This window comes from Antedon mediterranea, chromosome 4 (assembly GCF_964355755.1).
Source record: "Antedon mediterranea chromosome 4, ecAntMedi1.1, whole genome shotgun sequence".
In the NCBI taxonomy this organism is placed as follows: Eukaryota; Metazoa; Echinodermata; class Crinoidea; order Comatulida; family Antedonidae; genus Antedon; species Antedon mediterranea.
Genome location: NC_092673.1, coordinates 18,475,551 through 18,547,639, shown reverse-complemented (window position 1 = coordinate 18,547,639; position 72,089 = coordinate 18,475,551). Strand labels below are relative to the sequence as shown.

The 72,089-nt window shown below is 35.1% G+C and overlaps 2 protein-coding genes and 2 long non-coding RNA genes across 4 annotated transcripts; 2 read left to right on the top strand and 2 right to left on the bottom strand.

Moving 5' to 3' along the window:
- Positions 1-17,820: 17,820 nt before the first annotated feature.
- On the bottom strand, positions 17,821-58,019 carry LOC140046804 (uncharacterized). The gene is made up of 3 exons (XR_011844850.1): positions 57,998-58,019; positions 28,949-29,029; positions 17,821-17,928 (listed from the first exon to the last, which is right to left on the bottom strand). It is a non-coding gene; the product is annotated as an uncharacterized lncRNA (long non-coding RNA).
- LOC140046603 (uncharacterized) lies at positions 21,593-25,866 on the top strand. The gene is made up of 5 exons (XM_072091297.1): positions 21,593-22,408; positions 22,793-23,231; positions 23,362-24,620; positions 24,732-24,983; positions 25,141-25,866. The coding sequence occupies exons 1-5, from the start codon at positions 21,593-21,595 to the stop codon at positions 25,600-25,602; spliced, it is 3,228 nt and encodes a 1,075-aa protein (XP_071947398.1). The 3' UTR covers positions 25,603-25,866.
- Positions 58,020-59,625: 1,606 nt separating the features above from the next.
- Positions 59,626-64,322, top strand: LOC140047645 (uncharacterized). The gene is made up of 2 exons (XM_072092683.1): positions 59,626-62,142; positions 62,265-64,322. The coding sequence occupies exons 1-2, from the start codon at positions 59,626-59,628 to the stop codon at positions 64,320-64,322; spliced, it is 4,575 nt and encodes a 1,524-aa protein (XP_071948784.1).
- A 3,471-nt stretch (positions 64,323-67,793) lies between these two features.
- On the bottom strand, positions 67,794-69,529 carry LOC140048060 (uncharacterized). The gene is made up of 4 exons (XR_011845044.1): positions 69,436-69,529; positions 68,998-69,022; positions 68,278-68,321; positions 67,794-67,995 (listed from the first exon to the last, which is right to left on the bottom strand). It is a non-coding gene; the product is annotated as an uncharacterized lncRNA (long non-coding RNA).
- Between the last annotated feature and the right edge of the window lie 2,560 nt (positions 69,530-72,089).

Genomic DNA, 72,089 nt, shown 5'->3' with positions numbered 1-72,089 from the left:
TTTTTATCAATTTGCTTTTTTGCACTTTTTCTGTTCCATACTTGATTTGGCGCCGTGTTGACCGATTGGTTTTGGGCATGAAGGCGAGTTTTAACATGAGGCCGAGTTGATGTGAGGCCAAGTTAAACTAGGAGCCGACTCGATGCGGAACCGACATGACTTTGGCCGAGACTGATTAGGGTCGAATTTAAAAAATGTACTAGGTTCACACCAACATTTTGTGTATACTGGGCTTACAGTTTATAGTCCTAACTATCCGAGAAGACTTGTTCTACCACCAGAAGAATGGAGCGAGTAAATGAACCCTTTCCGATATTGTGGCTATGAATTATGGTTCCACTGTCTCAACCGTTCTGCCACTCAACAGTGATAATAAATATAGTATAGCATACCTGAGTTTGGTTCACCTTTCGAGTCTACAATTGACTCCTCTTTATCTGCAGAATGAAAATGTTCAAATTATTTACAGCAATTGATACAAGCCTTTTTATAATAGAAAGCAAGATTGTTCATTTCCTTCAATTGTTGTTCTTTATTGTGGTCATCAGCTTCTGTATCCATACCACATCAAGTTTAGCATAATTATATCACAAGCAAGTACATAATATATACAATAATCACATTTACACCCTGTGTTTTTACTGTATATTTTTCCACTCAAATGTATACAGTTACCAACTGAATGTACTACATTCATTTATGTCATTCAAATTTGGTTGTGGGTTTTTTTTTGTCTTTTGTCATTATCATAGCTTGATCATCATTATATCAATAATCATATAAATATATTAATAATCTTTATCTACAGTACATAGGAATTGGTGGCTCAACATGACACAAATTTGCACAATGATGTTAATTGTGCTTTTTTTATTCCGTTCAGCAAACGCTTAAACACAACAAACAACACAAGGAAGTGGAATGCTGAGTGGGGTCAAAAGCAGGGAAACCACTATCACTGGGAATAGTGTAATCCTTAACTCTGACTTCTAGCACAAAATATATGCTGTGAATGGGTTACAATGAAAAAAGTAGTGTGTATTACTTAATCTACATCATTACCATGATAAATAAAACATACCTGGATTTGAACCGGATGTTCCAACATTACCTCTATTAAGAACCTCCTTAACTTCTTCTAGTTTGTCTTCACTCAGCAACCCTCGAGGTTCAAAATCTAATATCAGACTCCAGCTGTTTTCATACTTCTTAAAAACAGGGAAGTTGTATCGTCCATCTAGAGTTTCTTTATCTGAATCACTAAGACTTTTTCCCAAATTAAAAATCTGTTTTGTGTGTGGTGAAAATGATGCTACCTTACGCTTCTTGATATTCTTGAAAGCAGGAAGCTTTTCTTTAATGACCGACTGAAAGCCAAATTGTTCAGTTACTTTTATTGCATCATACAGTACAGACAGATTTGTTTGACTTATTAGCCCACTTGCAATTGAAAGTGCTAACAGGTCACGTGTACTGGTAACCCTTCTCACTGCTTCAAAGTCATCTACCATTTCGATGAATAGAACTTGTAGCCTGTTAAGGAGTCCATGTTGATCAAACCATTGTGCAAAGTCTACAATCAACTGTTTAAAATCATCCTCTGAGAAATCTATGGATAAAGAAAAGCAGGTTTTTAATATAAAAATATATGCATAAAAACAAGTTTTAATTTTTCAAAAAAGTTGACAGACAGTATTGTATTGAGGAAACCATGAACCAATGGCCAAACACAGAAGTGGGAACTTCTTATATAATTAGCATAGTTTTCTTAATTATTGTTAAAATCATGAATGGTTTAAGAACTTTAGAAAACAACTACAGTACAACAAAACTACCCACTCCCTTTATTTTTGTCTTAATAATCAGATTTATACTTTTGTTGAAATATTTTGATTATTAATGTTAGAGTAATATCATTCTCATTAACACCAACTTCTTTATCATTATATCTTTATATCATCTTGTCCAAATCTTTATTTTTAATGTTTATAATTCTTTGTTTTTGTTTGCCGTTTTGTCTTGTTGATGGCCCAAATCAGCTCACGCTGGCTGGGTCACTCTCTTGAAATATGGTGTTTAAAAATAAATTAATAAATAAATCATCATAACAATTATCACATTGTCATAATATTCAGGCTTATTTTGTTATCCCTATCATTCTCTAATCTACTTTATAAGTAATTTACCTTCACTTGGTTGCCATTGTTGACTTGAAGAGGTAGTCTCATTCTTGTCCTTCTCACTGTTGCCTATAAAAGTTCAGTTAATATATTCTCAGCTTTAAATTAAATTATTATTTTATTGAAATTAAATTACCATTACATAACTAACTTCGCTCGCTCCCCCTCTAGGAAGTGTACGTTTTCTGTCACCATTATTGAAAATGCTTTGTTTCACAGTGTTTTAGATGATTAATAGCATTTTAAAGTATAGTGTTTATTGTTTGGTAGGGCCCTTTGGGGAGGCGGAGTTCATTTGAGGGAGGTGCTTATTCGAGGGATATATGTTAAATTTTTTAGTTTTAATAATATGGTAACATTTATAATCAAATGAAATCCTCTAATAGATATGAAAAGTGGTAAAAAAGAATAACAAATGCTTGGTAAATTGTAGAAAACAGTGCGATGAATTCTACTACAAATAGTATAATTGTGTTATTATAAATGTGGATGGACGTTTATTAGATAGTTGGGTTGTGGGGGGGGGGGGGTGGATTATTATTCAAAGTGATGATTTATTGGAGAGGCGTTTATTCCAATAAATACCATCCTAATAATTATTAATACATTATTTAATTTAAACATCTTTTGAAAATAACTGCCGTAACAGAGTGGGCCCAAGAAAGAAGACATTACGGCTTGCAACATGGGCAGACATCTCTGTCCTAACGGGACAAAGGAAGATAGCCTACAGTTATTCCTGCCAGCTTACTCAATAAAACTCAGCTATCGGGATTTCACTCGATTTTAAAAACAATGTCTTATCATCAAATCTCCCTATGTAATTTTATAATACTATTCCCCACAATATATTCCGATTCTTTATGGGGCATATATTTAATTTGAACTTTATTAATTTGCAGTATAATTTCTATTTTTTAACTACTGTACCTTCACACACAAGCGGTATGTTTTAAAATAATTCTAAATATTAACATGATAAATCAGTACAGGCTATGTGACATGTATCCTATGTAACCCGAAATTTGCAAAAACTTTATTTTTTTGTTTGACCACTAAAACATAGATGAAGACACCACATTTGTCTTTTTAAACCCAGGAGTTGAGGAGTTATGAGCCATCAAATGCCACAAAAAAGGTCACTGACCTTTGACCTTGAATATCTCACTAACACAGCAACTAGAAGGCTGCAAAATTATTTGGTAATTATTCACACCTAAAGCTACAAGAAAATACCAAAAGACCTTTTATTAGAATTTGTTCAAGGTCAAACCATATATAGCCTGTATTAAAAGTCATCGAAATGAAACAAGAAAATAGAAATTTTGGAAGATAATTGTGTCGAACCGCAAATAAATAATGCAAACCACAAAAATCAACAAGAACACCTTAAGAAATCAACACAATTTTGTAAAATATTTGTACTGTAAAATCAGCAAAAATTTGTAAATGTTTTTCATGTTGACGATTATCAATTTAATTAAAATAGTTCCCTGGTTCTAAAGTATAAGTAAGTTTCCAATAGAAATATACAGTATATATATATAAAACAAGGCCAACAGCCATAAGTCGCGTGCTAAAACGCATAGTGATACCGGACCGACAGACAGACCGACCGACCGACATAGTGAACTATATGTGGCATACAGCCAAACAGGAAACCATGTGCCAATGGCCCAACACAAAGTGGGAACCTCTTGTATAATTAATAAGCATAAGTTAGTTATCGTAACTATTGTTAATGTTAATCATATTGTTTTAAGATTATGCATTTTATTTATGTACAGCACAATACACAATTTTAAAATTGTCAACTTATGTCGCAATTAATGTGGAATGCCTCTTTTATAAAATAACAAGGCCAACAGCCATTAAGTCGCGTGCTACAATGCATAGTGATACTGGACTGACCGACAGACCAACAGACAGACCGACAGACAGACAGACAGACAGAGAGACCGACCGACCGACATAGTGAACTATACTGACCGAAATTACTGAACATGTTTAAAAATGTTGAAATGTTTAAAAACATTTATTTTTTTAAATTTACACGTGCGTAGCCTGTCACTTTCGACGTGCTCGTATAACGTAATTTCGAGTTGAAAAGTAAGTCAAGAAAACAGAAATCGGGCAAAAAGAGTGCGTAATAACATTTAACGCGCAGTGCGCGCGCAAAAATATGCGCACTCATGGCAATTTTGTAAACGCTTAAAATTGCCTGAAATGTACTCTTATTTCATCGAAAATAAATTTTGAAAATGTTAAGCGCGCGTACGCATGCGTTACATGCGCTACGCACGCGATTGTATTGCCATATGATGATATTTTATGCCCTGAAATTTATGAGTACCAAATTTTATTTAATTGTGATTCATGGTTGTGAAGATATGATTACAAACGTGATTTCGTTAAATCGTGCGTAGACCGCGTAATTTTTTATTGCGCACCGTGAAAACATAACCACATTGATTCCTGGCCATAAGGAATATACTGTGAAAAATTGATCTAGCTAGATTAAACTGATATCAAGATAAGGTCAGAAAGCGATAAAACGCATAGTGATACCGGACCGACAGACCGCCAGACAGACCGACAGACAGACCGACAGACAGACAGACCGACCAACATAGTGAACTATAGAGTCGCTTCCACGCGACTAAAAATGGTGTGTTAAAATGCTCAAAATCAATTTCGCAGACTTTAATTTTGAGCATAACAAAATTGTTTGCACTGTACACACACTTTAGTGCACATAGCGTACATAGCATAGAAATACTATTTTTGCAATTAATTTCAATTGAGTGTTGGTGTCCTTAGGACCTAACCTAAAATGGCCGAGCTGGATACAACAGGTTATGGGCCCAGCATCACAAGCTCTAAGCGACTTTATTTTTTAACTCTTGTTTTAGTAGTGGACGGAGTGATCGTATAGGGGGTGGCGTAGCTGCACTAATTAAGGATACTATCAAAGCTCGCACAATCAATCCTATTCCTATTCCAGATGTTCTGGAAGGTATGTGGATTAGAGTATCGCTACCAAAAACGCCACGGATCATGTCATCCTTACATTTGTGTATTATTTATTACAGCCCTGGACAACCAGTTAGTACACAAACAACACTTCTTCGTTATTTAAGAGAATCCGTTGAAAGCATTAGAACATCATCACCGTCAGCGGCGATTCTCATTAGCGGTGATTTTAACGAAGCCCGCGCGAAAGTTAAACAATTTTGCTCGTCAACTGGTCTTCGACAAGTTGTCAAAACTTCAACTAGGGACAACAGTGGTAATATTCTGGACTTGCTTATAACTAACTTATCAACATTATGAAGAACCGGTTGTTCATGCACCCTTTGGTCGTAGTGACCATAATTCGATTTTATGGAAACCAAAACCTGGATTCGTCTGCATTAAGGGCCGCAATGTTATTAAGTCTTTCTGGCCTTTTAGCGAATCTGCTTGCAATAGATTTGGTCAATGGATAACATCACAAGATTGGCATGAAATACTGGAAACCGACGACCTTGATGAAAAAGTAAATATTTTCGAATCAACATTATGTCTGGCATACGAACGTTGTTTTCCAAAGCGCAGAATTAAAGTTCATTCAAATGACAAACCATGGATCACACCAAAAATAAAAGGACTTTGTAAGGAGAGACAAATTAGCTTTCATAAATATGGAAGAATGTCCCGCCATTTCCGTACACTTAGAAACCAAGTAATTTGGGAAATCAAACAAGCAAAGATTAAATACTACAAATACGAAGTTAACAATCTGCAAAACACTAACGCAAAGCAGTGGTTCCAAAAAGTTAACCAAATATGCGGTACAAATAAAAAGAAATCGGTGTTGAATCTAGAAACTGAAGAAACCGATCCGCTTAAAATTTGCGAACTAATAAATAACTACCTAGCGAATATATGCCAGAAGATTGAACCCCTACAAACTAATAGTCTACCATCATACCTTCCTTGTGGCTATGCACCGACACTCAACTTCTGGCAGGTGTATCATCAGCTTCAGAAAATAAACTGCAACAAATCAGTTGCCCCGGTTGATCTACCGCCTCGCGTCATCAAAGAATTCGCATTTGAAATTGCATCACCGTTAGTTGACATCTACAACGCATCACTCTCGCAAGGCATAGTCCCGCGCAAGTGGAAAGAGGCGACCATAACCCCACTTCCTAAAATGAAAGGACCGGTTAACTTAAATCAAATCAGACCCATATCCATTACACCAATTTTTGTACGCATGCTAGAACACTTTGTCTCGTCATGGATAAAACCCAAGATCGCGCCTAAATTAGATGAAATGCAATTTGGAAATCGCACAGGAGCGTCTACAAGTCACTATCTTACTAGCATGTTACACTATTTACTTCAAGGTCTTGATAAACCTGGACACGAAGCAACGGTTATTGCAGTTGATTTTCGTAAAGCGTTTGACCTAATTGATCATACAATCGCTGTCAAGAAGTTAATTGATATTGGAGTTCAACCTGAATTGATGCCGTGGATTTGTGATTTTCTGAGCGAACGTAAACAGAGAGTGAAACTCAATGGCGGTTTTTCAAACTGGCAAGGAATAACTTGCGGAGTTCCTCAGGGGACGAAACTGGGTCCCTTAATTTTCCAAGTAATGGTTAACAATTCGCTTAGAGACTTCCCAAATCGGTGGAAGTATGTAGATGATTTGTCAATATGTGAAGTTCACAACAAGAAAACCCCGCCTAATGTTCAAGATCAATTAAACGAACTATCACAATGGACCAAAGACAATAATATGATAATTAATATTGAAAAAACTAACTTTATGAACATTTCTTTTGCCAAATCTCAACCCACTGTTAAATCATTTACGATAAATAATATAAAAATAACCAATGTTGAATGCTTAAAGTTACTTGGGATTCAGATCACTAATGATCTGAAATGGAATATGCATATCCACGATGTTGTTAATAGAGCCAGTAAGAGATTACATATGTTGACATGTTTAAAAAGATTTGGAATGCCTTGTAACCATCTGCGTCAAATGTATATTAGCCACATAAGACCTGTAACTGAATATGCGTGTCCGGTATAGCACTCTGCCTTAACCATAGCACAATCCATGGAGCTTGAATCTATACAGAAACGCGCATGTAGAATAATTCTCGGACAAAAATATGCATCCTATGATCAAGCAATTAAACTACTTAATCTTAAATTTTTAGATCAAAGAAGAGAAGATATTCTTCTTGATTTTGCTAAAAATCTTAACAAAATCGTCCCTAACTTGAGAGGCGAAACGTGTGGCAGGATACTTAGGAATGCTAAGAAGCAAAGTGAAATATATGGCAATACTAAAAGATTCAACAACTCATGTTTCCCAGCACTGTGTAGACTAATTAATAAACCAAAATAAACACAACAATAATAATAATAATAAGTAATAAGTACTTTCATCAGTTTCCTCCATGTGTAATATCTCCTTTTTAAAAATATTTTTTTTTTAACTTTTTAACTTTTTAATGTTGTAAATTTTGATGTTTGAAAGCTTGTACCAATTTTATATGTAAATCTCTCGCAATTCAGTTTTATTTTATATATACTATTTAGTTTAAATGTTCCTGGTCGTACACGAAATAGACATTTATTGCATATTCCTTTTAGCCGTGTCGACTGTACTAAGAGGGGACTTTTTCATAGACTACCTTATACATTTAATAATCTAAATAGCAATCATATCGATATTTTTAATGATAGACTTGGTTATTTTAAGAGGACGATGATGTGTTCACTTCTTGAACAGTCTGCATAACCTGTTTTAATTGAAATTTTTTATGGCATGACAATCTATGTTTTATATATATATATATATATATTTTATCTGTATTTTATTGTTAACCGTTTTTGATGTTGTATTGTTTTATGTTTCAAACCTGTTAGTGGCGGTATTTATCGCTGTTGGTTTTGATTGAATAAATAAAAATAAAATAAAATAAAATAAAATACTGCAAAGAGAAATATTGAATAAAAGCAGAATGAATGAATGAATGAATTTTGACGGGGAAGCAGAACATTATGAATTATGGTCCACTCATTTTCTACTAGCCCATCTGGCCGGATTGAAATTGACAGACACAATAACTGGCAAGGCAACACCAACAGACGATGCGCCCAACTCGAAAGCGTACTCAGAAATTTGTAATCCACATTGATGATCAGAGCCTGCAGCTCGTCATGCGTGGCACTCCAGATAAAGGTAAAGAGGCATACTACATCAGGCTGTATATATTAAACTTACCTTGTTATATGAAGTGTATGATGAATCAATTACAGAATATAGTTTAAGAGTGGAATGATATGCAACAACGCCTTAGGAGACAGCTTACTAATATCCTATTTTTAACAGTCATTTTTATGCTCTTTTAGGCTCATATGTATGGAATAAATTCATGCTTTAAAATATTCAACCTCACCGAATAGTACAGGAGTAAATGACATTCACACTAAATCGAAGAAGAATTGAAGAACCGCAACAAAAAGATTTAGTAAGGAAAATGTATTGTCTGATAACATTATGATGCTGACAAGAGCAAAACCAAACTTAATAAATAATATACTTTTCCTGCGGAGGCAGTGGACATAAAGTGAATGCATGTCTTTACTTTTGTAAAATAATAATAATAAAAAAATTTAAATAATCCATCAGCCTAGAATGTACAATGTGTCATAATTGCTCTAAATTTATTTATTGATTAAAATCCTATTAACACTCTGCATGCTTGTATAATTTAAATATTTTGTAAAATATACACTTTATACACTTGGTAAGAGCTTAGTTATACTTTGTGGGACTTGGAAGGGCTTGGTGTTTAGAACTCCACCCAATGTACTGAATATACAGTACAATTAGTTATTAGCAGTACAGCCAAGGACTATTTTTTTTTTCTATTGAAACAGTGGTTCAGCTGGTGCTAAATTTGGAAACAAAATAAATATTTGGTAAGCCTAGCCATGGAGGGTTCCTCCATGGCCTAGCCTAGTATTTAATATAGGGGCATTTCTCTAATTCCAATTCTTGCCAAAATATTTTTAAACATCCTTAACACTAGAATGACTAACCATACTGAAAACAATAACATTATTTATCAAGAAAAATCAGGTTTTCGCAAGAGATTACGCACATTAAATAATATTTTCATTCTTAACAGCATAATTCAACAATATTTAAGTAAAAAAAAGGGTAGAATATTGTGTTGCTTCGTTGATCTCAAACATGCCTTTGACAGCATAAATCATAATTTTATATTATTAAAATTAAGAAGAATAGGCGTAAATAATATATATGACGTCATATATTTGATGTACAACCAATTATCAGCGCATGTAAAAATAGGAAACTCATTAACTCATTTGACTGTTCAATTGGAATATTTTTCATGTTTTTTTTTAAAAACTAAATTAACATCATATAAAATTTTAAAACAAATGAAAGATGTGAATAGTTACATTACAATTACCTTCAAATTCTGTAACAACATTATACTCCAACAGTATTTTTCTTGCTTTTCCTCCAAGACGATCTGCAAATATTTGTATTTTGTCTGGATCATCTGCTAATTCTTCCTCTTTCTCCAGATGGAGAACTGCATCCCAAACATTGGAGAAGCTATATTTTCTTAACTTGTAGAAAGAAATAATGTTACTGAATGCATCTGGGTCAACTTGTTTCAGGGCCTTGAACAGTCGCTTTCTGTAAGACGACAACTTGGTTTTACCAGTATGTCTATTCTGAATGTTGTTGTTTCTCATATACTTTGATACAAGATCTTTGGCCTGTTGGATTTCAGATGTATTTGTAATCTCTAACAGCAAGTTAACATTAGTTGGTGAGATTAAACCTTTGTGTTCAAGGTGATTGAGTAAGTCATATCCATTGAAATCTATATTTGTAATTTCACTGACATCCAACTTATCAAATAGTAGGAACCTTATCCAACGGTATCTTTCACCGACAAAGCATTTACCAAGACTAGCTTTTAGAATTCGGAAATTGTTGTAGGTTTTAGAATCTGCAAATAAAATTACTGGCCATTATTTGGACAATGATTATTTTCACTGATTCAAATCAAAATGAGTTTGATTTAAAATATATATTGTGCAAAACTATGACAGCACTGACAATGATAAAAAAAAATCTTCTATCACCCTAAACTCGAAATAAAGGCCCATTTACACTAGGACGATAACAATCGACGATAATTAGGTAAATGTGCATTTTTTATACATAAAACAAAGAAAATCTAAAAAGTTTTAATACTAGAACTATAGGATAACCACATATGCTGCCTTTGATGAAAATAATATTTTCACATGTGCAATCAAATGACGTTATGGTCAGTAAGAGCAATAATATCGTGACAATACAACGATGTTATTGTTTTTATTGACCATGACGATTCTAGTCTGTGAGTAGAATAGTAGGGAATAGTAGGTCACATATTCAAAACATTTCCGGTGAAAATGTTGCATTGTATCTGTATTAAAAAAACCTAAATTTATTATATATATTTATATATGTACTACTAAAGAGTATTAACCTTGCCTAATACCTTGGTTGCATGCACCTGTACTAGAAGACACCAGTGGTGGCGCCAGCGGGGGGGCTACGGGGGCTCTAGCCCCCTCGTCGGGGAGCCTAGCCCCCGCGTCGGGGAACACGGGTACTTTTTGTCGGGGAATATAATATACAGTAAAAAACGTTCGCGTTCACTTCATACAGCTTCAGCGCCTAGAAAACCACGACGTTCCATTGACCGTGAGAGTACGTCAGAGGGCTATTATGCACTTTTATGCATTCATTATTGCCAGCGATCTAACTTACTACTAAACATTAGCTAGGTACGCACTTGTCTGGCGGTATTCCTTTGTACGAATCGTTCAACGTTGGGTCGAGACGCGTAATATCAAGTTCCATCCAGGGACCAAAATGTGTAATGTAGTTATTTTCCAGGCGAAGTTTACCGACGGTTACCGAAGGGAACACGGGTACTTTTTGTCGGGGAATATAATATACAGTAAAAAGCGTTCGCGTTCACTTCGTAGCTAGCTTCAGCGCCTACAAAACCGCGACGTTTCATTGACCGTGAGAGTACGTCAGAGTGATATTATGCACTCGATATGCATTCATTATTGCCAGCGATCTAACTTACTACTAAACAATAGCTAGGTACGCACTTGTCTGGCAGTATCCCTTTGTACGAATCGTTCAACGTTGGGTCGAGACGCGTGATATCATGTTCCATCCAGGGACCAAAATGTGTACTGTAGTTATTTTCCAGGCGAAGTTTACCGACGGTTACGTCGTGTACTGTGTCGACGTACGCTACACTACAGCAAAAACGAATTAAGTTAATTGTTCGTATGTTCACCAATTTTTTAATTTACAAGTAACCTTCTGTACCGTGGGGCACCTAAAATAAATTTTTCATCCATTACTAAACAAAAAAAACGTGCCATTTTCGCTTAGCAAACATCTTACTATAGCTAAGTTATTACATTTTCAATGACCTGTAGGCCTATGTCATGAATTTCTCACCACTCGGAAGTCCAGATGGTACGCACGCATACACTTGGGAGGAATAAACTTATTTCCCCGACTGAAAAAGGTCTACTTGCGTTTTTTTAAGCCTCTAGGCCTGATGTTTCCAAAGTATAAAATGCAATTTTTTGAAGACTTGCAGCTCTAGTTTTAAAGATTTTCTTAGCTCAGCCCCAACAATAAAGCTGGTCATATTTCGAAGTACAAGAAGTGCATTTTCCGGGACCTAACATCTCTATTTTTCAAACATTTCTTAGCTCAGTCACAACCATGATAGGGACTTATATATTTTGTTTCATGTTTTGAAGTATAATAAGTCCAATTTCCGGGACCTCCAACTCTATTTTTCTAAATTTTCTTTGAACTTTTATTTTCTAAATTGAAAAATATGGATTGAAACAGTCATCGCGCATCGTTTTTTTGCACGCAGTATTTTATTTATGCATTATAAAAAATGGAAAAAATTGCTACCCTAAATCTGATTAAAATGACCTCAAATGACGCTAGAACGAGTTGCTTCCGGGGGCTTAGCCCCCTGCACCCCCACCGGGGGCCCTTGGCGGCCCCCTGGCCTCCAGCCTAGTGATGCTCGCTTCGCTCGCATAGCCCCCTCGTCGGAGAATGTAGCCCCCGCGTCGGGAAGATCCTGGCGCCACCCCTGGAAGACACACCTGCACCTGAAGACACACCTGCACCTGAAGACATACCTGCTCCAGAAGACACACCTGCACTTGAAGACACACCTACACCTGAAGACACACCTGTACCAGAAGACACACCAATACCAGAAGAAACACCTGTACTGGAAGGAACACCTGTACAGGCATGAGATGAAACAAATTAGCTAAAAATTACAGTAAATATATTTGCTATAAAGTATCATGGTTTAAGAGTCCTTTTCTTATAGGCATGCTGGCAAAGTGTAGTTATAGATGCCTGCAACTTTGCCGGAACTTACCATAAAACTTTTCACATTGGCCGGAATATAACCTATATTGTATTAATTAAATTCTAAAAATTGTAGTCTGTTTTTGTTTGTTTACTACATATAATATAATATGGGCTTGTCACATTGAAACACTGGTTTTCTTGTCTGATCACCGAAGTTAAGCAATGTTGGACCTGGTTGGAGCTTGGATGGGAGACCATCTAGGAATATCATAGCTGTATATATGAAGCTGGGGTTCCATCATGCATTTGAAATCAACACAGGGGCTGACCCTTATGACAGCCGCTTCATCTATTACTGTATCTGCCTCAGACGTATTGGCTCATGCCATTTCTCTGGTCAAGTGAAAACGTACTTAACCTACATCATTACCATAATTAACATTACAACATTTTTTTTTTATTTATTCGGTATATAAAAATATATTACAAAACGACAGTCAAGGACTGAAATGAAATGTATTACAAATGACTAAAAATTAGTTAAAATTGCTATAAAAATAGAAACATCTTAATAAAATTAGATATCGTACCATACAATTAAAAACATACATGAATAAAAAACCTTAAAACATTCACTTATTACATCTATAAAAAAAAGCTAGTGGTGCCTATTAATTATATCCACCATGGTGGGAACTGGAGACGACCTAAGTCTGCTGGTTTTACAAAGAGGTACTTCTAGAAAGCGGTTGACTCTGAGAGACCGAGCTGGCTTATGAAGAGGGGGAAGTATTTCTTTAAACAGCTCGGATTTTAATAAGCCTTCCCCGAAAGACAACACAAGTTTGTTTCTTCTCTCAACAAGAGTAGGTAAACCAGTAACAGACAATGCATGATCATAGCACAAATAGTTGTTACCTAGCATGATACGCAATGCTCTCGTTTGTACCTTTTCAATAGACTTGGACATGTCCTTAGTGATAGCGCCATGCCAAACAGGGGCAGCATATTCTAAAATAGGTCTTATATACGCCATATAAACAGTCAACAGATCATTAATTAAGATTTCTGCTTTCTTCAAAATGCACAAGGAAAATAAACGTCTAGAAGCTCTAGACACAATATTATTAGTGTTAAGTTCCCATTTCAGGTCATTTTGAATGATTACACCAAGAAGCGTCATGTGATCAACTACTTGTAAAATGGAACCACTCAGACTAAAAGAAGGCGATATAATATCATCCGACTTGTCCTTAAGAAAATTGACAACCAAGATATGGCATTTGGAGGGTTTGGGTATCATATTATTGGATGAACACCAAACACTCAGATCATCTAACAGGGATTGCATGGAAGGCAAATCACCTTTGCGAACGACCTCCCCAAGGGTGAGGTCATCCACATATTTCCATCGTCTGCAGCAATCAACACAAGCATCGTTAATAAGTACTAGGAAAAGTACAGGGCCAAGCAATGTCCCCTGTGGGACACCACAAGTCAGTGACTTTGAAGATGACAAAATCCCAGCAAACTTGGTGTTGAGAGAACGGGAAGTGAGAAAGCTGCAGACGATGGGAATTATGGACGACCTCACACCCAGTTCAATCAACTTTATAATAATAACATTGAGTTGAGGAAGCCTTTTTCCTACTACCAAATTGACGAGAATCTAATTTACCCTTAATATCTTCAAGAATCCACTTAACAATAAAAGATTCAAATACCCTGGCAAGAACATAGGTAAGGGAAATAGGTCTAAGGTCAGAGACAGAACTAGCATTCACAGTTTTAGGAATGGGAACTGCAGTAGCCCTTTTTCAAAGGTCGGGAAAAACACCATCCTTCAATGCATGATTGAAGATATCCGCAACAGGTTCAGCAAGTTCAGGAGCAAAATCTCTATATAGTTTAATAGGAGGTTCATCTGGATGGCCAGCTTTGTTAGGCTTAAGATTACAAAGGGCTTTTAGGACCTGACCAGCATATATTAAAGGTGGTGGCCCAGGGGCTGGGAGATAAGCAGGCAAATCGTTTAAATTAAGAGGAGGGATGGCATACCTAGATGATACCTTGATGTCTCAAAATTGCCTATAACAAATAAAACATATAACCATTATTTCAATAAAAAAAGAAACCAGATATAGATGTATAGAAAAACTTGATTATTATTCTGGAAATTAAATAATACAAAAAAAAAATTTAAATGAGGAAATCTGTGAGAATGAGAAAAAAAACATCCAACCGACATTCGAAATAATTAGAATCATCTGCTTGATATGTGGAGGAATTAAGGTGTTTTAGGAACTAGCAACGTAACCAAAGTGTATTGTAGTGCTAGATAAAAACCAAGCCAACACCTACATTGTTTCCACCCCATACTCTAACAATGGTTAGCTAGTTATTGTCATGGATGGTTAATGTCTTATTACCGTATTTAAATACTACATTTTATTTATTACAATCATCATTCTAAATTTAGACTTATTGTTGCATTTTAAATACTTACAATACACTTCCACAGGATCAATATCATTTGACATTTGTGACAGTAATACTGTTGCCTTTAGGACATTTGCTGATGAATTACCTCTTTTTAAAAAAAATTTCTTTAATGATGTTCCACGCCATAGGTATTCAGCAATGACAATCTAGGAAAAAAAGAGAAGCCATACTCAGATAAAAAGTTACAGCTGAAAGGCACTGTAGTTAAATTGATTGCTTTGGTGAATACATTTTTTCAAATAATTTTTGTTTATACTGGTAATGCTTTCATTCAACTCAAAGAGTTTTTTGTCTCAATGAGAAATAGAAAAATGGCTATACTGCAAATAAAAGTGTGCATCCTCAACAACATTATTTGTTTTATAACACACCTAATGTTCTACAGTTCTTTTATTCAACTAATCCACTATTTCTATCTTGAACCAAATATCGAAGATGGCGCTTGGATTTTGTTCGATGAGTAGTTATAGATGGCACATAGCCTACTACAATGCGCAGTATTCTTCAACAAAATTCTCAAAATGTTTACGAAAAGCTAATTCATTTACATTAAAAAAATAATACACAGCATTGTGATACAAAATCGTCAAATAAAATAATATACACTGTGTTTATAGTATGCTTTGGATAGCAATGGAGTTTTAATATAATTATATTCATCACCATTTCAACCTACCACAGCATTATATAATGTCTATAATTTGTATAATTTAATATTAAATAGTGTGTACAGTAATACATTTTTATTCAACAAATGTTTTTACCCGTGATATTTTAGATCCTTCCTGGATTTTCCATTGCTGGTCTAATACTTCAACAGTAATTTCCATGTCCTTATACAGACAGAGTATTTTTATAGGTGGTATTAACATCTGCTCACCATTTTGTATATGATCTTGTTCTATATTCTGAAATATACATGTAATACTGTACAAACAACGTATTTTAAATAATAGTTATTTATTGGTCATGTTTACATCTTGACAGTGTAATTAAAGTCCCATTCCCTACATTTTTTTAGATCTAATTTATGGTCACAAACTACATTTAATGTAAAAATAAATACTATATGGTTAAATAATAAGTTGATTCTAATAATTTAAGTGGCCCGCTATAAATCCCAACATGCATTGAGCGCGGACTGATATTTTTTATCTTCTGTAATTTACCCACTTTTCGATCGATCGTGGGCCAAAAACAAATGGAAGAGGGTACTCAGAGAGTACAAATCTCCGCCTACTGTAATGCATTGTTTCTCTTTTTTTTTTATCCTAATTTACCATAAAACGTACATTTAACACAAGGAATGACCTGGTTTAATATTTAATTATGTACAGTACACAATTACTACAAATTTTTAACTGTAACAGAAGCAAACTTTAGAACCATGATGCTAAAAGTTTTAGCAAATATACTATTTTCTGTCTTCAATATTAATTTTAAATTTAGTGCCTGTGAATACTCTGGTCTGAAGTTTGAATGGGTTTTTCACAATGCATTTTTTCCACTTGATCGTGCCCTTTTCATACTGCACCATTTTAAAATTGATAAAAATAAGAGAAGCATTATGCCAATTTAATTCAGTGTTTGCTCTAAGCTAACATGATTATCAATCAAATACAAGATCAACTCAGTAACAAATATCCTTTATTGAAGAAATTGGGAAAAAAGCAACTACTGTATTGAACAGTTATTATATCTATAAACAGCTGTAAGTAAATAAAAACTACATTATTCAAATACAGTTTAACAACAAATAGTAATTAACCTTTCTATCTGCCGGCTTACAAAATATTGTTGTAAGTTGATATTCATCATTTGCAAGCATCTTTCCAAAAACTGATAATAACATTCTTTTCTTACCACGAAATGCCCTTCGAATGACATTTCTTACAAGACGATCCTTTAGTGAACTGAAATGATTAAAGTTAAATACAACATTGACCAATGTTTAAAATGAAATGTACTGTATTGTGTTTAATTTTTCCAAAAAGGGGGTCATTTATAAGAGGTAAATTTTAACACCCAATAACTAACAAACTGCTTTAAAGCATGTAATAAGTTCTTTATTTGTTGAGGAAAAAGGTAATGTGCAAGTTATCTCTAGCCTGCCTCCTTTTTTCAACAGCAATAATTCAATATTCTATCGCACTGGTCCATGCACACGTTTATCACTGCTGTAATATCAATAGACATTATCCCTGCAATATTTTCAGAACATTGGTTTTTACCACCATCATACATACACAAGGTGTAACTGTCTGACAATTTAATTCATGGTCGGTGTAATTTATCGTAGCATATCAAATTTAATATTTGCCCTTAATAATTTAAGGGCGCAAGGTTTCTATGAACTGGATACATGAGCACTCATTACAATATTGAAAAAAAATCTCAGAGGGGACATTTATTAGGGAGGGGGAATTTATTAGACACAATACAGTATGTCCTTTTCATCAATCTTCAATGCCATTTGTTTCAATTCATAAAGACAAACAATTGTGTTGGCCACATTTTGTGTAATTTTTTATAAATGGATGGATAAATAGGTAGTTAATATGTTAAGACTGGGGAAATACATTATATGGCTCTTGTCAATCGATAAATATTATAAAAATACTGTACTGTATATCTTTTTCAATACCTCATTGTACGGTTAGTTTTCAGAAGATCTGGTTGTGTCCTATAAATTTGCCCAATTGTTTGTAAATCATTTCTGTTGAAAGCTTATTCCTAATTGTAATAATGCATCACTACCTGTGTATTTATGAAAATAACCATTGATAAAAAATTATATTCATGATTTTCATTATCTTTTAGGTAAGTTATTTAATCATTCTTAAAGGGTGCAGGTCAAGTCGGCCCTAAACCGTCTCGGCCAAAGTCAAGTCGGCCCCCACGTCAAGTCGGCCTCACGTCAACTCGGCCAAAAACTAATCGGTCAACTCGGCCTCAATAAAGTATAGAACGCAAAAAATGCTGTCTATATTATTTAATATTATTACGATTATGACTATCCACACTTTAAAAAAAATGAAGAAATACGTAATACTCAAATGATCTCATTGCCGATATGATTAGAAGTACCTGCGTGTTACAAAAACAAGTATGTGCAGGTACCGCATTTTAGTAAATCGAAGATTTTCCACCATTTGGCCATTGGAAAAATGATCATACATATTGTTTTTGATTTGAGAATAAGTGCGCGTTTCACAAAAAGGAGAATCCCCGGTCAGCAAAAAAATATAGCAGTTGTAGATATCGAAACAGCTACGAATTGGTTTCAGATGCCTAATGCATACACTGAAGAAATCTACGCGCGATTCAACCATGGAGTTAACATTATTTTCTACCTCCACGATTCAAACCACCAAATAATCTTATTACATCTAATAACTAGAAAGCCACTCCGAGAGGGCATACCTCCGCCTACTGTAAAATTCTCCTACATAAGATTTCTCCGGTTAAAAAAAATATATATATATATTTGTGTGTGTCTTAATGCTCTTTGTGATTTAGGCTAATTTCATTACAAGCATGTGTATGCGAGTTTGGTGTAATGGTTATGTAAAAAGCCTTTCAATTAACAATAGCTTCAGTTGACTAACAATAGAACAGCAACGCGAAAATCAAACGAGTTAAGTTGAAAAGAAATAGGTTTTTTAAACTACTCGCATCAAAAAAAGTGCACATTAAATCAAATTATGTTTTAAAATTACAAATCACAAATTATAACTCTTGCCTCTTGTTAAAAAATGAAGTTTTTTGGACAAGTAGCTCTCGAGAAAATGCAATTTCAGTTTACTTGTTACTTTAAGACTGCTGGCCGGCTTTTGAAAAATTCTGTCCTATCTTTTAACACTAGCAGGTCTAAAAAAGTATACTAAAAAGTGGTCCAGAATTGGGACTGTGGTCCCAAATTTTAATGGAATGGTCCTTGACCACATCTATCTGTCTAGTCATTTTGGTAAAGATCTTGTAATTACTTTTTAAGTAATCCTGCTAACAAACAAACAAACAAACACACGCTACCGATTACATATACCTCCTTGGCGGAGGTAAAATATCCTCGCATATCGGGCATGTTCATTGAATTTTGACGCACGAACGAACATAGGCGCCCACGTACAATGTGTTCCTAATTATTATCCAAAGGTTCATTGTAATAACTAGATGGTACGCTCGCTTCGCTCGCGTACCATCTAGATCGTGCCCACAGATAGTTCTCGAATACATAATAATTTCAGCGTTAAAAAACTGGCGATTTCAAATGTACGTACCACAGGACAATAATACATGTCGTTTACGGGAACGAATAAATAGACACTGTGATTTATGTACTGAACTAAAATTAGCACCCTGGGAATTACTTCCGAAAGAGAAACTTGTCACAAAATGAGACCAATTGTTTAAGTCAAATTTGTTTTGTATGTAACATTAGGGTTGAGGGATGGGAAAGAGGATGGGTGCAAAGAGGAACAATTTTTAAATATATTCTTTATCCATGTAGTAACGAAATATTAATTGTTTTCATGTTTTACAAATAATATACCACTAAGCACAGTAAAACATTGCGATGTAATACTTTGTTGAAACTATCACCGTCCTAGTCGATTGAAATAGTACAGTACATGTAACGATACATCACTACGACACATCACTACGACGTGTATAATATGTTTATATAATGTAAAACAATTTGTGAAAACCATCCCTATTCGTGGCAAATCATAAATTCGATTTAATCGTCAATAAATATTAAATTATCTAACTCAACTTAATTAGTAGGCCTAATGGTTTTCAATTGTTTCTTAGAGCCAATTCATACTTAAGTTGGTTCCTAACCCTACCCACCAAAGTTGTTCTGCGTTTAGGGCATGTGATGCACCGTAGGCCTACCCTTTGCAAAAAAGCCGTATACAATCCGTATACGCTGAAAACGTATACGGATCGTATACGATTTCACTGTTTACATTATTTCCACTCTGTTGCTCCACAAAGAGTTGGTGTCGTATACGTTTAGCATACGTAACGTATACGTTGTTTATTCATGATAAGAATATCGTATACGGGACGTATACGAATCATATACGAACAAACTAGGCCATTTTATAAATTATAATAGCAGTAATGAGTAGAATAGAGCTAAATAAAACATTTAAATTGTCATTACAACAAATACGTACGTAGGCTCTGGCCTAGGGCTAGGCCTCTAGCTAGCACCAGCCATTAGATAGGTCTAGTCTAGTAGTATTAATTATTAATAAGTAGTAGGAGCTAGAACATAAGATCATATTTATTTCTATATTTATTAGATAGCCTAGGCTACCGATAAAATTCAAACAACGTTTTTCGCAAGTAAATAAAGTACGCTAAACAGGTATACTACTACGTAGGCCTAGAAAAAACAAGGGGCCATTTTCACAAATCGACGATGTTGTTTGCAGTTTTCCTTTATAAAATATGACAGAGGTCAGTAAGTGCAGCCGCCGACGACGACCGAGCGTCGCTCGGTTGCCTACAGTTCCAACTCGTGGTCGACTCGGCTCCCTGGTGGCCAATCATGCATATCATCGGGTGAATCATCGGGTTCGTCGTTCTCAATTCGTCACGCCACGTGCGAGCTTTGGGTGGTCAAATTACATCGTTAAGTTAAGCGATATTATTCCGCGACGTGTGTTGTAGCAATGGAGATGGAGTAAACAATAATTCGGCAATGCCGAAGAGGAAAACCATGACCCAAAACAGAAGTAAGGTCATTATAATAATTAATATTTAACGATGAATACATTCGGATTTTGAATATATATAAATTTTATGAATTATGAATTATATATGAATAAAAAAAAAACACAATTAGGCCAAATAAAAAAACATACTTGTTAAGCGTCACCGCCCGCTCCTGATTATCCAGCCGCCTCTCTTATTTTTTAAATTTTTTTTCACCATATATATACGACGAAAAGTTTGGCGGCCCGGCCCAGCCCCAGAGGGATGTTTCGTCTCATGAGACGTTTCGTCCCATGAGACGTTTTTTACCCTGATTCCCTGCTGCAGCCAATTCGATCGTGTTTTAAAGTGCAAACAAATATATCAACGGTAGCGGTACCAACAATTAATAAATTGTATTTGCGATATTAAATGTTTTGAATAAATGATATACTTCTCTTCTCTTGTTTATTTAATATTCTACTGCGAAACGCGAACAACTCAGTGGCACAAATTAGCCCGCTCGCGACGACCGGGAACCAGAATAAAGCACGCTCCCAGCGATTTCAAAATGTTTGTTGTTTATCTTTTCTCTCCTAGGCGCGCATGTGGCGCTAGCGCCTGAGCTAGCTGCTGTGGGGGGGGGGGGCGGTTTAATGACAGCGCAGCGCGCGTATCTAATTACTTATTCATTTTGTGTTTCTGCATCATGATGGGGGACGAAGCCAAGAGTGGGCCTCCTAAACACAAGTTTATCGTATTGCAAATTGTTCAAACAGGTAGGAACAGTCCAATAAAGGATTGGTGTGGTACGAAAGTTCTTGAAAACCTGAGTTTGATCGATCTTTTTCATAAATTTAATATTGATGATGATCAACAGCAATTTTTTTTTTTGGTTTCGGTTGGGAAATCGAAGACACAAATGACGGAGGTCATGTGTTCACGCGAGAGTCCCGTTTTGGTGCAAGATGTCGTGGAAACGTTAGGAAATTTTATCCAATTCACAGTACCTGCCAAAGAGATGGAACTTAATAAACCACAAAGCAAAAATGCCTTCACTATGATGATGGATGAAAGAGGAGCCGTTAGCGTTCCACAAAGGCTGATGACAAGAAGATATCCAGGCTTATCAAAGTTAAAAAATGCAATCATGGATTGGATAGAAAAGGAGGGCCTGGGATGGTCGCAAGAAAACCAGGCGAGTGCGTGGACATTCATCAATACTTTAGCCGAGGCATTGTGGCACATTGACAAAAATCATGACTCTTTAAATCAACGAGGTTGCAAAATACCGGAAATGTTCTCAACTTTTGTCAATTTTAAGAAAGATGTGGAGGCAAAAAAAAGGAAAATAGATGAATCGTTCCTTTCCGAGAATGCCTTAAGACAACACACGTCAGCACTCTATAATCTTATGTCTATGCCCTTTCTAAAGAAGGAATGTTGGAGACATATTTCTGACGCTATTGGCACACTTTCTGAAGCTTTGTTGAAATATGCTGACTACATGAAGTCACAGACAAAAAGGGTGAGTTTTCTTTCATTTTTAATGAGCAACTAACTGCCTATAGTATATAGCTAGGAAGGTAAGTGTTTTTAGCATATTCATGGTCATGTATATTGATTGTATGCTGTATACTTTTCAATACTGATGACATTTGTTAAACCATGGCCATTGCCATTTGGTGCCTTCTCATATGGCCTGCAGCTTTAAAAATGAACAAGTCACATTTTTGTGATACCTTCCAAGTTTGGCAAGTGAAATCACTTTCTTCATTTAAGTCAAGAATTGTATATACTATTTTTCTCTACTTTTATGCAAACAATCTATACAACCATTAACTTTCCAATAGGTTATAAATTGTATGTCATTTCCCTTTTTGTATGTTAACACATCTAATTTAATCTCCAGGTGAAAGATAACCAATCAATGATGGTTGTGAAAGAGAGTGAAACCATAAATATCATGGAAAAGACAGAAACAGAAATTGAAGAATATAAATATATAGTTCAAGAGTTGATGGAAAGGGAATGTTGGGATTGTCTATTTCTGAATGATTACTCTCCAGTAGACAGAAAGAAAAGATATAGATTCTTTTCAGATTTGAAGCTACCAATGAGATGTTTGCTGATCTCAGAAAGCAGTGGATCCCAAACTTTGTATTTTGCATGCAAGATTGACGAAATAATGAGCTCTGATGATGTAATTAACCGTGCTCATGATGTGTGTAAACATGTACGGGCAACAGTACCAAAATACCACTCCAGATCAATGAAGCGAGAATTTGTGCAGTCATTTGGACTTGTTGCTAACAAGGCAGTTTTGCGGAGTGCTTACCGAAGTTTGACAGGTTTGTTTCTATTTATTTTCCAACTATTTGTCAGTCTGGTCTCCTCAGTTTTGATTATTTCTTAGTGACCTTTACAGACCCAAAAGCTCTTTAACTTATTCTACACAATTTCAATTTTTTTAAAATTTAGGTGACTGTTCTTCGTCTGAAACTTTAGATGAAGCTGAAGTTGATCGACGCTTAGAACAAGTCCTTGATGAGCAAGACCCCGAATTGCTTTGGGACAGACGACACTGTAACCCTGGACGGCCATTAGAGTATGACACTTTCCTGAATAAATGTCGGGAAACTATCAACGCAGGTATTGAGACAGCTGTTGACGACAGACGTCATGATCAAGTGTCAGAAAACGAGGTAATCACACACTTAGCAACAGCTGTTAGTGTTAGAGACCTCTACGATCAAGTGATAGAGCGATGTGATGAGGGCACCAAAATACCAAGTCTTCAATGGTTGAGGTTACAGTTTTGGCCACGCAGACCAACTGCTAAGGCTGCTGCTCGTTTCACTGGAAAGTTAAAGATCAAGTTTATGGTTCAGGCAAGGCAATTTCGAGCTCATCATGTAGACTCCCATTATGCTTCAGCACTTTTTCGTTACCAGAAGAAATTCAGTATCCGGTTCAAAGAGCATCTAGTATTTGTCAGCATGGATGACAAGCATACTATCAAGGTGGGTGAGCCAGGTTGTCCAGTGGCAGCTGTTGAGCGTGGCAAACAAGTTCTTGTAGCCATGGGGAAGAAGTTTGTTGTGGCAGACCATGACTTCACACGGCTGAGTCTAACACCAAGTGTTAATCTGTTTATTGACGTTCCTGACCATATCGATGACTCGTTTCATGTAGGTCAAGTTTGCATTTCATTTAAGGAGAACTGCTTCCAGCCATCTTCACCTATACGGCACATGACTGAACTTAGACAGGAGATGACCAACTTGAACTTGAACAAGCCGATGCTTTTGGCCTATACAGATGGAGGTCCAGACCATAGAGTTACATATCTTTCTGTTCAGTTATCACTGATTGCCATGTTTGTTAACTTAGACCTTGACTTCCTCTGTGCTGTGAGAACACCCCCAAAACGCAGTTGGAAAAACCCAGTTGAGCGCATAATGTCAATAATTAATGTTGGACTACAGGGTGTTGGTGTGATGAGGGAGAAAGCTATAACACATGAGGACAAGTTAACTAAGTGTGGAGGCCTAAAAGATACTCGGGAAATGGCTAAAACTATCCCGGAACTCAAAGAAGAGGTACTAGAGTCAGTGCAGCCCTGCATCGAGTTACTGAGAAATGTTATGGAGCGTCTCAAATTAAAGGATCAGGGCTTTAAAACTTTTGGTCCTGCTGATATTGATGAAATGGCTGACTTATGGAGTAATGTTTTACAGGTAAATTGTAAATTTTTCAAATAAATTATACTCTTGTCTCTATATGATATTCTGTTATTTAATTGTTTCAACTACAGGTATCTATATTGACTTTTTAAATTTCTTTTAAAGGTTGATGACTCTTTGACTCCAGAAGTTAAAACCCAACAGCATCTAAAGAACCAAGAGCAGCTAAAGCAGTTTATAGATAACCATTGCCAAATTCGAAACTACATGTTCTCGATATTGAAGTGTACCTCGCCAGAGTGTGGTGTATGTAAGCCTCCCAGACTTCCAATCAAGGTCTTCAGTGAAGTTCACCATCTTCCAGACCCTATGCCTGATGGAGACAAATATTACTCATTTGAGGAACTTTATGGAAAGGTAAACTTTGTGTTCATTGCTTTTATGAGTATTTGGTTTCAGGCTAATATCTGAAAGAGAACATGGAGAATTTATCAAAGCAATTGTAAAGCTAATTTAAAGGTGAAGTGATGATACTACCACAGAATGATGATGTATATATTTATTTTTTTCACAGAAAACTACAGAACATTACAGGCCTTCTTTTACAGTTACTAGAGCCACAGGACATGGATGCCCTTTCAATCCATCAGCCCAAACGGCTAAGAATGCTGGCGTGATCATACAGTGCGAGGAATGCGAAAAGTGGAGGTGTCTGTATGCAAAGAAGAAGTTGACAAAAAAGACAAGACAAGCACTGGAATTGTTAATGGAGACAGCACTCTATAGTTGTGGGGCAACCCTGACAACTATTGAAATGCCAGATGACGATCCACTTAAAAAAGTGTATGTTAGAGAAAACTTAACATGTAATACTTTAATCGAGTTCACTTTTTATTCGGCAGGTTATGAAGATGTCTGCATCCACTGCGGAACACTAGATGAGTTGCAACTAGTGGATGAATACTACCCACAGTGTTCAGGTTGTAATGAGCAGAGATGTAAGAAGGTGCATAGGAGAGGAAGAAAATTTAAGTAAACATAGAAAATAAGGAATCACATTTTAGTCTGTCAGCATTGATGTTCTACTACTGTATATTAAACAGTACCTTACAATACATACTGTAAATAATACCACACTTTGCTGCTGCTTTACAATCATCTTACCAAAAACAAACTTGCAATATTTTAAAAAAAACTTCAAATATCTGTGTATATTGTACTATCAATGATCAATAAATGTGTTTCTGAAGGTTTAAAATGATGTACTTGTTCATTTATATATGTTGTACTAGCAGAAATGCTAAAAAGGCGGTGATCGCGCAAAAATATATCTCCATAAAAAGTATAAAAAAAAATTAAAAAAAAACCTCCCCCTCTCCCCTGAAAATTTATGAGGGTGTGACGCTTAACAAGTAATTTTTTTTATTTGGCCTTAGTGGTGATAGTAAATACAATTATATCGAATATCAATTTATTCCCGGTAGCGAACAGATTGAATTGCTTTCATTATTTCTGCTTGGTGATTAAGAAATCATAAAACATATCTTTCTTTATTTTCATGGTATTCCAATAATTGTTTTAAAAATAACTACCCTCAACTTTAAATAACAAATTAAATAAGTCTACTAAACATTGTTGATTTCCCATGGACCCAACAATACCCCAACTATTTCATGAATAATTGTTTATTTGTAACAGTTTAATTCAATTGTGTGACAATTAAATTAGATTGTACATGCTTATGCTGTATATTATGTACAGTCCTGATTATGTAAAAAGATGATTCATGGTATATATCAGATTCTTAAAAAAGATCAACACTTTGAATTCTTAAAATGTCTTCTATATCTTTATTTGGAGTTAGACTCGTACTACATTCATTAAAATGATAAACAAATAGCCGGCAGGCGTGTGTACAGAGGGGGCTTATCAATGATGGAGGCATAAAAATGGGGGCGTGGGGTACCATTTTACCAGGGAGATGTAAAATAATTATTTAACAAACATTTAACTGGTTGGTTTTACTGCGTTCGCGTACAATTTATCATTTGGATTTTTATAAGTTATATGTAGGTTATGTTAAATTTTATTTATCAGTGACAACTCTAGGAAATTTACAGTAATTAGTTCTGTATGCCTAAAATAGTAAAATGCTCTAAATAAAAACGTCGGAGCTTCTTTTTTGTATTTCTGGCTGTTGAATGTTTTGTTATCACCCCCTAACTCTGCAACGATGATATCCATAATGCATCGTATTTCCATTTCACTGTTGTTGATATACTACTAGCTAGAGTAGGTTATTAAAATAATACAATATAACCAAATCTAATATATGGGGGAAAGCTAGCTAGCTTATTTTCACAATGAGTGTACCACAGACTCTTTTCCTTGGCGTATTTTCCCCAGGCCTAGTTAACTCTTAGTTTACTAGAGCTGCTGCAGTAGCTATATACTGCATATTCGATATATACAATTACAATATGCCTATAGCCTAGCTAGCTAGAATTCATCGAATTTACTATCTACCTGGGCCTACTGTAACTAGGCCTACATCCCATTTTTTTTTTTTTTTTTATGGTGAGTCAACAAAACCCGTAGCCAAAAAATCAACAATGATGATTGAAAATGAATGAAATCTGATCCATCCATGTGATGCATGCATGCAGCGCACATAAACACAGGCACATTTTGTGTGATTCACTTATTAATGGAACATACAAAAGGTAAAGAAATAGCAGAGGGGATAAACAAGGCAGAACAGCCTGGGTGGGTTTTTATGCTTGCTAGAAAAACAACGTCTAGTAAAATACAGCACCAAATTTTCATTCGCGAAAACTATGAACTAAATCATCATAGGGAATTTAATGTACATATACCAACTGAAAAAAAAAACAAATTGTACACTAATTATTGAAGTCAAGATGCTCCTGCGATCGTAAACGTATGCTATCGTCGTCTTGTAAAAAGAGGGACAGTCCCTTTTCGCTTGGTAATACGATGCAGTTTGTATACACGCGTCGTCGTATACGGATCATATACGGATCGTATAATTAGGAAATTGTTTATAAATGATCGTATACGGTTCGTATGTTTATTATGCGGGCAGGAACTTCCGAATTGACGTATACGTTTCGTATACGAAGTGGACTTCCTATACGAAACATATACAAAACGTATGTAAATCGTATACGTTCGTATACGGTTTTTTTGCAAAGGGTATCCTCTACTGGCTTTACAACGCTACTCATGCCAGTGAGGGAAGGGTGATCATGTCACGTGGGTGGTTTAACTGCAATAATAAAGATTTGTACATAATATACGGCAACTGAAAACGCTAGCTCATTATCCGTTAAAAAAAATCTATATCCAACCTCTGCAGCACAGATTGAAAAAAAAATGGATCGAATTTCTGTTATGAGTATACAGTACTTGCCTTTACGACGCCTGAGGGAATAGACACTTGTGGAACAGAGATTGGAATGTTCCATTCATTTCAAATCAATACATTTGCATAAACGTATATTAAATCTATCAAAATAGTATTTTTTTAAGAAAATCGGCCTGCCTTCAACATTATGATACTGTACTCGAGCTGTTCAACCGGTTTTCAGCTATTAAAAATAATTATCGTAGGAGGAGATAGGAAAATGCGAAGCCTCCTCGCATTTTTGTGGCGGGTATTTTTCAAGATGGACATCCATTAGACAGTGTATACCACGATCGGAAAACACCCCTATTTGGGGCAAATTGTTGAACCTAAATTCGTTTTAATCGTCAATAACTAATTATCTAACTTAATTTAATTAGTAAACAGGGTTACATCAGGTGGTTAAAATCAGTACCGAAAGTACGAACCAACTTTATATACCATCGAGTAAAAATTGTAAAAGTAAGGCGCGATTTACCGAATTTTGCCCTTACGTAAATTTATATATAGATAACATTAATAATAGTATGAAAGCTTATTAATAAATTGTTTGTTATGCGCAATTTGAACAATTTGAAATTTTATTAAACGGAATAAAGGACAGTTGGTGAAATCATTCTTATTTTTTTTTTCAGAATCATTCATATCAATCCCCTTCCTTTGCACTTCTTGCATTCCATACTTTAACAGGGCCGAGTTGACATGAGGCCGAGTTGAAATGAGGCCGAGTTGACTTGAGGCCGACTTGACTTGGGGCCGACTTGATTTGGGACCGACTTGACTTTGGGGCCGATTTGACTTTGGCCGAGACGGTTTAGGGCCGACTTGGATCGAAATTCTATCAAAATAGATTTTCACTTTTATTAAATTTTAAGATCTGGCTAAAAATTTGAATTTTTTGAAATAGTTATCTCTATACCAAATTATATTTGAAAATAATAAAAAAAACACATACCTATCCATTAAATAAAATACAGCATCTTCATTTAGCAATCATTCATGTCGATAGTGAAAAAACCCAAATTAGATTTCCCTTCTGAAATATAAAAAAGGTAAACTTGTTTAAATATTAATTTCCCCTGATAACTATTAGTCTTTAAATTTATTAAAATTAGGTGTTAACAGGTGTACAGGATAAGTCAGGCAGATAACAACAATCACGATGCTCAGTAAAATCTGTCAAAGTATCTTTATTCTTTTCTCCTTCTTTCTTTAATTTGAGTATGGTCGAGGATTGAGAGGTTTCTAAACAATGATAAAAACAATAACAAACGTAATTAGCCTAAACTGAGGAATCGAGCTGATCCCTGTTGTCATGGCAACCGTAACTAGCTGAACAGCGTGTGCTCCATGCACCGAGTGGTGGCTAGTCTAAATTGACCAACGTCAACTATACAGGCCTACTATAATACAATATTATGATCGCTGACGGTAGCTTATACTAATCAGCCTATAAACGTTAACAATATAAAGATTTAACAAACAATTATATGTCGGCATAACGCCATCAACAAGTTATATAATGAGATCATTCTCAATTTCAATAATGAAGAACAGAGAGACGACAAGCCGTCGGGATATGACCGGTTGGGCCGCCGACAAGTTGAGCCGCCGGTAATTTCTATGAAACGCCCAGTGCGTCTTTTACGACATTTCGCGTAGTGATAGAGGGGTGTCCTAGTACATAAGTTCATGGTCTTTAGGTTTATTGTGTCATGAAAATAAATAATAATTACATACTACAATTTTGTCGGTTTGAACCGCCATAACAACACAGCAAAGGAAAGTAGTCATATTTAATAATTTAATTGTTTTTAATCTTTCAAGGTAAAAATGCAGTGCACTCCATAATATTTTTCTCGCGTAAAATCACGTTGTCTCTCAGGACTAATAGAGTATTGATACTCTTCGAATGAGGTTAAATAATTATTGTTTTTTATCTACTATCTTTTAATAATAATATCATATTTTATTGAAATTTACAATGTTAATACACAAAATTTTACTAAAAAACGGTGATTTTATGCAATTATTTTACCGAAAAATGGAGTAGGCCTAGTTCATACAACTGCCGCCTAAGGGGGCAACATGTTTACGTCATTTTTGACTAAAAACGATCATTTTCGGTCATGTTTTAGGCCTTATATTTTGGAATCTACAAGTCAGATATCCATAATTATTTCTCTTTAATTATAATATTTAATAATATATACTAAAAACCGTGATATATAAACTTTGGAATATACATCGTTATATCTAATAATTAATATAAATAGAACTTCTATTAAATAGAAACGAGCACCGGCGAAAGTAAGCATTTGGCGTTTCATAGAAAATAACGTTTTTCTGGCGGCGGGCGGCTCAACTTGGCCTAATCCAAGCCGTCGCCATGATGAACCGCTAGTAGTTAATTAAAGTGAAATTAACACAGGCCTAGTGATCAATATTACAATCAGAAAAAACGTACCGAAACTTCTGAACCTTCCTAGTACACTTGAAATCTTCCTTTATCTATTAACAATATTATCTTAAAGTATCTATCTAGTTTCCCTATGAAACTATACTTTAAACTACACTTTGGATGTTTAGTTCCCCTATAGAACTACGAAACCATCTTAGCACATGGTTTTTTTGCCATCATCCTCCGATCATGTCGAAGGTTATCGCTAGAGGGCTAATCTAAAATAATTATCTAGCGCCCTCATCTATATGTATCTTATGAACTTTACACCGGCCCTCCTAATGCGAATAACATAAAATGAGCATTAGCAAACTGCAAAACAATTAGTAATCTTAATAATTAGTCTCGTTTAAAAATTTGTATCATCGTTAACTAAATAGCGTAAGATTTACTTGTTAGCTATATTATGACATAAATAATTATGGAGAATCTGCTTCTAACAACACCACCAACTTAGTAATTGGTCTCTTCAGTTCAGATGTGCTTGTCTTGAGCTTCACTGCTCTAACATAACCTTTCTCATCAGGGTATACCTCCACCACTCTGCCCATTGGCCATTGTCCTCTTGGTGAGTTGTTGTCGCATATCAACACGATTTCTCCTACATTCACATTTTTTCTCTGGTGAAACCATCTCTGTCGTTCCTGAAGTGTTACCAAATATTCCTTGGACCAACGTCTCCAGAAGAGATTTGTTAAATACTGAATTTGTCTCCATCCCTTTACTAGTTCCTTTCTTTCGAACACGCCTGGTTCCATTGATGTTTGCTTGTTTCCCACAAGAAAGTGGTTAGGTGTTAACGGATCTTTATCTATTATGGACTGTCTGATATAATCGTCAACGGTCTGCTATTGACAATTCCTTCAACTTCACAAAATACTGTTGGAAGTCCTTCGTCATCTAGCTCCATTGGTTGCTCCTTCAGAACACTATATAAGACCTTCCGAACAGAACGAATCATTCTCTCCCATGTGCCACCGTAGTGTGAAGCGGAAGGCGGATTAAATTTCCAGTCTATATTTTGTCGAAGCATATTACTTTGGATTTCCCTTGGGTCGAGCTCCTTAATTGCCTTTTCAGCTCATTCTTGGCACCAATGAGGTTTGTTCCATTGTCTGAGATTAATCATGCGTATTGGGCCTCTCCTTGCGGTAAAACGTCGAAGAGCATTGAGGCAACTAGTGGTCGTCAATGAGTGAAATACTTCCAAGTGAATTGCTCTAGTTTTCAAACAGGTAAATATTACTCCATCTCTTATGTATAGTTCTTCCCCTTTTTATATTGAAGGGTCCAAAGTAATCCATTCCAGTATGCGAGAATGGGTTTTCACCAACAGTTACTCTACAACTCGGCCATTTTCTGGTTTTCCGCTCTTCTGTGGTACCTTCTACATAGTACGCATTTGCTGATTAATTTCCTGGTAGCAGAGACCACTTGAGGTATCCAGTATTCTTTCCTCAGGTGCGTTATGATTTGGTTTCTGCCACAATGGCCAAGATTTCTGTGCATCTCTCGTATTATAAACTGGGAAACATGAGAGTTCTTAGGCAGGATCATTTGGTGTTTAGACGAACCCAACTCTGCCCTTCTAAAGCGACCTCCTACCTTTAGGACGCCATTTTCCAAAAATGGATCAAGTTTTACTAATGGACTTGATTTCTTGATTTGATTACCAGCTTCCAATGATTTAATATCTTCTATGTAACTCCTTCTTTGAACATTTCTTACGAGAGACACTTCAGCTGCTTTTAGTTCGGATACCGTCAGATATTTTCTGTCTACATCCTTCTTGCGAAGAACCTGTTTTAACTTTATCATCCAGGCGGTGGCTCTACGTAGGCGACTCCAAGATGAATAGTGTTTCGCCAAGGTTTCTAATGTATCAGCATAAGGCAAGACTGGGCATGCAACCTTCTTGACTTCAGGATCATCTATCTTCAAATTATGGCTACCTTGAATTTGTTGAGGCCACTGGTTTGTTTCCTGCCAGAGGAATTCCGGCCCTCGTAACCACATTTTCTCATTTTCGATTTTTCCTAGTTTCAGTCCTCTTGAGTCAATGTCAGCAGGGTTATCTTTAGTACCAACATGTCTCCATTGACTCGTAGTAGATCCTTCTTGTATGACATTTAGTCGATTAGCAACAAAGGTACTGAATCTTGTACTCACATTGTTAATATAGTTCATCACCAACATGCTATCAGTCCAGAAAAGGATATCGTCAAGGTTGTAATCTATTTCAGATTGGATTAAGCTTGCACTCTTAACCGCCAATGTCGCTGCTGTAAGCTCAAGTCGTGGTATTGTCATTCGCTTGAGTGGTGAAACTCTTGAACGGCTATACAGATTGTTGCAGGTAATGGCTCCATCTACTACACATCGTACGTAGGCGACTATTCCGTAGCCCCTTTTACTAGCGTCTGCGAACATATGGAGTTGACATGGTCTGTTTGCACAATTCAAGTTAACGCATCTTGGTATCTTGATGTTAGAAATAAGTTTTAATTCTTCCAACCAGGTCTGCCAGCGTTGTTTTATTTCCCCGTCAATGGGTTCATCCCAGCCTTTGTTATCTCGCATTACTTCTTGAAGTAATATCTTCGTCGGTAGGATAACTGGTGCTATTAAGCCCATTGGGTCAAAAACAGAACTTATTGTAGATAAGATTCCTCTCCTTGTGACAGCTTGCTCTCTGGTTGGAGCTTCGAAATATAAATAATCTTCTTCTGGATGCCATTTAATGCCTAATGCTCTTTCACATGGTATGGTTTCTTCATGTAGATTAATTGACTGAAGTTCCTTTGACCGTTCAGATTCTGGTATAGTGTTTATTACTTTCTTTGAATTGCTGGTCCATTTTGTCAAACGAAATCCTCCATCTTGGCATAGTATTCTCAGCTGCTTAATAAGTTCCACTCCTGTCTCCGGATTCTCAACACTCTTTAACAGATCATCTACGTAGAAGTTACGTAACAATGTTTTCTTGGTGTTTTCTTGGATTTCTGAAATAGAACAGTCGGCTGCTGTCTGTTGTAGTGCCTTATTTGCACATGAGGGTGACGAGGTTGATCCGAATAGGTGCACGATCATTCTATATTCTATGGGAGTAGCATAAATGTTTCCATTTGGGAACCATAGAAATCTGAGGAAGTTTCTATCACTTTCCGGTACTTTGACTTGGTGGAACATCTTTTCCACATCAGCAATTATGGCAACTTCTTCTTCCCTGAAACGGAGTACCCCCAATAGGTTGCTAGTCAGGTTTGGTCCGGGTAAAAAAACATCATTAAGAGCTACTCCCTGATATCTTGCTCCACAGTCGAAAACCACTCTTAATTTCCCAGGTTTCTGGGGATTGTAAACGCCATGGTGAGGGATATACCATTTGTGTCCATCTTGTATAATTTCGTCAGGTGGTACTCTCTCTGCATATCCCCCTTGGTTAACAATTCATCCATGTAGTTGGTGTATTCCATTGCATATGGTTTATCTGCCTTCAGACGACGACATAATGACTCTAGTCGTTTGACTGCTTGTAGTCTGTTGTCAGGCATGACCACTTCATTGCGTCTAAAGGGAAGGCTAATTGTAAAGTGATTGTCGGGTCCCTTCACTATGCTTTCGTTTACTTTCCTGAGGAATAATTTATCTTCAACAGAATGGTTTTGTGTAAGATCCAAACCACTTTCTGGGAAGTCAATCTCGGTGCTCCTTTTTACTAACTTCTCCAACGTGTTGTAAGTAGACTTTTCTACATTTCTTCCAACGAAGTTTGCTGGGTATGGGTGACTACTTTTGTGGTTACCAATCAAGTTCCAAACGATCCACCCCAGGTTAGTTCTGGTTGCATGGGGAGCGTCAATAGGTCCTGTTTTTACTTCCAGAGGTGTATAAGCACTTGCTACACCCATGCCTATCAGTAGACCCACTTCTTTACCCTTATCTATCTGGGGTATTTGTACGCCTTGTAAATGTGGCCACTTGTCGATGTCCGATTGTTTAGGAAAGTGTGCCTTCTGAATAGGTAAGTTGCTCTTAGTATATGCAGTGTGTATAACAGTTTCCATATTTCTGTTGTCTAGGGAAGTTACCTTTAGTCCCTTTACCGCCTTTGTTGTTAATCGGTACGTAGACCCCATCGTGTCAATGGTGATACATTCATTCCTTCAACCAACGCCAAGTTGTTTTACGAGTGCCTCTGAGCAAAACGAAATGGTGCTCCCTGGATCTAGAAAGGCGTATGTTTCTACTTGGTGTGAGCATCCAACGCTTACGCGAACTGGGATCACTGCCAAGGCACATTCTCCTTGATTTATCTTGGCACACGCAGCTTGCAGTTGGTTAGGCTGCTTATCGTTATTCTTGTTTGTCGTTTCAGTGTTGACAACTGGGTCTTGGTGGAGCGTGGTTGGGTGCCTCCTCTTACATTTGGTGCACGTGTGGCGACTGTTGCAATGTTTAGCCAAGTGACCAGTAGTTAAGCAGCCGTAGCATAATCTGTGTTCTTTAATGTAGGTTAGTTTCTCTGGTCTTTGCAGGTTGTCGAATTTCCTGCATTCTTCTATTCTGTGTGCGCCTTTACTGCAGTAAAGACAGTCTCTTTGTACTTCGACTGCAGCATAAGCTCCCTTTGGTCTATGTGGTGGTTTGCGCTGAGATACCTTTTCGTCTTTAATGTTCCCAAACGTAGGATTACTAAGAATCCTGGACTGTTTTTCTACGAATAGTACAAAGTCGTCAAATTGTACCCTTCTGGTTTCTTGGTCTGTTTTGGTCCTCCATTTGTCTCTCATGCGGTAAGGCAGTTTCAACGTGAGTGTCTGTATGCTACTTGTATGATTTAATTCTTGTAAATGATCGAGACTGGACATGGAGTTCTTACATTCGATAAGTAGTAATGAGTATCTGGACAAAGAATCTTTATCCTCTGCCTTTATCTCAGGAAAGTCCTTTAATGATGTAATATAGGCATCCGCCAATCTGAATGGATTACCGTATTTATCTATTAGCGCCTGCTTCGCTTGTCTAAAGCCTTCTCCAGGATCCATAGCTAAATAGCTCTTGACCAGATTATTCACCTCACCAGTTGTATATTGTTCTAAGTAGTACAGTTTGTCTCTCTCGCTGCGAACCTTGCCTTCCACCTCGTGCTCAAAGGCTCTCTTAAATCGTCCATAATCCATTGGGTTGCCGTCGAATTTTGTAAGTCCCATTTTAGGTAGACTTGTTTGTATCAACCATTGGGACAGTACTTCTCCCTGTTTTTCAATCAAATTTTGTAGTAGTATATTATTGGTCTGTTCAACGGCTGGAGTAGGTGTAATCGGGTAAGGTGCAGAGCTTATTTCAGGTTTAGGTGTAACTGTGGTCTGATCTGTAGTTGGGTTTGCCCTTGGAAACCATGGTGTTGCATTAGGTGATAGTGTAGGTGGTACTGGTTCTAAGACAGGCTGTACCGCTTCGTTTTCGTCTAATGAGTCGAGGTATTGACTAACCTTATCGACCGCATCAGTATTTGGTACCTGAGGTGTATCCTCAGCCGTAATGGACAATCGTTCTAGCTCTTTGTCCAAGGCATCTGAGCGGGCTTGTGCTACGGCTAATTTACCCTCTTCTTCTATTTGTTCAAGTTCTAATCTTTTCTGTAAGGTTTTCTTATTATATTGAGCTCTCGCCTTAGCAACCGCCAATTCAGCTCTTGCTTCTGCTGCTGATATCTCTAATTGGCTACTTCTAGTCGAACTCTGTGTGCTTGACATTGTCAAGTTTCGAAATGTTAACAGGTGTACTGGATAAGTCAGGCAGATAACAACAATCACGATGCTCAGTAATAAATCTGTCAAAGTATCTTTATTATTTTCTCTTTCTTTCTTTAATTTGAGTATGGTCGAGGATTGAGAGGTTTCTAAACAATGATAAAAACAACTAGAATTTAATTCGTCACTTTGACGAATTATAGGTGATCATTTTTATCATTTTAATGAAATTAACACTTTTAAACATGCACGTACGTTAACATATGATCGTAAAAAGTTGATGTACGCCATCCTATGACATGATGCATACGCTTATAGTGCTGAGTTGTGCCTATTATATGCCATATACAATATGTACAGTATATACTGTATATCTATATACAGTGTAGCATAGGTGAAATTACGGGACACACATGTTCTAATTTTTTGGTATGATGGAATTATCAAAATATACTCGAAGATGACAATTTCGAAAGATAATGAATTGAGCAAATAAATTTCATCAGCTTTCAGAATAAATTATAATCATCAAGGTAACCTTCAATTCTGAAGAGCTGTAAGATATTCAAACTTACGGCGAAGGTGAAATTACACGACCTACGTTATTCAAGTTTTTACGTGTGATGACGTCATCAAAATGAAAACACTGACAACTTATGATAAAGATAAATAATTAAGCAAGCACACACTGAAATTTGTGCGAAAATCGAGCTCAAATAGCGGAGATGCGCTCTATTGAATGTGATAACCTACACAAAACGGAAAAAAATCTTAATTTTTATATTCAAGTGGCCATTTCATGACGTAATACCATTTTTTACGTCTAATGTGTATATACATTTATATCTAAAACTCAATGGCTTCCCGAATAAGTTAAAAAACTTAGGGGTCATCGTGCATTCTGAAGAGTTATTTTCATTTTAAAAAGACATATTTTTCACAATTTTCAGAACTTTTGTGAAATTGATGTGCGCATTTTGTCATTTTTAACATGCTCGTATAGCGTTATTTTAAGTCGGAACGGACTCAAATTTGGTGAATGTACTAAGAATGGTGAGTAGAATGCGATTTTTACAAAAAAATACGTATTTTTACCTTTTTTAAGAATTGCGCGCGCAAAAACGCATTTTTGCGCAGTAATTTTTTGAAACACGCAAATAGCCTAATTCATGCTCTAAATTGATCAAAACTTAATTTTGAGCTTTTTTAATTTTTAACGCGCGATTTCACGCGTATGACCCTACGTGCGCGTGCCTTTTATTGGTTAATATATTTACCTTTTACCTGAAGTTTACGTATAGTGAATTTTATTGATATGTGATAAAGAGTTATGGCGATATGATTGATAATGTGATTTCACAAAATGGCGTATAAATGACGTCACGGATGAGTGATCACGCTGAAAAGCTTATTAGGACTAAGTTACAGTATTTGAAAGATATTGTGAAAATTTTGTCATCTTCAACATTCAACTTTTTGAGATAATTGTTACACAAAATCTGTACAGAGAGAAATAAAGAACTAGACATGTAACTCGTCACTTTGACGAGTTTGGTTATCCGCCGCGCAAGTGGTGCAACATTAACATTAAGGGGATAGGTTGAGGACAAAAGGAAGTGTTCACGTTGGCATTATGACCTGAACTGAAGAATATGATATGTTGTTATTGCTGAATTTTATTATTTAAATTCATATAGTATAATCTGTATCCATATCACATACAGTGACATACATAGAATCTATATATAAATTTACGTAAGGGCAAAATTCGGTAAATCGCGCCTTACTTCTAGAATTTTCACTCGATGGTATGTAAAGTTGGTTCGTACTTTCGGTACTGATTTTAACCGCCTGATGTAACCCTGTTTACTAATTAAATTGAGTTAAATAATTAGTTATTGACGATTAAAACGAATTTAGGTTAAACGATTTGCCCCAAATAGGGGTGTTTTCCGATCGTGGTATACACTGTCTAATGGATGTCCGTCTTGAAAAATACCCGCCAAAAAAATGCGAGGAGGCTTCGCATTTTTCTATCTCCTCCTACGATAATTGTTTTTAATAGCTGAAAACCGGTTGAACAGCTAGAGTACACCATCATAATGTTGAAGACAGGCCGATTTTCTTTAAAAAATACTATTTTGATAGATTTAATATACGATTATACAAATGTATTGATTTGCGATGAATGGAACATCCCAATCTCTCAGTCTGCCAGAGTTTGGTTTAACACAAGTACTGTAGGTAAATTTATGAGCCCTTGAACACATACGGTAGGTAAATATATGGGCCCTTTGAGAATAAACTTGCAATACTTTGACAATACTGTAAATACCTATTAACTATTTTTCATTTGAATCGAACATTTCTTACTGTGAATGTTCGTACTGTTAGATGTAATATAAAAATATATACAAATAAACTTTATTACTGAGACTGTGGATAGGCTCTACTGTTAGATATACAAATAAACTTTATACTGACAGTTCCTTCTCAACGTTTGTATTAATTAATAATTACCAAAAATATAAACGTCGTAGTGGTGTATCGTGACATGTACTTTAATATTTCAATTGATTATGACAGTGACAGTTTTAACAAAGTATTAAATCGCAAATGTTTTAGGCCTACTGTATTTAGAGGTATATTATTTATAGGCCTATAAAACATGAACAAAATATTTCGTTACTCAGTGGATAAAGAATATATTTAAAAATTGTTCCTCTTTGTACCTATCCGCTTTCCCATCCCTCAACCCTAATGTTACATAGCGAGGAGGCTTCGCATTTTCCTATCTCCTCCTACGATAATTGTTTTTAATAGCTGAAAACCGGTTGAACAGCTAGAGTACACCATCATAATGTTGAAGACAGGCCGATTTTCTTTAAAAAATACTATTTTGATAGATTGCTAGAGTACACCATCATAATGTTGAAGACAGGCCGATTTTCTTTAAAAAATACTATTTTGATAGATTTAATATATCCTCCTCCTACGATAATTGTTTTTAATAGCTGAAAACCGGTTGAACAGCTAGAGTACACCATCATAATGTTGAAGACAGGCCGATTTTCTTTAAAAAATACTATTTTGATAGATTGCTAGAGTACACCATCATAATGTTGAAGACAGGCCGATTTTCTTTAAAAAATACTATTTTGATAGATTTAATATACGATTATACAAATGTATTGATTTGCGATGAATGGAACATCCCAATCTCTCAGTCTGCCAGAGTTTGGTTTAACACAAGTACTGTAGGTAAAGTTATGAGCCCTTGGTTTAACACATACGGTAGGTAAATATATGGGCCCTTTGAGAATAAACTTGCAATAGGTTCGGAAAATGTTAAAAACCAATTTCTATTATTTGAATCGGTAAACAGTTTCCATTTATTATACATTGATAATGAAACATGAAATATTCCTATTTATGTCCCTCGAGGTTCATTACAATTTATATTTAGTAGTCCCACGGACTTCATCTTAGCCACTCCCCCGAGTGCTAAGGCCAAATTTATGATACCCTACTTTCTATGTAAGTTTAGTTACAGTTAGTTCTTGACGATAATACAACGAATTTAGGTTACACCCTTCGGCCGCGAAAACGTTTCTGTACAAATATGATACCGATTGGCTTTATTTCATTCAACAGCGACCATAATCTCGCCAATTACAGGATAGATAAACTATTTTATTATTGATGTGCTTATAAATTAAGACTCATGTAAACAGCTTGATTACATCATTTTACAGACAAACGAAACTTTTAAACCTACTGTTTCAATAACTGAGTATAATACTGTATACGTTTTCATAAGTAAGTGCATATACATTTTCGTGTTTTCATTGACGAGATTGTAATAGTAACTTCAGTAACTATTACAGTACTTATTTATTATACGACACAAGACAATTGTATCTGACAGGTACGTACATTATTCTAAAAAATAAGTCTAGATAGATCCCTTAGGCGTCATAAATCACAGGCCAACAAATCAGTACTCATGACAGAAATTCGACCCAGTTTGGTTCACACAAATGTTTACAGGAATTTCAACACCACAACCGATGATTTGCCCTAAATATTTAAGTAGACTACAGTTTAATTTTTCACTGAATAGGATCGGAGCTTGCATTTCCGATTTTCATTTCGCAGAATGTCTAGGTCTATTTATTTAGTTTGGTTCTTATAATATATAAATACAATCAACTTTATTACTGCGGTTCCATCACCACCACCACGTGTCGCCCAATTCCCGTACATACATTTCCATTTCTCCCTAATTTCTTTAATCCACATAAATTAATTGTCCTTTATGGAATCCAGTATTGGTTTTGTTGTCTCTATTTCTGAATACCCCAATTAGGGGGACACTTCCGTTTTTGTTTAGTGTCCCAAAAAAGTCCCCGTCCGTGGATTCTACTGTATTCGAGAACCATCTGTGAGCACCCCTAGATGGTACGCGAGCGAAGCGAGCGTGCCATCTAGTAGGTGAAATTAACATAATAAATGCGAAGATGTGTGTAATAAATACATAACATTTATTATTACAATTAAATAATATTATCACTGTAACTTGAAATAAATCAAAATAAATGTAAAAATTAAGTTTTTAAGTTTAAGCTAGGCCATGTAACCTAGTCAGTATTAGTAGTCCAGACCATAGCTAGGCTAGAGTAGTATAGCCGGCCGCCCGCGCCGCGCCCGCCTGGTGGAACACCACCGCTTCGTTTTCCTTCGTCGGTATGCTAACTTATAACAATATTTGCACTACTAAAATAAGGAAATGCGATATTTATCTTTAATTTTGAATCATTCTTAGAAATTACTATAAAAATATGGGTGTGCATGATTTCACAATCTGTCGAAAAACCTTGCGCAATTTGCAGATTACTTGCGCAATTTAATACGTTGCTTGCGCAATTTGAAACACATGTTTCAATTCAAATTGCGCAAGGATTTTTTTTGCGCAATTTCAAATTGCGCAAATCGTTCAAATCGCGCATAACATATACATCCGCCCTTATGAGGGCGGGCATCACTCACTGGAGCTCTCTGTTACAAATTTCTCACGCAAAAATCGCGGAATACTCATTCTTGTGATATATATTCTTTGACTGTAGTTATACTCTAGTAGCTAGATCAACTTTCGTATGCACTTTGAGGTCCAGAGAATTTGACTTCAGAAATTGGTTTAGGATGGTCAAACAATCATTATTGGCTTGGTTACACATTTTGAAAATGTGGCGAAAGGTCAAAAGGTCAGGGTGAAAGGTTATCAAACTAAACACCAATAGGTCCTTAAATCTCGACAACCACTGGTCACAGCGAGGTAATTTTGGTCTCAAATTGATCAGAAGGTATACATTCATATTCAGTCTAATGGGACATTTTAGTCAAAAATGACCGGAAATACCATTTCTGACCTTTGACCCACACCCCAGGGCATGTATGTATCTCCGTAACTACTGACCGTAGACACTTGAATTTGGTCTTAAATTGTTCGAAATAAACACATTGTTATTTGTTGTACATTTTAAAAAATGTTACAAAAGGTCAGGGTCAAGGGTTATATGAACAAATATAAATAGATACTTGTATCTCGTCAACCACTCGTCGCAGCAAGTCAATTTTTGTTTCAAAATGTTCAGAAGGCATGCATTCATATTCAATCTAATGGGACATTTTAGTCAAAAATTATCAGAAATGCCATTTCTGACTTTTGACCCACATATCATGGCATCTTCATGTAAGTACTGGTCGTAGAAACTTTAAATTTGGTATCAAATTGTTTGAAATATACATATTTACATTCATTGTAATAGAAAATGTGGTTAAAAGATGAACAGAAATACTATTACTAATGTTTAAAACAAAAAACATATCTCTACATAACTTATCCTTAGACAGTAATGTTATGCAATAACTGATACTTTAAATTGTTTTAATTTCAAGTACTAGTTATTGCTGTCCCCAAGAACATTTTGATAGAAACGTCAAGCTCAACAGTTCTTTTCAGAATGCTAGAAGTAACTTGTCATGTGTATCCAATTAAACGCCCTGGGCATTTATTGTTCTAAGGGGTTTTTAGGGGGAGGGGGCATCTATATTTGGGGTATAATATGGTAATATGTATAATCAATTAAAAACCACCTAGATGTAAAAAAAAAAATACAGCACAATTAATATCAAAAAGTGAAAAAAATGCTTGGTAAATTGTAGATTATGGTAGTTAATGTAATGTGTTGTGATACAATTATTGTGTAAATGCATGTGGCGGGCGTATTCCACATGATGGAGGGAATGGTGGCGTTTATTTGAGGGAGGCTTTTATTCAAAGCGGGTGTTAATTCGAATAAATACTCTAATTTTAATAATTATAATTCGTTTCTCAACTGATAAAAGGTACTGTACTTTACAAGATTCTTTTTCTTCTTTATGCTTTTTAACGAAATGTTTCTGTCTTTTGGAATAAAAGTGACACTGTCATAGATAACATTAAATGGATCTTCTCCTCTAGGTGCCAGTACAGTATAATGATATAAAACAATGACATATCATTATCCTGACACAATTGCACTCATAATGGATCTTCATTCTATCATCTGTTTGTTTGTGACTACAATTTGACAACAATCTTTCCGCAGTCTTTTGCATATTTTTAAATGCCAATACATAGTTTCATTACTATTGTACAATATGTCCAGCTTTCCTGAAAACACCCTTGTGTACTGTAGTACAGTGTTGTACTGATTTTATCATGATAACTTCTGATGCTTTTATTGTCAATGCATTCAGTACCTAAAACATGTCAAAGTTTCTAGTGGTATTGATAATAAATCTCCAGAAACATATTATTGTTTTATTATCTACACTGGGAACAGACGTGTATAATATACACCGACAACACTTATACATATTATGTATAAGTTTTGTCGGTAACATTAAAAAATATTATGCAACAGTGTTACGGAATAATGACAATGAATTGATCTATTATAGTTGTCTCTGATACCTTTTATTACATGATTGTACTTGCACCAGGATAGAATGAGGTTTAATCCAGTTATTAATTATATTAATTAATTTTTTTGTTATCTGGGGTGTATTTATTTGATTATACATGTTACCATTATTACACCCAAACAAAATAAACGCCTTCCCTGAATAAATAAATGCCCGGGCCTTTTATTCGGGTAACTATGGTAAGTTACTTCTAGCATTCTTAACTGTTGAGCTCGAGTATTTATTCGAATTAACACCCGCTTTGAATAAAAGCCTCCCTAAAAAAAACGCCACCATTCCCTTCAATAGAACATCATGTGGAATAAACGCTCTGCCACATGCATTTACAAAATAATTGTATCACAACACATTTCATTAACTACCATCTAGAATTTACCAAGCATTTTGACATCATTTTTTGATAATAATTGTGCTGTATTTTTTTTACATCTAGGTGGTATTTATTTGATTATACATGTTTATAACATATTATTATACCCCAACTAAAGATGCCTCCCCTCCCCCTAAAAACCCTTTTGAACAATAAATATCCGGGGCGTTTAATCGGATACACATGGCAAGTTACTTCTAGCATTCTGAAAAGAACTGTTGAGCTTGACGTTTATATCAAAATGTTCTCGCAGCAATAACTATTACTTGAAATTGAAACAATTTAAGGTATCAGTTATTGCATAACATTACTGTGTAGAGATATGTTTTTTGTTTGAAACATTAGTAATAGTATTTTCTGTTCATCTTTTAACCACATTTTCTATTACAATGAATGTAAATATGTATATTTCGAACAATTTGATACCAAATTTAAGTTTCTACGACCAGTACTAGATGCACTGGTATGTGGGTCAAAGGTCAGAAATAGCATTTCTGATAATTTTTTACTAAAATGCCCCATTAGACGGAATATAAAGGCATGCCTTCTGAACATTTTGAGACCAAAATTGACTTGCTGCGACCAGTGGTTGCCGAGATACAAGTACCTTTATTTATTTGTTTATATAACCCTTGACCCTGACCCTTTGACCTTTGTAACATTTTTCAAAATGTGTAACAAATAACAAAATATATATTTCGAACAATTTAAAACCAAATCCAGGTGTCTACGACCAGTAGTTACGGAGATAAATACATGCCCTGGGTTGTGGGTCAAAGGTCATAAATGGCATTTCCGGTCATTTTGAACTAAAATGTCCCATTAGACTGAATATAAATGTATACCTTCTGATCAATTTGAGACCAAAATTACCTCGCTGTGACCAGTGGTTGTCGAGATTTAAGGACATATTGGTGTTTGGTCTTATGACCTTTCGCCCTGACCTTTTGACCTTTCGCCACATTTTCAAAATGTGTAACCAATCCAATAATGATTGTTTGACCACCCTAAACCAATTTCTGAAGTCAAATTCTCTGGACCTCAAAGTGCATACGAAAGTTGATCTAGCTACTAGAGTATTAGGGAATTTTAGGTCAAAAAAATGCAAATCTGTGAAATAATTATTAACAAAGGTTTTTCAGTGGATTCATGTTCCAATGCATCCCAAGTCATCCCAAAAAATTCCTCGATGAATTTTGAGCTGGGGAAAGGGGGTAATTTTGAGGTCAAAGGTCATTTGGTGTCAAATTAGAGATACGCCTGTTATTGTTTTAATAACGTTGTAAATTTTAAATGTACCTCATTTTATTTAGTATCAAATGATATCTTATTAAATTATCTTTATTTTGATATATAGTTATGCAGGTATATGTATATTGGGTTATATGAATTTTGGTCAATTAATACTAATTTATAAGCATTTTTTAAAACCTCCATTCGTATGGAGAGTGCCCTATAAGCTATATAAAATGTTATTATTGGTTATAACTAGATACAAAATTCATAATTTCATAGTTATATTTTGTGACAGACACATACATTGTGAGTATAGAAACACTAATTTTGTTTGTTTTTTGTTATAATTTATGCCAATTCAAATAAATTAAACTGTTATATTTTTATTTTTGTTGCTAAATAAAATTTAAAGGCACAATGAATAAATGTAAATAAAAACAAAAATACTAATACTAATGCTTAATTCAGATTTAGCTATACTGTATGGCCACACGTAGAATATCTGACCAGGGAGTTGTAAAATGATCTGACAGTAGCTATAATACAGCACCTACGTACAGTACTATTCTTGAAAAATAAAGATATTACATTACATCTAGTAATTATGTGTTGATTAATAATGAAAAAGGCTGTACATCGATTTTTGTTGTACAGTACCATGGATGAATTTTTCCTCAATGGTTGTACGTTTACATTATGTATACATACATACATTAAGCGGGTGAGGTGAGCTGAAAATTGAAATTGTTGAATACAAATGTACAAAACAACCCCAAAAATACTTTACAGATTGACTGCACTAGGCTGCACCCTGCGGTAGGTCCGTAGAGGACCTGATCCGAGGATGAATAGCACAGTAATATAATATAGAATACATACAAATGTTACATTCATCAGACTTCAATGATTATTGTAAACTAACTATTGCTTTAAAATAAGAAAATTTCAATTAAGCTATATTGTCGTTGATATATTTCTTTCAATTTCTCAAGTCACTTCGCAGCCCTTTAGAGGTTGAAGTGCCAGATCCTGGAAGCTCCGACGTTTAAAAAAAAGTAAACTGAAGTAAACCGTTCTGTGTGACTTTCCAACTACAGTATATTAATATTTCCTATTGTCGCATAAAAGTATTTAAGTATTTTAATAAGAGGAAAGTTGTCTTTAAGATACAAAAAAAAAAACACTATGGACATAAAGCATAAACAAACAATATGAAGTGCAAACATTTCACAATTCCCAAAATTAATAAAAATATATACAATATAATCACGATAAGAAAAATATAAAAAACAATACAAATTGAAAAAGGCCTGATTATTTTATGTACAAGTTAAATCAACCAATAAAATATTCTATTTTGAATTTGCTTCAACAATCCTGGCCAGAATATTTGCAAGGTTGGGCCATATAATTAAATCAAATAAGTTATTAAAAAACTTGTTCATTCACATGTCGCTGTTTTCATAACAGTATATCACAGCACCTAAACAGCAGCCAGTAATTGGGAAAACAATTTAACAGAGGATTGGACTCCTTGCATAATTCAGCTATGCAAAAAGCAAAATACATGGTGATAAACATCAGTATCCCATTGAGGTACAAAAAATCTCCATGTGGAGGTAACCATGAGTATCCATTCTATTTACAGTGCCATTGTGTATAATAAAAAAACAATGAATTATGAAAAAATGTTCAGTACAAACAATTGCAACTGTTGTCAATGTTTAAAATAAGAGAGAACAAAAGAATTGTCAACAAAAGAAATAAAACAAATTAAATTACATTTTACCTATATACATTTAATACCAACATTTTTTTCAATAAATTATTTTGTTTTCACTATTATAATACAACAAGCTGTATTACTATTTGTCTCTGTATAAGCTTAGTTGAACCTCACATGCACAATACATATTATAATATTAATATGGGTTACAAAAGCAAATGTTACATGATGGTGAACAATACACACAAAATCAATACTTGGTTAGCAAATTTTACATATTATATATCCAGGGGAAATTTTACTCATTCCCTAATAATCCTATAATTTTTATAACATTTGTACACACACATACATAATTTTCAGTGTCTTAAAATGTTTAAATAAACCAGAAATGTCACAGTTTGTATTATAGTATTTCTTTTGAAATGAAAGGTTGGTATAAACAAATTTAGTTAAACATGAAATTTCAACAGATAGTTACTATAGTCATTGTCCAAGTATGAATGTAACCACTAAAACTACAATTCCGGCCCATAAGGGAGCAACACAAGGTTAGGGTGCACCACAGGCATTAGGTAGTCCAAGAAGGAGAAAATGCGGAGAAAACTTCAAATTCAGATAGGGGGCTAGTGGGGAAGGGGTTTGCAGTGAAATGAGGGTTTGCAGACAAAGGGGTTCATCCAAACCATAATCCCCACCCGCCTGCCTACTACGGCCTGCAATTTGCTCCATTATTTCACTTTTTAAAATAAACTATATTTGCATTTATGCAATTGAATATTATTTACAATTTTTTAGTTTTAATTGGACAATACTGTATTTCTAAAATTTTTTACTGTTGGTTGATATTCTATGCTAAACCAGTATAGCATTGTTTAATGGCTATCTACTGGCTATTTCTGATTACAGAAAACAGTCTGTATTAAATAAAATTACTGTAGTATAAAATAATGATAGATATAACTCACGCTACAACTGAATCTAAAACAAAATTACTGCTCCATAAAATTACCCTAGTACTAGTAGGCTATGTATGTCTTGACTCTCTCTGGTATACTGTAGTAATAATTGCAAGGATGCAAACTGTATAATGAAGATGTTTATTGTTATGCAAATTACAAACACACATTTTACCGCGTTCTGCGTGTCACATGACTTTCATAATAATCAACCTAGCATACAGCCTATTTAATAGAAAATGGTATTGTTATGGTTTTGAATATTATGATGAATTGATAATTTATTGTACGTGTCTAAAAACATTTTTAAGTCTGTATACATGTGAATAAAACTCAAGTAAACATACACTAGGCCATCACACACCATCATGTGACTTTCTGCTGTTTGAAAACCCAATAAAATGATTTGGCAAAAACTAACAATGTAACATAACAAACAAGGCCAACAGCCATAAGTCGCGTGCTAAAACGCATAGTGATACCAGACCGACAGACAGACCGACAGACCGACTGACATAGTGAACTATAAAGTCGCGTCCACGCTACTAAAAATCGCACTCCCTGTTTACTATTTGAATCATGTAGTTTTATTCTTATTAGAAAAATGTTGATTCAAATGATTTAAAAAATTTAAAAATATTTTGATATACAATATTTATTATTTTTGTTGCTTAAACATTAGCAACTATTGAGTAAAAAAAAAACTCTGCATACGCTCAGTAACATCTGATCGTTGTGTAGTCGCTATTATTGTTTTTCAGAAAATGTTCTTTCCTAACCCAGCAGAAATAGCATTTCCGGATATTTTTCAGTGGAACATTAAGGACGCAATTGGCCTCTTACACTAAAAAATTGTAATCACTATCATCGATCAATCGATTTGACAAAGTTGAGTTTGCCGCACATCTGTGTGTTTCCAGGCAGTAATAAGCATTATTTTAGACAAATGGGCGATTCTATTGAGACCAACTCACAAGAGCCAACAAGTAGGCCTGCTGAAGAAGAAACCTACATACCAATAACCTTCACAACTATTACAATCATGACATAGTTGCAGAAGCTGAATGGTTTGTAGGCATACAACCATGAAATAGTTGCAGAAGCTGAATGGTTTGTAGGCATACAACCATGAAATAGTTGCAGAAGTTGAATGGTTTGTAGGCATACAACCATGAAATAGTTGAAGAAGCTGAATGGTTTGTAGGCATACAACCATGAAATAGTTGCAGAAGCTGAATGGTTTGTAGGCATACAACCATGACATAGTTGCAGAAGCTGAATGGTTTGTAGGCATACAACCATGAAATAGTTGAAGAAGCTGAATGGTTTGTAGGCATACAACCATGAAATAGTTGAAGAAGCTGAATGGTTTGTAGGCATACAACCATTACATAGTTGAAGAAGCTGAATGGTTTGTAGGCATACAACCATGAAATAGTTGCAGAAGCTGAATGGTTTGTAGGCATACAACCATGACATAGTTGCAGAAGCTGAATGGTTTATAAGCATAAAACCATGACATAGTTGCAGAAGCTGATTGGCTTGCAGGCATTACAACCATGACATAGTTGTAGAAGCTGAATGGCTTGCAGGCATTACAACCATGACATAGTTGCAGAAGCTGAATGGTTTTTAGGCATACAACCATGACATAGTTGCAGAAGCTGAATGGTGTGTAGGCATACAACCATGACATACATAGTTGCAGAAGCTGAATGGTTTGCAGGCATACAACCATGACATAGTTGCAGAAGTTGAATGGTTTGCAGGCATTACAATCATGACATAGTTGCAGAAGTTGAATGGTTTGTAGGCATATAACCATGACATAATTGCAGAAGCTGAATGGTTTGTAGGCATACAACCATGACAGAGTTGTAGAAGCTGAATGGCTTGCAGGCATTACAACCATGTGTTAGGAGATACATTTATACTATTATATTATTATCACTTTACCATACGATAGTATTGTACTGTATATATTATATTGGTTGTAGACTAGACCAAAGTTCAGTAACCAGGTTGTTAGTAATTGTACCTGTAGGAGACTGCTCATAACTCAAGTTGTCAGAGACACTTGTTTCATATTCCATATAAGGAAATTGTTACAACAACTTCATACTAAGATGATGATGTCATTTGAATTTCATCTTAAAACCAATTTCATCATCTTTAAGTTATTTGATGAGATCATTATGATCACCCCACATATCCTGCATAAGAATATAAATAGTGGTACATTAACCATATTTAATCAGTCCTAATACGAATACTGACATAGCTAAACTAAATGCTGTTAAAGTCTATTGAAGTATCTAGGAGTCTGTTTGACTGTTTTGAACAACTGAAGTAAAGCTTTATATTAGCCTTGGGCTCAGCTATATTTGTAAGTCTTGAATTTCTTTATGTATTTTGATTGTGTGTTACCACCATCTTCTTCTTTGATAATCATTTTAATTGATTTTGTTATCTTTTGCTTTTCTGTTTGAAGAATAAAACGTAGACTAGAGTATATAACTTATCCATTGTATTGCCTATCTTCTGTTTGTGCCTTGCATGTAACAAACGCAACACAATCAAAACAAAATACTGAGTGAATGAAATTTGCAACAAAATGTTATATCGTCCTGTAATTAGTCACATGTGTTTATTGGAGGGAAAAAGTAGCATGCTACATATAAGAGTGTCTTTTCCTGCAAATTAGAGGTGCCATTTATCATGAATTTTATGTGCGAGCGTACCATTTATTCCGGCCATAGAGGTGTTACATTTTCAAAATCGCCTCACCTCAGCCCCAACCATGGTGGGTGTCACAAGTGACATAAGTTTTGCATTTATTGTGCAAGTCATGCTTACTTTTCCTTTTGTTTTCATTATTTGAACCTTTCTTTTGTTTTAGGAAACTATTGTTTGAAGCCAGTGGAGCAGAGTGTTTGTGTGCAGAGAAGGAGTGTGTGGAGGTTGCTGATTGGAGGAGAGGTGTAAGAGTTGAGTTGGTGTGTGAGTTGCTGATTGGTTGAGAAGGATAAGGTGGTGGTATGTGTGCAATTGAGGGAAGGTTGAGAGGGAGATGAAAATTGAGAGGAGACAGAGAAGGAGGGTTATGTTATGTTGAAGCAGAAAGGAAGTAAAGTGGTATATATGAAGTTAATAAATTGTGTGGGAATAGGGATACTGTATCATTGTTTGAGAATTGCTTGGGGGTTTTTTTTTGTGGGGTTTTTTTTAGGGGGGGTTTGGATTATAGAAGGAAGAATTGTTGGTCAAAGATTATTATTAAATTTATTTTTACATTTATATGTGTACAGGTGTGGCTATTTACCGTTGTTTACCGGTGGTTACCAGATATTACATGTCCGAAAGAGCCGTAATTGCGGCTGTGTGACAGTGGGGCTGAGTTGGTGTGGACTTTCTACAGTTGCGCCCCCACCCCACCTCTCACCTCTCACAAAATCCTGCATCCGCCCCTGCTATGTGCATTCCAAGTTCTCAAATTGTTAAAACAAATTTCATTATTAAATAGAAAAGTTTAGTCATTTTTTACACATCACATCGAACTTTACAGTGCATTGTAGTTATTTAATACATCATGAAAATGAAACACTGTGTTTTCTGAAAATGAAAGACAACAACACTGTGTTTGAATGCTGTGAGATCAGGGAAACCCCATGGAAGGCCTGTTTGTTATGTGGTGACACCAGTATAGAAACAACGTCAACTCAGTTCTGATTGGTTGGTTAAAATGCTTACATAATACATTTGTTCTCTATTCATATTATATAAAGTAAAACCTGATTCGATCAAACAAGCTGGATGGATCGGTGGTGTATTGATGAGGGTATAGGCCTAGAGGCAGGGTTGCAGGGGTCGAATCTCTGCTTGTCAATTCTTTTTTACCTTTTTTATGGGTTTTTAAAAATGTTTGGTTACAAGGGCTGGAGGCCCGATCTCCTCAATAATGAGTCGAGCATGAACATTAATGGGGGGTTCCGGTTTAAAATTATATAAAATATATTTGTTTGTCTCTTCAACGGTAAAAGTTTCAATTTATATAAGCGCCCAGTGAAGCAGAACGAAGGCTGTGAAATGAGGCCAGATTACAAGTGCAGCTACGGCAAAATCACACTGTGGTTACAGAATAGGAAATTCGTGAAATGGTCAATCTTCCGACGACTCGTTATCATTAACCATATCAATTACTTTTGTAAAATTATACTTATCTGATGTAATTTTAGTCGGTCTTCCCATTTATAAAGTCAATTTTCTATGAAAATTCATCACAATTGTGTCAAATCATTTGGAGATTCAGTTTACGTTTGCCGATTTTCGCACTGACTTAGGGAAAAGCCTTCAAAATCAATGAAGCGTAACGTATACTGTACATTCCTGCTGCTGAGGAGCGATACACATGCCTGACATCGTCACATGATAAGCAGGTACAGTATACAATACCAAACTGGTCGGGTCGAGTATACCCCATCTATAATCACTACATGAACGATGTACAGTATTTCATTGAAGGTCGACTCGACCTACCAGAGTGGTATCTTATAGATAATAGAGATCGAATGAGAGAGTTGGAATATTGGTGAACATAGTATTGCTAATTTTAACAAGTGTAGCCTATAGTAAAAGGCCTGGTAGTATCAATTCGCATAGGGTCTACTACACTAGCTAGCTCAATTTTTAACTGGGCTGGATCGGCTAGGTCTCCTTCCTACTACTAGGTCAACTTGCTTGATGCAGTATTCGCTTTTTTGGAGAGTAAACTATTTTAGGCCTACTTAGACGATCGCGGGACACCATAACGTGCGGACGGCGATCGGACCTTGTTTTGCCTCAATATTTACATACAGCCGATTTTGTAGAACGTTTTAGGTTTAGATTGTTTAGGAGTTTGGTTGATAGGATGGGTTTGGAATCCACTGAGTTTTGTTATTTATGGGCCAATCGTCTAGTAGGCTAGCTAGGCCCACGGGCCCCAATGTTTTAACGTAGCCATCATGACATGGAATCCCTACGGTAGTCAGAATGGCTCTCACCCATAAAAAAAAATGATTTAGGCTAGGCCTAGTACGTGAAGCCGATAATACGATCTGTACTATAGAGGTAAAAATAGTACAATTTATGACTCTATGATCTGTACTAAATTTTGTATTTCATTAAATGTCAAATAAATATATGCTACTACTGTTATTATTACACTTTAGGCCTTCTAGCTTAGAAAATCTACAAAAAATGTATTTCACAATGATCGGGTGGTCGTCGTTTGACAGGGGAGAGAGATGTAAATTAGTCGACAAACACAACGTACATGACGTCGCGAGTTTGGAATCCACTGATGACGTGTTTTGTAATATCTCATGAATATTAATGAGCTTTCCTAAAGCCTGGTTTCCAGTCGACGTAAGAAATTAGAATTTCTTTACGATTGCATCATTTTTACATTGAAAATTGAAAATCGACAGGAAACCGGTTGAAAAAAGCTAAATGTCAAAACGACGTAACGCAAGTAGAAATCGCTGTAGTACAAGTGTTTGACAGGAAACCGGTGACTGAAGCTTCCGTCTGTTACGTCGATATTCGACGGTTCGACAGGAAAACTTACGAAAGTTGACTTGAGAACCAGCCAATCAGTGACGAGGATTATGTGACGTTGGCAAGAAGGTTAAAGCTTGGAAAGGTGAAATAAAGTAGAAAGTACCATATATAATATAAGAATTGTTGACAATAAATGATACGTAAATAAACCTAAACCACGATTTTGTTCAATTCGTGATAGAATGTAATAATTTAGGTGGATGAAATACAAAATAGATGTGAGAACTATACAAAATTGTCTTGCTTGTTACTTAAATATAATTATATAAACATAGTCAAAATACGATATAATGGGTAAAAATAATACACATAGGCAGACTAAATTAAAAACTATATGGCAATAAAATGTCATAAAATGTTAGAGAACAGTGTCATCATCAGGATCATCAGGATAACAATACGTTCACCTGGCATATAGTTTGCATTCAAAAGCAGGTGGGGAAAAATTACATAATGATTTTGTTTTAATTGTAGGATTAAGGTAGGTTTAGGTAATAAATTAATAATATATATTTATTAAATTCACCGTAGTGTTTGCAATTTATAGGCCTATGATAATTTGATTATGAAAATAAATAATTATTAGCCTACATCATTTGAATTATCTATTTATAAAAAAATGAAAACCGGGTAAAAAAAACCAATAGATAAAATGTATATGTAAATAACATCGTAGGCAAGTCATGATATTCAACGTTATAACAACAGTCTAATCATAAACAATAATTAAGCCATGCAGGGTGGTACAAAGAAAATCAAAACAAAAGGCGGCAGACACAAAATTAAAACTCCGATAAACAAGCTCTCTCGGGTGGGTAAAATCATGGGATTGTTTAAGCCGCTCATAAAATAATTCTCAGAATAAAAAGACTAAATTTGTCGGCGACTATCAAAAGAAGAACTGATAAAACATTTTAATTAATAACTAATTAAGATTATGTAAAAAATATGTCATAGCCTCACTGCACTGTTTATGTTTTGGAAAATGGCCTCCTCTTTTCGCGCGGAATTTATGAGCCAATCAGAAATCATTTCTTGTTATCACGTCATATGTGTTGAAATCGCAAGGAAAAATTTCAACTCGACGTAAGGGCAAGAAGGACAGACTTTGCGATAAATTCAACTTTCGTAACGACGGAATCAGCACATGTAATGATCTAAATTTTTGCGGTACAACGTGATTATGACAATTTTGTGTCGACGTTAGTTTTTGGTCAACTGATCGGAACGCAAGCGTAATCGTAAGAAAACGACGCAATCGTAAGCGGAAACAAATCTTACGTCGACTGGAAACCAGGCTTAAGCTGCTGAAAAACAGACTCTCCATGAATTTACCCTAAAATGTATATGAAATTTAATTGTTTAAATTTCTCGTTATTAATATTACTTCTTCATTCTGACATGTCTATATACTGTAGGCTTAGCCTAGTTATAATATTTTTTATTTAATAAAAAACGGCGCTAGTTCCGTTTCGCACCTGTTTTTATTTCGACTTCCTTTTGACTCGAAATTGTTAAGCAACTTATTGTGAATACCACACCTTAAAATTGGGCCTCAAAAGTACTTTTATGAAGAAGAATCACATAAAAAGTAACAAATAAATCCTTAAATTGATGATTTTACAGACATGATTCTCGCATACCGTTCGCGAATTTAGCATACTCGAAGTTCAATATTTTCGTTTCTATGGAGCGCCAAAAGAGCAACAACAATAGATGGTTAAAAACTCAGTGGAATGCGTCTAATCTTTTAATGCATTTATTATTGAAATACACGTTTAATTTTAATATATTTTGTCAATAAAAATGCTGTAACATTTTACTGCTAATAATTTGCTGTTTTCAAATAGCAACCAACCCTAGGCCTAACTAAGAGTAAGAATATAGACTAAGAGGAATATTATTTAGATCACAGCAGTACATGTAATATTTAAAACAAAAAGCCGAAAAAACTAAGAACATAGATGATTGGAATTCTTACAAAAAGGCAAGAAATAAATTAAATAATTTGTCTAAATCACTAAAACGCGACTATATAAATAATAAATTAAAGGATAATGTTAATGACACTAAAACATTATGGAAAACCATGAAAGACTTTTTACCCAATAAAAAGAAACAAACTAAAACAACTCTCAATGTAAACGGTAATGAAATAAACAAGCCAACTGATATTGCTAATCATTTTAATAAATATTTTTGTTCAATTTCTAATGAACTTGCATCCCATTTTAATGACAACCAAAACGATATTACCGTTGAATCGTTATCACAATTTCAACAACGTTTCAACTTTAAAGATATTAATGGAAATGAAATTGAAGCTTTGTTGGAAAAGTTAGAAATTGGAAAAGCTACTGGAATTGATGGGATTTCCGCTAGGTTACTTAAAATTGCATCTTCACAAATTTCTCAAAGTCTTGCCTTTTTGTTTAACTGGTCATTAAGATCTGGTGTTATTCCAAGTGAATGGAAATGTGCTAAGGTTACTCCGCTTTATAAAGGAGGATGTAAACATGAACTTAACAACTACCGTCCAATATCTGTTATATCTATTGTTATGAAAGTTTTTGAAAGATGCATCCATAATCAAGTTATGAATCATATAAATGAGTTTAATTTATTATGTAAAAATCAATCTGGTTTTAGGTCGTTACATTCAACTTCTACTACACTGATAGATGTATGCAATTATATATATAAAAATATTGATAATGGCTTGGTAACTGGAGCAATTTTTCTTGACCTAAAAAAGGCGTTTGATACGGTAGACCACGATATTTTATTACGTAAATTATGCACCTTTGGAATGATAAACACTGAGCTTGCATGGTTCAGTAATTATTTAAAAAATCGCAAACAATTTGTTAATTTTAATGGAAAAAAATCTGAAATTTTAAATGTCAACTATGGGGTACCACAAGGCTCAATTCTTGGCCCTTTGTTGTTTATTTTATACATAAATGACTTACATGATAGTGTTGATGGGATTTGTAAAACAGTCCTCTATGCAGACGACACTGCGCTTTTTTATGCATGTAAATCAAATGAAGAGCTTACAACAGTTTTAACTGAACAGTTGGAAAATGTAAAACAATGGTTAGATAAACATAAATTAACTCTAAACATTGATAAAACCAAATACATTCTTTTTGGTACTCATGCACGTGTTAATAAAACAACAGATGAAACAGTAATTTTTGATAACATTCCGATTGAGAAAGTTGAAACGTTTAAATATTTGGGACTTACATTTGATGAACAACTCTCATGGAAAGTACATATTGATTCTATATGTGCAAAACTATCAAAAATTATACATCTATTTTATAGATTGAAAAGTTTTACATCTCCTAAAATTATTAAAAGATTATACAATGCTCTATTTTTATCACATATTGACTATTGTTCAACAGTCTGGGGTACTGGTTCAAACGCCCATATTTTAAAATTGCAAAGGGTACAAAATAGAGCTGCACGATTAATACTAGGTGCTGATATTCGAACTCCTGTTAGACAAATGCATTATGATTTAGGTTGGCTAACAATTAAGACAAGAATTGAATATCATACAATTTGTACAATATTTAGATGTTTACAAGAATCTGTACCTTCATACTTATGTGATGTTTTGCAATATATTAGTAGTGTACACAATATTCAAACCAGAAACTATGAAAATAATTTGTTGTATTTGCCCAGATGTAACCTCGAAATATACAAACGTAGTTTTGTTTATTATGGAAGTTCACTCTGGAATGGCCTACCTTATGAATTAAGAAAACAAAACAATTATAACCGTTTTAAATCACTTGTTAAGATTCATTTATTGTTGCCGGTGGTCTAGGATGGTTCCAGTGAAATATATTTAAATATGGTATAAAAGTATAATAATAATGAGAACATGCATTGAAGTTTTAGTTTAAGTTTTAGTTTAAGTTTAGTTTAAGTTGTTTTCAAATTTTGTTTAAATGTGCCGTAGGGCCCCACGGAAGAGCAGTTTTATTTTATTACTGAGAGGGCTACCCTACTAAAAGAAAACGAAATAAATAAATAAATAATGAATTTGTCGATTTTCATTCCTAAAATAAAAGTTCCTGCAAAAACCATGTACAGTATCAACAGTAATATTTTTGTTGCGTTGACATTGACAAAATATGATAAAATTGAACGTAATTTTCACCAATAAATGCATTAAATATACGCAATTTACTGAGTTTTTAGCCCTCTATTATGATTGCTCTTTTGGCGCTCCATAGAAACAACAACATTGAACATGGAGTATGCGAAATTCACAAACTGATGTGCGAGAAACACGTCTGTAAATTTATCAATTTAAAGGATTTATTTTTTACTTTTTGTGTGATCTCCTTTGTAAAAGTATTTTTGAGGCCTAATTCTAAGGTGTGGTACTCACGATAAAGTTACTTAACCAATTTTGAGTCGAAATAAACGACAGGTGCGAAACGGAACTAGAAGAAGGCCTAGCGCCTAAAAAACGATATTTAAAAGCAATTATAAACCCAGAATCCCCCTACATCCTCATCCATCCATGTGTTTATGTTCGTCTTAGGACCAATCACAATGCAGTTGATGTCTGTTCTCTAACGACAAGTTGTGGAGACTCCCTCAGCAGGCCTGTCTTTATTCTACTAGGGGCCTAGCCTAGCCTTCTTAGGCCCACTATAGTATATAGAATAGGCCTAGCTATAAGGGCTAAAAGCCTTTGATAGCTAGAGGTAGGGCCTGCACTAGCTAGTTAGAATTAGCCTAGCTAGGCCTATAGGCCTATTTAGGCCGATATAATATAGTACTAAGTTTGTAGGCCTAGGATACAGTAATGATAATAATGAAACAAAAACTTACTTCTTGTGTTTGACATTCTTCGGCATCCCATGCATGTTGTTGAGTTGAGTGGTTTGTTGGGTGAATAAACTTTTATTTTTTATAGAGGGCGCAATCACCATTTTTGCCTACGACTTAACATCGCTGTGTAATGTATAATATCGAAGAACTTTATTACTCTCTGGATTGGTGGAATGGATATTTTGTATAATATACGATGAATAGCAAACCACGTACATTTTGATACAGTATAATGATCTCGCCGATGTTAAAATCTCCCCCTTCCAAACAAACACACAATCCACACAAAAAGCTTTTCATTCATTAGTATTTATTTAAGAATATATGAATATAAACATTAAAACACAGCAGCATAAATACTTAATTGAGTTTTAATTTACAAAATTGAATTAAAAGTGAAAAATATCAAAATATAAAACATTTCATTTTTAACAAATAGGTATTAGAAAATTCATTCATATAAAAAATATAATTCAGTTCTGTACAAAAACATTTATTTATTCAAATCATATTTAAACATCGTTCTGTACTTCCGTTTACCTCAGGTCTAATTTGCATAATTTGCACATGTTAGTTATTTATAATTAATGTAAATATGTTCAAAATTACAAAAACAAAACAGAACAAACACGGATATGTTTTGTTTTTGTAATTTTGCAAACTTAGAAAAGAAAGAACAAAATATTAATGTGAATTGACTTATTATATTTATTGTTAGGCCTATTAAGTACAGTAGGCCACACTTTAACCAAAATGCAGCATGAAGAATGACAACATTGATATCGCAAAATATGAATTAAAAATGGTGACAGTTAACACAGACTGACAATTGCACATCATTAATAGTTATTGTATCGTTTAGGATATTGAAGTACGCCCTCTATATTTATGTTGTGATTTTTTATGTTAATGTTGGTAACGAGAAGCAGTAATAGACGCACGTGTGTGATTTTCTGAGACACGGCATATTATTGTTAACTACAGTTTAATTTTCGGTTGTTAATTGAGAGCTCAAGAGTGAGTATTAGTATAGTTAATCATTGTTAGATCATAATCAGAATCAACGTTATAATATTTAATAATTAGTTTATGCACAAGTGTTGATGAGGATGCATGTAGTTTTCGCCTTTGGCATCCATCTTGTGTAAATGTTACGTACGCAAACTTGTATAATGATAGCTAGTATACAGAAATAACATGTTAACATAGATATATTTACAGATCACCTGGATTTATTGACATAGAATTTGATAATCATATTGTTTATATTTCACATGTTATGTGGTTAGTTACATTGTTTAGAACCACCGCTGACGGTATTCCTATAGTTTGGTTATTTATAGCGTACTCATTTTGTCCGATCGTACTGATTGTAGCGTAGATCGGTCGTCACGCTTGAGTGATTTCCATTATAGATGGCGCTATAGCAATTGCTTAATTTGCGAGTAATTATTATTATATCTTACAGATTTCGAACCAAATACCATACAAATTAATGTTTCGTGTGTACCATATTTTACGTTGCATTAAAGTTTGAGATTGAGTCGTATAACAACAGTGAGGACGCAGTGTATTCTTTTTTTTGTGTCTTACATTCGAAATTCGTATCTTTACTACAATCCATTGAAATGGATGAGATAAAAAGAAGACGTAGTGTGCAGAAAGGTGCTATGACCAGAGTCATAAAGACAATACAGCAAGCAATGGAAGAATCCAGTCCGGTAGAATATCTAGAGATTCTGATTGTAGATATGACTGAGATCTGGAAGAAAATCCAAGACTTACATGTAGAGATTCAAATGAAAATAGAAGATCCAGAAGATGCTGAACAAGCAGCATGGATAGAAGAGGTACAGAACAGATTCAACGACGTCCGTCGTGGTGTTATCAAATATAAAGCTAACGTAAACCCACCAGTGAAAGTTCAGGAAGATGAACGAGATCCAAAGGAAAAGCGATCAACACTGCAACTAAAAAAGATGGATTTGCCTAGATTTGAAGGTAACGTTAGAAGATACGCTAGATTTAAGGAGGACTTCAAGACTTTCGTGATTCCTGTGACACATCCTAAACAATTGTCGTTTGCCTTGAGGCAAACTCTAGGGCAAGCACCGCTAAAAATTCTGGGACCAGTTGAAGATAATATTGATTTAATGTGGGAAAGGCTTGACGAGAGATATGGCGACAAAGTGAAATTGGTAGATACAATTGTAAGTGAATTAGAACAGAAGCGAGAAATTAAAGATGGCGAAGATAACAAACTAGTGACATATATCGACAAAGTGGAAGCAAGTTATCACGACCTGAAAAGAGCAGGACTAGAAAGAGAAATATCTAATTCCAAGGTGGTGGGAGAGATAGAAAAGAAACTACCACCATCAGTGTTTGGAAGATGGGTCCGACATATGCATGAAGAAGCCAACGGTGTAGATAAAACTGATAGATTCCCAGAACTACTGAAATTTCTGACAAGAGAAAGAAGAAGTGTAGAATACGCAATGGGGGAAATACGGACAAACCAACCCACCAAAGCAGCCGCATCGATGCACATGGTAGAAATATCTAGCAGACCAAAGTGCCTTCTACACAAAGAAAGTCAACACGAACCCAAGAATTGTCGAACCTTCTTGAACAAATCTGTGGATGAGAGGCTGAACATCTTGAAAGAAAACCGAGCATGTTTCTGCTGCCTAACAGCCGGCCACATCATTGCTAAGTGTAAAGGGAAGAAGCAATGCGATACGGATGGTTGCAGGAGACTTCATCACAAGCTGTTACATCAGCAGACTCAGAACACAGAACCAATTTCGACAGTGTCGTCCCTTGAAAATAGCTTACAGATGAAATCTGACCCTTGTTTGTTACAATTGATGAAAGTGAGGAGCGGCAAGAACGAGCTCAACACTCTTTGGGATAGTTGTGCGACGGCGTCGTTAATCACACATGATGCGGCCAAACGCATAAAGGCAAAGGGAAGGCCAGTGAAAATAAGCATGAACAAAGTAGGCGGGCAAACCGAATGCATCGACAGCATGAAATATAAAATATTACTGAATGATAATATGGGAAACTGTGTTGCAGTAGAAGCCTATGGGATTCCGAAGATAACGGCAAAAATTGGTAATCAGAACTTAGAAAACCTCGCCAAAATACTTAATGTATATCCTGAGCAGGTCAAGAGACCAACTGGAGAGGTCGACTTGTTAATTGGATACGAGTATGCTGGTTACCATCCGACGAAGATCAAGGCATGTGGTCATCTAGTTCTACTGAAAAACCAGTTTGGTCAGTGTATTGGAGGGTCTCATCCTTCTATCGAATGGGAAGAAGGGGCAGGAATACTAGTGAACTATGTTAAGACAACGTCCTTTGACGACTTTCTGACGATAGAAAGTATGGGGGTTAACTGTCAGCCTAAATGTGGTTCGTGTCGATGTGGCAAATGCCCCAGTGGAGCGCAGAAGTACACTTTGAAAGAAGAACGTGAATTAAAGTTGATAGAAGACAACTTACTGTATGAAGCAGGTAAATGGACCGCAAGGTACCCTTGGATCAAAGACCCAAACAATCTACCAGATAACAAAAAAGTGGCGGTGGCGAAGTTAGCAGCGCTAGAGAAAAGATTAATGAAAGACTCAGCAAAGAAAAAGATATACGAAGAGCAAATAGCAGATATGTTGAAACGAGGGGTGGCGAGAGAAATAAAGGAAACGGAATTGCAAGAATACAAAGGACCAATACATTATATTTCTCACCATGCAGTAAAAAAGCCTGATAGTTCCAGCACCCCAGTGCGAATCGTCTTTAATAGCAGTGCGGCCTACAAGGGAAATGTTCTTAACGACTATTGGGCCAAAGGACCCGACCTTGTTAATGACTTGTTAGCTGTTCTACTGAGATTCAGAGAAAGACCTCATGCACTGGTAGGTGACATAAGAAAGATGTATCATAGTGTTGCTATCACCCAGCTGGACCAGCACTGTCATCGGTTTCTCTGGAGAGATTTGAACCAGAATACCCTACCAAAAACCTATTGCGTGACTGCTGTAAATTTTGGAGACCGTCCATCTGCCACCATAGCAACAGTGGCTTTGAGGAAAACGGCAGAAGCAGGGAAACTGTCAACACCTGAAGCCGCAGAGACAGTTTTAAACAATGTTTTGTTTATGTGGATGACATTCTGGAGTGTGAAGAATCCGCAAAGAAAGCAAGGCAACGAGCGGAAGAAATAGAGAAATTAATACAGCCAGGAAATTTCGCCATAAAGCATTGGATATTCTCGGGAAGAGAAAAGCTTGAAGAAACATGGAATCCAAAGGAAGAGAAGGTGTTAGGAATCAGTTGGAAACCAGGTGATGACGTTCTTGCGTTCACTGACAACGTTCGTACCTTCAAGGAGATACCAGAAGTGTTAACCAAACGTATATGCCTAAGCAAAATCAATTCTGTGTATGATCCTTTGGGGTTGATAACTCCAATCACCGTGAGGGCAAAGATTCTACTTCGAAAGCTGTGGGGAGCTAAATTAGAGTGGGATGAAGCTATAAACATGAGTGAGAGAGCGGAGTGGATAGATTTATTTGAAGATTTAAGTACAACATCAAGCGTCGAATTTAGGAGATGCGTTAAACCGTTGGATGCAAAGCCGGGCATATTACCAAGTTTGATTATGTTTTCTGATGCGTCCGAGAAGGCGTTAGGCGCAGTGGCATACGTCCGTTACGAACAGTGGGACGGACAATTTTCATCTCAAATCGTTGCCAGTAAAAGCAGGGTTGCTCCAATAGAGATTATTAGCGTGGTGCGATTGGAGCTTAGTGCAGCGGTGATGAGTAAGAGATTGGCACAATATATCATAAATGAGACGAGAATTAAGTTTGACCAAGTTTTTTATATTGTAGACAGCGAGATTGTACGAGCCATGGTACAAAAACAAAGCTATGGGTTCAAAACATTTGCCGCCACAAGAATCGGGGAGATACAACAAGACACGGAACCTCAAGATTGGTGGTGGTGTAGAGGAGAGGTTAATATAGCGGACGCAATCACACGAGGAATGAATCCATCCCAGATTGGGCCAAATAGTGAGTGGCAAAGGGGACCAGAGTTTTTGCGACAGCCAGTTGAGAATTGGCCAATTGAACAAAGTTGTAATATAAAGACCCTTCCAGAACGAGTGAAGATAGTCATGGCAGTGAACATCGAAGAAGAAGACTCATTAGCTGATAGAATAATTAGACGGCAGAGCAAGTATCAGAAGTTGTTAAGGGTGACTGCCAGAGTTCTCAAAGTGTATGAGAAAAGGAGACTAAAGAGTATATTAGAAGAGATCGAGGTCAAGGATACTAAAGGTGCGGAACATTTCTGGATAAAGGAATCGCAGAAAATAATGATAAATCTATTATCCAAAGATAAAACTAAATTTGACAAGACATACGCTCGCTTGGGGCCTAAGATTCGTGAAGATGGAGTAATTGTTGTGGGAGAAAGAATAAGTCGAAACGTACATTTCAGCTACAATAAGCAAGAAGTACCTTTGTTGCCATACGATAACGCTTTTACGAAACTATACGCTAAAGAAATCCATAGTAAAGGGCATTTGGGAGTGCAGTCAACCGTTGCCAAGATTCGATCGAAATACTGGATAATTGACGTACAGAGAATGGTCAAAAGCATTAAGTACCATTGTGTAACTTGTAGGCGGTTTGAGAAAAACACTGCAGCTCAGAAAATGGGACCGTTACCAATTACTCGACTGAAACCATCACCACCATGGATGTATATAGGGGTTGATTTATTTGGGCCATTCACAACAAGAGGTGAAGTTAACAAGCGAGCTCGAGGAAAGGCATACGGTGTAGTTTTTGATTGTTTTGTGACGAGAGCAGTCTACATCGACATAGCCACTGACTATAGTACAGACGCGTTCCTGCAAGTGTTCAGAAAGTTCGTTTCACTTCGAGGATACCCCAAAGAAATATACAGCGATGCTGGGACACAGCTGAGTGCAGCAGCCAAACAGTTGAAGAGTTTTGGGGTAAACCATGGCACAACGTGGAAGTTTTCTACACCTGATGCTCCCTGGCAGAATGGAGTGACTGAGAGTCTGATTAGAGGGATTAAGAAAGCGCTTAGTCATGCAATCGGTGGACAGGTGCTTGCCTTCAGTGAACTTCAGACTGTTATGTTTGAAGTAGCGAATTTAACAAATGAGAGGCCGATTGGAAAGCATCCTACAGATCCACAGGATGGGTCATATCTGTCTCCAAATGATTTATTGTTGGGCAGATCTACTGGAAAGGTACCAGATGAACCATGGAGGTGATAACGTAAGCATTAAGGATCGACTGAAGTTCATACAATGCTTGGTAAATGGGTTTTGGAAGAAGTGGACGCGGGATTATTTTCCTTCATTGATTATAAGACAGAAATGGCATACCATAAGACGTGATGTGAAGACTGGTGACGTTGTGTTGATACAAGATAGTAATGCAGTTAGAGGTAAATGGAGATTAGGCAGGGTAACAGAAACATACCAAAGTACTGATGATAGAGTGAGGACGCAGTGTATTCTTTTTTGTGTCTTACAGTTATCATTATCAATTTGGTCATTTTTTGTAAAAATTTCTGTACTATAAATACAGGGATTCCTACAGCTTATAGATTTATCCACAACAAATTGTGTTGTTAAAATCCCTGTACTATAAATACAGTGATTCCTACAGCTTTTGGATTTATCCACAACTAATTGTGTTGTTAAAATCCCTGTACTATAAATACAGTGATTCCTACAGCTTTTGGATTTATCCACAACAAATTGTGTTGTTAAAATCCCTGTACTATAAATACAGTGATCCCTAAAGCTTTTGGATTTATCCACAACAAATTGTGTTGTTAAAATCCCTGTACTATAAATACAGTGATTCCTACAGCTTTTAGATTTATCCACAACAAATTGTGTTGTTAAAATCCCTGTACTATAAATACAGTGATTCCCACAGCTTTTGGATTTATCCACAACAAATTGTGTTGTTAAAATCCCGGTACTATAAATACAGTGATTTCTACAGCTTATAGATTTATCCACAACAAATTGTGTTGTTAAAATCCCTGTACTATAAATAAAGGGATTCCTACAGCTTTTAGATTTATCCACAACAAATTGTGTTGTTAAAATCCCTGTACTATAAATACAGGGGTTCCAACAGCTTTTAGATTTATCCACAACAAATTGTGTTGTTAAAATCCCTGTACTATAAATACAGGGATTCCAACAGCTTTTAGATTTATCCACAACAAATTGTGTTGTTAAAATCCCTGTACTATAAATACAGTGATTCCTACAGCTTTTAGATTTATCCACAACAAATTGTGTTGTTAAAATCCCTGTACTATAAATACAGTGATTCCTACAGCTTTTAGATTTATCAACAAATTGTGTTGTTGAGTGGAAAATATTATTGTCTTGGTCACAATACATTTAGATTGTTATGAGTCTAATTATTACATGATTTCTTGATTTAAAATACAATTTAGCATCATTAATCATAACTACTGTAGTTATTAATACAAAACAAATAACAACATTATTATCATCAGTATCATTATATTACCATCAAACAACATTATTATCATCAGTATCATTATATTACTATCAAACAACATTATTATCATCAGTATCATTATATTACTATCAAACAACATTATTATCATCAGTATCATTATATTACTATCAAACAACATTATTATCATCAGTATCATTATATTACTATCAAACATCTATTTGCTGCCCCCATACCCCATCCCCTAATTAATTTTAATTTCCTTCATTTATCAACATATTATTTTACATGTTTATAGCTGCAATATACACTTTGAAACAATAAGATTGTAGGGGCATCTCTAATGTGATGAAACACAGTTTGTGATTGGTCAATACTCACGGTAGTAACCTATACCCCTTTCACACCAAAAACTCCGGAGTGTCTCCGGAGACACCCCTTTCACACCAACCTAGCCACACCAGGGTTCATAAAATAAAATTGTAAATGTCGCCCTCTAGTTTGTTTGTTTACATAGCGACGATCATTAGAATCATTTTAATTAATAATATTTTAAATTTAATAATTACTTTCAAAAGTCTCAGAAGTAATATAATGTTTTATTGATACTACATATCATTTTCTAGACCCGCTATATATTTTGTACAAATATTTAAAGTATTTTGAAATAAAACTAAAGCAATGAGTGATCGTGTGAGGATGACCGTTTGACCCAAAACACTCCTGAGTTTGATGTTGGTACCTTTCACACCAAAACACCGGGGTGTCCCCGCAGTTCGCTCTTCGGAGAATGTTCAGCTGTTCAACCCCGCAGTTTTAAACTCCGGAGTTGCTTGATTTTACCTTTCACACCAAACAGCGGGGCGTCAACTCCGGGGTGTCTCCGGGGTGTCTCCGGAGTTTTGCTTTTGGTGTGAAAGGGGTTTAATTGTCCATCTAACTAAATACAGTATCAATATTTGAAAAACCCACTTTTTGTTCCTATATCCAATCAAAATGTGTATGCTAATTATGTAACTTCAGATATCTAAACTGTAATCATATAAAAATAGTAAGCATGTCTATCTGTCCATTTTCAAATAGTAAGAGCAATTGTTTTTCAATATGAAATGACAAATAAATGAGTAGACAATTGACAACTGAGTTACAGCTTCAATATGTTGACAACTGTCTACTACAGCATTGAGTAGACAATTGACAACTGAGTTACAGCTTTAATATGTTGACAACTGTCTACTACAGCATTGAGTACACAATTGACAACTGAGTTACAGCTTCAATATGTTGACAACTGTCTACTACAGCATTGAGTAGACAATTGACAACTGAGTTACAGCTTCAATATGTTGACAACTGTCTACTACAGCATTGAGTAGACAATTGACAACTGAGTTACAGCTTCAATATGTTGACAACTGTCTACTACAGCATTGAGTAGACAATTGACAACTGAGTTACAGCTTCAATATGTTGACAACTGTCTACTACAGCATTGAGTAGACAATTGACAACTGAGTTACAGCTTCAATTTTGACAACTGTCTACTACAGCATTGAGTACACAATTGACAACTGAGTTACAGCTTCAATATGTTGACAACTGTCTACTACAGCATTGAGTACACAATTGACAACTGAGTTACAGCTTCAATATGATGACAACTGTCTACTACAGCATTGAGTACACAATTGACAACTGAGTTACAGCTTCAATATGTTTACAACTGTCTACTACAGCATGTTAAGCTTAATAAAACTAATATTATTTACATACATAATACTGGCATTGCATTACCCACTTTATTAAACTAAAAAGTCTAATTTTAATTTTAATCTTTTCATAAAATCAATAATAGAATTCGGAACGTTAAAAAAACTGAAATTTGTAAAATTCTAATGAGAGTTCTGATTTTAAAAAGTTGATTGTATTTTACAAAAACAAATCCTTAAATCAATGTTGCAGTTTGATTTGACAAGCAAGGCTGAATTCCTTGAGCGGAAAATAATTTTGAATGGAGTGTGGATTGTGATATTGACCCTTGGATGGCCATCTTTAATTTACAGTAACACCCTCTAAACCTCTAGTCATTCATCATCGTGAAAAAAACTCCCATTTTGTTTCACATATTTTTCATTTTACATCTATCTTTGATATTCTTTATACAAGGGCTGTTTACAGTGTCTTTCCTTGTGATCTATTGCTCTTGTTGGGAAATTTCTGAATAGCGTGCTCTCTGTCCGTCTGCTGCTGCGTTTGTTGACTGAGTACAAGACTTGGTGACTTTCTTATGTACACACCAGATACAGCCACCAACAACAGTTACCAACAATCCAATACCAATGCCAATTCTTGCTGCTAAGCCATCATGTATAATAATTAAGATGACAAAGGCTGCCAATAGAATTAACCAAAATGCAAAAACTATCCACCGGTAATCTAAAAGAGAAAATTTGTCATAAATCCTTATCTTGTTTTAAATATATTCTTGAGAGGTTTCAAGGTTCTTACAATTATATTAAGAATTTTTCTTAAAATTACACAATTTCTACCTATCAATATATTTGTTTTTATTGACTTTTTATATTGACAAAAAAAAAATATTTATAGGTAAAAGGTATACAAAAATAATTTTTACAAATTGAAACTACAGAAGGTTGAAAACAATGCTTGAATTTAAAAACAATTTTTGAGACTCTGAAATATAGAATAGTTAAATACCTTTTAAAAACTTCAACAAACATTTCTTTCGGCTCGGTCTAGAACTAAAAATGTACACAAATTATTATTAAAATTCTAACTAACAATTATTAAAATGTTATAATTAATCTTAAAGTTACTTTTTTCAGACTCCTTCTTGCTATTAATTTTCGATCAATAAATTGAATAAACATAAATAACCATTTAAAACATTAGTTTATTCTAAATCAGTGAAAAAAATCATTAGATTTCCAGTAAGTTAACATTGCTACAATTGTATCTTTGTTTACCAATTTACATGCATACGCGCAATACTTATTTATTGATTGATTATGGTATAAACAGGGAGTTCTCTGGTATAAACATACAACACCAGCAGCCAATTGGCAGTGTGTTTGTACTGAATGAAAAATGAAGTTACTGAGTGAAGTTAATACCAGAGTATACACATAATTAGGGAAAAAAAAGGTGCTGCATAGGCAAGATCATGTATAAAACAGACAAATTTCTTGTTTTCTGCATCAAAATAAAATATTTATTGTACTAGTATTTTCGACCATAGGTCATCATCAGGTATATTTTATTTTGAGGCAGAAACAAGAACTTTGTCTGTTTTATTATTAATTATACACATAATTAATTTGGTTAAAAGTACAAAGCAGTTAAGTATTGCTGTAAATTTATTGTTAAAACAAATAATGATAAATGTCAAATTTTTGGTGTAACTCAATAAACATTTACCCTTGATTTTGTGGTTGCTCTGGATCTGAAATAATAAGAATTAAATATTGTGAACAAAATAAACATTTGGTTATTTAAAACACAATTTAAACTATAACCTGATCAACCAATATAAATAAAAATGTATTTGTTTTTTATATACAGTACTACATTATATGTTCTCTATTTTTTAAACCTCCTATTGTTAATGTCATTTTGTAGTTTTTTCCTGGCAATAAATGAATGAATGAAATTATGATGTTAGCCTAATAAGTATGAACAAAATTAAAAGCTAATACCACTTTATATTTCTGTTTATAAAGACTTTCTTTTTTTGAATAAATGTTGAAATAAAAAAAAGGATATGAAAAAGAATTTAGCTGAAATCCATTCTATAAAATCACATTTAAAGTTATTTTAACCATATTAATAACTGAACTAATATTTTATGAGACTCACCACTCTCTGGTTCAGGTTTAATTTCCTCTTCCTCTACTTGTGTTTGAAATTCATCACTAAGAGTATCTGATGAATCCAATGGAAACTGCTTTGTCACTTCTGTTCAATAAAAAAATCCAGAAAAGACAGTTATTGTTAGTATACGTTGAACAGTATATTAAAGGCCAGCTTAAGACAGAGCTTTGGATTTTGTTTATATAATTATGTTTAAATATGTTCATCATTTTCTATTGTTGAACTTTGCAATTGACTTGACTTGTGTCACTGTTGAGTGGTGACGAAATAAAAAGTAAATTAATTTATGATCCTTAACTCACCACTCTCTGCTTCAAGTTTTCTTTCCTGTTCCTCAATCATCACTTTCTTCATTTGTGTTTTTAATTCCTCATTAACAGTAACTGGTGAATCTGATGCTAATAGCTTTGTTAATTCTGTTCAACAAAAATACAAAAAAGACAGTTATACATTACACATTTTAATGACAAAGCTTTTTATTTTGTATGCGTGACACACAAATAAATGACTGTTTATGTTCATCATTTTATGTTCATCATTTTATGTTCATTTTGGAGAGTAACATAACTATACATTTTAAGTTCATTTTGGAGAGTAACATAACTATACATTTTATGTTCATTTTGGAGAGTAACATAACTATACATTTTATGTTCATTTTGGAGAGTAACATAACTATACATTTTATGTTCATTTTGGAGAGTAACATAACTATACATTTTCATCTAAAATGTATACAGTTTGAATAACTCAAAATGTGCTACAGTTATATTATAATATGTCTATTAAGTTTTATTTTAAAATGTAACCACTTAGATGATTAACCTCTGGAATTAACCAGTGGATCCTACCTTGTTGACTGCCTTGGATATCAGACTGTGGTAATGCAGAGGTCACTGAACCATCTTGCACATCTGTGAAAAAAGTAGGGTTTTTTTTGGAATCTTGTGAAATAATACAATTTTGCATGTTTTATCCAAGTAAGTATAATCAATTATTTCTTATTTTACTGCCATTGTCATTAGTATTATTTTAATAACATGGGGATTTAAATTGTGACAGATGGCAATAAATTATTTATCATTTATTATACACAAACATTTACATTTATTTCAGTGAATTTGTTTTTAAAACAGATAATTTAATAATATGAATTTTTCATATTTTCAAATTTTCCCTCCACCATTTTCAATGTATGATTGTAATTTTTGTAGACCTGCAGCTCTAGTTTTCAAAATTGTCTTAGCTCAGACCCAACCATAGAGTTTCCGGAGACCTAACAGCTCTAATTTTCAAAATTTTCTTATCTTAGCTCACCCCCAACCATGGTAATTTTGTATCATATCAATGTATAAGTGCAATTTCCAGAGACCTAGCAGCTTCATTTTTCTAAATTTCTTATAGATTACCCCCAGGGGAGGGTCAGCCAGCCAAAGGTGGGGGGGGGGGGGGGTTGTTGTTGTTAGTTAGTCCAGTATTTACAATTTTCAAACACAATTTTGAGTTACATTTTCTATATCTATAATCAGTTTTCCAAATTACAAAATTCCAAATTCTTCATATTTTTGTGTTTATGACATTATCCTATATTAGTATTGCAATGTCTTTATTATCACTATCTTGTCATATTCATCAGTCTCATTCTTCCCACTATTACATAATCAGTTAATAAATAAAATAATCAATACATTATCAACTTGTATAGTATATAAACAATGATTGAAATTAAATCATGTAAAATTTTAAAACAAATGAAAGATATGAATAGTTACATTACAATTAACTTTGGAATAGTTTTGTAAGAATATTAAAGCCCCATTCCCTACGTTTTTTAGATCTAATTTAAGATCACAAACTATATTTAATGTAAAAATAATACTATATGGTCCTATTGCGATAACTTTTTTCGTCTTTAAACGGTTAAAAATGTGAAAAATAAATCGATTTTAATAATTATAGCGGCCCGCTATAAATCCCAAAATGCATTGCGCGCGGATTGATATTTTTGTTTTTCACCTGTAATTCGCCCACTTTTCGATCGATCGTGAAGCCAAAACAAATGGAAGACTCCTAACTTTTCAGCGAAAATACCGGGTGTTCCCCAATTTGTATCAACGGAGTCTGGCAAAAATAGAAAGACAATTAATGCAGCAACTATACAACGTCAGGCTAGGTATATAGCTAGCGTACGATGTTCGTACGTTACCGATGTTTACCAGCTAGGCCTACAAAACTAAGCCTAGCTAGGCTAGGCCTGAGACCGTCCACGAGAGTTCGATCGCCGCGAGCTACTTAGGTAGTGCATTGTTTCTCACTTTTTATCATAATTTACCATAAAACGTACATTTAAGACAAGGAATGACATGGTTTAATGTTTTTAAAGTGATATATATGTATTATTTTCCAAAAAACGTCCAAAATTGCAGGGAAGGGGTCTTTAAATACCATTACCAAGTAGTGTGTTGCTTGCTATTCCACCAAGACGTTCTGCAAACCTCTGTATTTTGTCAAAATCATCTACTAATTGTTTATCATTCTCCAGATAGAGAACTGCATCCCATACATTGGAGAAGTTATATTTTGTCAAGTCATAGTAAGCAGTAACATTACGTAATGCATCTCGGTCAACTTGTTTCAGG

Coding starts and splice junctions, on each gene's coding strand:
- LOC140046603 (XM_072091297.1), top strand. CDS start 21,593: ATGGGGGACGAAGCCAAGAGTGGGCCTCCTAAACACAAGTTTATCGTA. Junction 23,232..23,361: donor TGCTTACCGAAGTTTGACAG/GTTTGTTTCTAT, acceptor TTTAAAATTTAG/GTGACTGTTCTTCGTCTGAA. Junction 24,984..25,140: donor TTGAGGAACTTTATGGAAAG/GTAAACTTTGTG, acceptor TTTTTTTCACAG/AAAACTACAGAACATTACAG.
- LOC140047645 (XM_072092683.1), top strand. CDS start 59,626: ATGGATGAGATAAAAAGAAGACGTAGTGTGCAGAAAGGTGCTATGACC. Junction 62,143..62,264: donor CACCTGAAGCCGCAGAGACA/GTTTTAAACAAT, acceptor TTCGCCATAAAG/CATTGGATATTCTCGGGAAG.